The sequence below is a fragment of the Lactuca serriola genome, chromosome 5 (genome assembly GCF_051521515.1).
Source record: "Lactuca serriola cultivar US96UC23 chromosome 5, Lser_US96UC23_V15, whole genome shotgun sequence".
In the NCBI taxonomy this organism is placed as follows: domain Eukaryota; kingdom Viridiplantae; phylum Streptophyta; class Magnoliopsida; order Asterales; family Asteraceae; genus Lactuca; species Lactuca serriola.
In genome coordinates, this window is record NC_136412.1 from 239,533,634 (window position 1) to 239,605,722 (window position 72,089).

Sequence of the window (72,089 nt, forward strand, 5' to 3'; positions counted from 1 at the left end):
AACCATTTCTTCAATTCTTGATTCCTCTTCTTAGACATATAATTGTACTAAGACTCTCTTAGAGGATCAATTGAGATATGGTCCTTAATCACTAAGACCTATCATCAAGCATAAAAGGTACTCTCCCTTCTTCTTAGAATGGAGAAACTTTTATCTTTCTGCCTACTTGATTCTTCTTATTCGTTCTGCTATTGATTTAAACTTTTTTAATCAATTCAGAATTATACTTAGTCGTATAAGTATAATCATATTTACTAAACCTTTAGCAAATCATGACGAATATTTTTGTTACTCTTATGGTGGACTTTGATCAACACACAACTTTGTGTACTCGATCTCCTAGTCCTTCACTTGACACTTTGTCAACGAATTAGTCTAATTTCCAAATATGAAATTTCTCATTCATCATGCAACCAAGTTGCATGATTCCAAGTTTCTGTCCAATTGAAACTTGGGCGATGAGAAACTCTCCCTATTTGGTAAATTCTCGACATTTCCACAAATAATATAACTAAGAATCAAATCCATTATTGCTAATAATAGAAACATTCAAACATCAATTTTTCATATACGCCATTGTAAGGATAAATAAATAAAATCAAAATTTATTTTATTGCGGAAAAAATTTGTCCTTACAATGCAATTCATTGAAAAACTATGCTAATACATATTTCTTAGCAATCTAGTTCTAAATCTAAGTAGTGGCTCGGGAATCTAATCTTCAAGTAATGCGATCGAAATACATTTCTTCATGGTTAGATTCTGCTCACTTCTTCCCTTAAGCTTCCTCTCTTTTCTTCGATCCTACAAAACATCAATTGTAATCTTATGACATTATGTATTAAGAATCTAGAATAGGAGCTAAAAAAGAGTTAGTCGATGGATTTTACCTAAAGCAGTGCCATACGTTTTGACTCTCCCATATCTTAGATCTCTTAGGTAAATAGGGCAGCTTCGTCTCCAATGCTCCTTCTCTTGGCAATAAAAGCAAATCGACTCTTTTGGAACAGGACATGGAACTACTTCAGACATTGCCATTCTCTTATGATCAAACTTTTCGATCATAGCATGTCTTTTGTTGCCATTGTCTATATCCATAGAGGTCTTGAAGGCAGATTCACCAATCAACTTTGCTTTTCTATTGCGCCAAACCATTGCTGATTCAGCAGCAATAAGCATATAGGTGATATCTATAAGGGTCACGTCGCAGTTCATCATATAGTACTCTCTTACGAACTCACTATATGAGTTAGGAAGTGACTGAAGAACCCAATCAACAGCCATCTCCTCACAGACAACGGATCCTAACATTCTTAACCTATCAATGTGTGACGTCATCCCTAGGACGTGTGCACACACTGACTTTCCTTCTTTATGTTTACTTGCCAAAAGGGCTTGAGTGAGCTTAAACTTTTCAAGCCTTCGAACTTGTGGGTTAGGGAGAATAATTGGAGGAGGAGGAGGAAGCGAAGCATGATCTCTTGTTCCTCGAGCGAATCGTGGAATATCATCTTCATGCGGAAAGCTTGTTCCACGGGATTTAGGAAGACCATAGTTGTCGAACTTTGACATCCACAAAACGGGAGAAAACAAATTCAAGTTAGTTGATTGATTGAGTCCTTAGTAAATCACCCAAATGAGATACTAAGGCTAGGACCCAACACAATACGCTACAACCTAGAAAAGGGATGTCGTAATCTAGTTGCAGAATATTTGAAGGTAAGTGAATGACGATTCACTAATTTCCACCACGAAAAATGAAAAAGAAATTTAAGTTTTAAAATTATGAAAACTCCTAGGTCCTATGAGATTCATTGAACATTTCAATGACATGTTTAAATCTCGATATGCCCCTCTTGTTTGTGACTGGGATGCCGAGGATCACAAAGCGGGTGTGAATAACCATGCAAACTGACATGGTGCCCTCACATGTTACGGTCACCTATTCGATGTGCCGGTAAACCACACACGCTCCACCGAACTATGAAAAACATTGAGTCACCCTTTGCTACCTTTGCTTAGAACCATTTAGTGTGCCGGTAAACCACACACGCTCCACTAACGTCTTCGCAAGGGCACAAAGTGTAATTTCATGGAATTGCATCAATTCACTTTTGCCTAAGTAACTATGATTGGGAATTTGAAAAATATTTAGTTACTTTTGTATTTCATTATACTTATAATGGAAGATTTCGTCTTATCCTACCCTTTCGGCTAACGACCCTCCGCTAGTCAAGAGTGCGGTGGGTAAGAGTGGATACCCATTCAATCGCCGTATTATAGGCAATTTCCTTAAACAACCCTTATAGACCAGCTTCGTGAATGAGGCCTACTAACGGTAAGACTGACTTTTACTCATACATACATATATATATATATATATATATATATATATATATATATATATATATATATATATATATATATATATAATGTTAGACATTTAATGTTATATATAGTATATGGAGTATTTTATACTTTTAAAATACTATGTGGTTAAATTTAACAATTATACCTTTAATTCAATTAAATTGTAAACCTAAACTTTTATGGATTTATTAAACTTCTTTTAATTATACACCTTAATTAATTAATAAAACCATAAGGGTGTGATTTGAACTTTTCAAAACAATACTAGGGTTTTAGAATTTAACATTCCCAAATTAAACTTTTAATCAACTTGTAAATTCCAAAACTTGAGGGCAAGTTTTGAAACATTTCAAAAACTTTGGGTTTAGAATTTAAATATACATCAAAATTAAACTTTTAATCAAAATTTAAATTCCAAAACTTGAGGACAATTTTTGAAACCTTTTCAAAACATTAGGGTTTCAACTATTTAAATTTCAAAACTAAACTTTTGAGTTCTAATTTAAACTATAAAACCTAAAGGGATTAATTTGAAAATTTTCCAAACTTTGTCAAGAATATTCTAGATCACATAATTCAAATAAGGCAATTAACTATAATTGGTGGTTATCTAATTAGATCTAGTTCAAATTTTTGCAAGATAATGATCAAATAATTTCCATAACTAAACATATATCAAATAAGGTAACAATTATCTAATTAGATGATCAAAATCTTTTATTTTGATAAGGATAATCATAAGGGATTAACAAAATTCGAATTTTATTAAGTTTAAACAATTATGGCAATTATCCTAAGCCAAAATAGGTAAAAATCCCGAAAATTCGCCTGTCTGACAACAAAACTCGCCGAGTCCCCTTATGGACTCGCCGAGTAGGGGCCTACTCGCCGAGTCCACAATGGGACTCGCCGAGTACATCAGGCAGGAGGCAAAAAATGATTTTTTCAAGCATGAACAAATTAACAAGGCATCAATACAATAGAAACCAATCAAGGCTCTGATACCACTGATGAGTTTTGGCTATAAGAACATCCTATGTGCTCATACAAACCCTAATGCTTGGATCTAGGTTTCTCTATTGTACATGCAAGTTATCCAAGACTATAAACCCTAATTCTAGCATACAAGTAATCATATTAACATGAGAATGGGTTTAATATATTACCTTGATTGTTATGTAGCAATAACAATCTAATTCCTCCTTGTATTGACTTTAGAAAGCTTAGAGTCACAAATGTCACTCCTCTAATGGTTCACAAACACCATAATCAAGAGGATGAAATGGAGAGAGGATCGAGGCTGCCCAAAAACGTGTGAAACCCTAGAACAAAGCTTAGCCACATTTTTGGGTCATAAGGGATATATATATATATATATATATATATATATATATATATATATAGTTAGGCTATTAGGGTTATCTAACAAGGAAACCCTAATTTGGATGCTTAAGCCCTAAGCAACCCATGGATCCCTTTTCTTAAGGCCTTGGACGATTTTCCCATGGGTTTCCCATAGAATTCGTCCACTCCTTAATTTAAGACAATCCATATCCCAAATTGCAATTATCTTATAATTACAATTCCAGTCCCTCAAGTTTAATTAATCTCTTTTAGTTACACAACTAATTACCAATTAATTCTTGACTAATATTAATTAAACAATATGATTTCTCCTTTAATATATTATTCTCATAATATATTAATAAATCATATTTAATCCTTTCTCTCCATAATTCATCCTATCAAGTTGCTTTGGTGAAGGCAACCCAAAAGGACCATGCACCATCGGGTCAAATACATACCAAAATAGTTATGGACTTAGACACTAATCCAACAACCACAACCCTAGAAGGATTCTAAGAGCCGAAAACAACCTTCCCCCCTCTCTCTTTAATATTCTCCAATTGCTTTGGTGTTTGTGATCTATTAGAGGCATCACATTTGAGGTGCTAGGTTCCTAAAAGTTCAAGGTTATCAAGCTTCAACTAAAAGGTAACATTCTAACTTGTTTATTAGATGTAGTTTTTGATTTTTGTATGCTAGAGTTAGGGTTTACAAGCTTTGGATGATTATTGCATGTACAATTAGAAAAACCTATATCCAAAGCTTTAGGGTTTGCATGTGCACCATAGGATTGATGTTTTGCTCATAACCCAACATATTGTGCATCCTTTGTTTTGGTCGTGTTGGATTGTCCTTTCAGACCCTAGGATGGGGCCTAAGGCATAAAAATGAGGTCCCTTGAGCTAGTTTGGTCCCTTGTTCTTTGTAGGAGGTCTTAATGGATTAAGACCATGCATTAAGCCCTTTTTGGACGACCAAAGTCTTAAAGTTTGAGACTTTATGGTTCTAGAGTGCTTTTGAGTCATAGATCTGAAGTTTGAGCTTAAATGATTAATCCATTAAGCACTTCTGGAGGTATTAAGTCATGCGAGGGTACGCCCCGCATAAGGCATCGTACGCCCCGCATAAGGCAGCATACGCCCCGCATACTGAGTCAACCACCCCCGTGGTGGTCAATGCAAGGCGATGTATGCCCATCCTACCGAAGGGGTACGCCCCGCGTATGCTTTCTATATGGGTTTCAGAGTTTGGGCTTCGGGTGTTGGGCCATCTATTAGGCTTTGATACTTGGGCCCTAATGGACCATTTAAATAAGTGTGTTTTGGGCTAAGTAGAGGATCGTACCTTTGGATGAGGCCCAATAAGGGGTTTGTGCCCAATTTGGAAAATTAGTAAGTTGGGCCTTTTGGATCAAAGATTTGGACTTGGGCCTTGGCCCAATTAGGGAAAGGGTAAAATGGACAATTACCCTATGTTTGGGCCCTTAGTCAATAATGGTATCCTAATTGTTAATTGGGTGTTTGTTTATTGTAATAGTTCAAGATTCTCCGTGAGTCAGCAGTTAGGGATTTCAGTGCAGCTTGACATTTAAGAGGTGAGTTTTCCTCACTGTATTTACAGGTACAAGGCACCAAGGCCGACCCTTTGGATTGTTATCCTAATTATCGTATGATTTAGCATTGTAGTGATTTGTTAGATCTAAATCCTGGTAGATAGGATGATGTTATGCTTATTAATCTGTATGATATGTGCTTGACTATTGATTGATTATATGTTTATGAGTTATGCATATGTCGACATGTGTGTGTGGTTGGATTGGGGCGATCATGTTTTGTACTGAAGGGAAACATACCCAGGGAGGCCCAGATAGACTGAAGGCCTGTGAGGCGGACCAGTTAGGCCAAAGGCCCAAAGAAAGGTCTAGACAAGCTGAAGAAAGGGTGCGGAGGTCCAAACATGTTGAAGGTTCTGTATGCGTGTTGTTGCTATGTTATTTATGATTTATGTATTGTGGTGGTATTTTGGGGGAACTCACTAAGCTTGAGGCTTACAATTTGAATTATATTTCAGGTACCTCAGAGGATCGAGGGAAGGCGAAGGCGTGATCTTGCATCTCCTTATGTTTTTGTTTTACGATTTTGGGATTTCTCTGATATGAAGCTTATTTTGAAAACAATTTGTAAACAATGATGGTTTTGGGTTTGTTTAAAAAGTTTAAAATTTTCAAGAATTATGAATGTTACAGTATATGTGATGGAGGTAGCGGTTGTGCGCTCGGTTGGTGGTAGTGGTGGTGGCGATGACGGCTGTGGTGGTGGGGAAGGTGGCAGAGGAAAAAGGAACAAGCGACGCTGAATAATCATTTATGATTATAACTCTCCTACCGCACCGGTACGTTGGAGCGCTAGAGCGGCAAATGAGAAATATGTAACTGAAGTTAAATCTCAAGATCTCTATTTTTTTCGAAATCTCAACGGAACCTACTTATATATATATATATATATATATATATATATATATATATATATATATATATATATATATATATATATATATATATAGTAATAAATAAATAAGTTTATTCTCCTATTGATAAATGTCACAATAGTATAAATCTTCATTAATATTATATGTCATTTATCATGCCACATGTCAACCTATTAATTCTCCATTTTAAATTTTAAATTTTAAATTTTTCACTCTAATTACAATAAATTAATAATTGATTCTTCATTTCAAATTCAACATTTAAACTTCACACTCAAATTACATTAAATTAATAACATTAGAATATATATATATATATATATATATATATATATATATATATATATATATATTATAGAGTGATATAATTTCATATATTTATTTAAATTAACGATTATAATTTTATATAACTAAAAAAATATCTCTTAATTAATAAATGAAAAATAAAATCATTAATGAAAGACTACGATTGCATTTACTATAAGAAAGAAAATTCTAATTCGAATTTCAAATCTTGATTGAGGGGTAATATGGAGATTTGGTATGTTCTTATTTTAGGCAACAAAGTATTCAAATCCGGATTTTAGGAATTCATTTTTTTTTTGCAAAAAAATAAAAAAAAAAAAAAAGCAAAATTCTAGGAGAACCTATTAAAAAAAATACACATTATTGACAGAGTAAGTTTTCATTATTGAAAGAATATGAATTTTTGGGGGCAATACATTCTTAAAAGAACATCAAATGGAAATAAATAAAAAAAACATACACATTCCTAATAAGAATTACAACAAAAACAAAAAGTGTCTACTAAAATCTAAATTCATTCTTTAAAATTGATATATTTTTAAAAGAATTACATAAAAAACATGTTCTTTCAATAATATGGTGTTATTTTAGAAAGAATATAATTTTTCTTCATCTTGGTGGTAGCTGGTTGTGTTGGTAATAAAAATCAATCCATTAATTGAACTGATGCATCAATGCAAGTGCTTCTTCCCTGATATATTTCTAATTTTACTAGTCATTCTTCAAGAATTTGTCATATTTTTGGGTAAGTTTATACAAAAACGATTCTAATGTCCATGAACACATGATCTTTCTTCAACAAAATTTATATGAACGTATGAGAACGCAAAGAAGAAGATCCATTTTTCATCCAATGATCCTGTAGACCGAAAGTTAAATAAAAATCAAATTCTAGTGAAAATGTTATCCATGAGAATTACAAGCAAAAAGAATGACTAACATGTTCATGACCTGAAAAAGAATAATAATACAATTAGTTGGATTTAAATCAAAATCATCAATGTGTTAATATAAGAAACTCAATTATTTCATCTTAAAGATGATTGGTTTATGAATATAGTTTTAAAATTAAAGTATCAAAACTAGGGTGTCAAAAAGGTAATTCAAAATTCAAACCATGACCATATCATAAAATAAATAAATTGATGATTCTTGATTGTAGTACAATTATACATTAAAATATTATCATTAATTAGTGGTTGAATGTCCATTGTATTGCAATTAAAATATATGTATGTGATTTGAATGTAGAGGATCCATAATTCATGGTGCATTCTACGCAAAAGACGATTATATATGGTTTTTAGTTTCATTTTTTTTTAAACTGAAGTATATAATTACATTTATATTGCTTACTAGAACTGTTTTCTTATGGTTTGTGTGCATAAAGGAACAAAAAGAAATCATCAAAATTGGTATATCTTATTCTTTCTCTTCCATCAAATAACACCAGATAAATAGATATTTACCCCTTCTCCTTTAATCAATCAAAATTCCAGGAAAAAATATTTAATTCTTCTTGCTGTGCGATGAATATAGGAGCGTAGGAGGAGCATGTTATGAGCGACGACTTGGAGGGTTGCCTCGATTAACTAGTTGTTGATGGCGGTGCACAGATGAATACAGTTGCTTGACGAACTGAAACATTGTCGATGGAGTTTTGTCAGTGGCCGAAGGATGATGTATTTTTGATGACACCATTGCTTCTTGACAGACGAAGATAAAATAGGTGGTTCTCGGCAGTGGTATTGGTGAGCACCAAGGGTTTGTCCACTATGGAGAGCTGAGCATTAGAGTGAGTTACCAGAATGGCAACTTGGAGGCTGGTTAGGGTTCAAGCGGACATATGTAAGAGACGTGAGAGAGAGAGAGAGTCTATTTAAAGTTAATTAGCCTGACATTTAGAAAGATAAATTCTTTATACCAAAACTACCCCTAGCTAATTAATTAAAAAGTCAAAAAAAATTAATTAATGATTGGTCTATATATATATATATATATATATATATATATATATATATATATATATATATATATATAGATCCGGTAAGAAATTTTTTTTGGTAGGAAGGTAAGAAGTTTTTTTTCTACATATTTTTTTGACGAACAAAAGAAATGAATCACTAGATGATTCATTTGTAAGATGATTCACAAGAAAAAATTCTCCAAAAAACATCTTTATGATTCATTTTTAAGTAAATTAAGAAAAAATTCACTTTTGTGACAATTTTAGTGAATAACAACAAAATCATTGTATAAATGAATCATCGAGATATTTTTTTGAGAATTTTTTCTTGTGAATCATCTTACAATTGAATTATCTAATGATTCATTTCGCGAAAAAAATATGTAGAAAAAAAACTTCTTACCTTTCTACCAAAAATTTCCTTCTTATTTGATCTTGACTCTATATATATATTTGTATGCACAACTTTATGTCATTATTTAGCAATGAAAAAATGAATATTCACATGTTAAAACTAAAATTATAATTTACTATAAAAATGCACATACATAAATTTATAATAGAATAATAACATTCTAATGAATATATATATATATATATATATATATATATATATATATATATATATATATATATGTATGTATATATATTTAAAATCAAATGTTAATATTCATATTAGAATTACTTCAATAATATACATATACAACATTCATTACAGAATAATAACATAAACCTAGTGTTTTTAAGTTCTCACACTACTTACTGTTTTTATTTGAGCTTTTATATATATATATATATATATATATATATATATATATATATATATATATATGTGTGTGTGTGTGTGTGTGTGTGTGTGTGTGTGTGCGCGCGCCCCGCACAAAACAATGGTGATAAATAGTTTCTTATGGGGAAATAATTATTAGTTATTATAAAATAAAAAATTATAACTTTATATAAAATATTTATGTTTATTAATTATGTTTATATTGTGTGATTATACTATTAACTAAAATTAATTAATATTGATGTTTAGTTTAAGCATGAATTTAATATTTTATACTCTTCATTTAATCCAAATTAAATTTCTTAATTACTTTCCTTAATTCAAATCTTCAAATTTTGACAAGTATTAATGAGTTATCTATTACATAATTGATTTGTACAAAAATAATTTATAACTTATACTTCTTAAAATTCAAAATATGACTAATATGCTTTATAATATAGTATAAGATATAATATATATCTGCAATTTCAATTTATGTCTAATGTTTGACCATCAAAGAAAGCAAATGTTGTGTTCGACTAAAATGATAATCTTTCTATTACTTGAAGCTTTGTTGTTTTAAACTCATAACCAAACATGTTTCATAACTCCGAACCAATTTCTAACATGTAACCAGCAATCCTTAAGTCCCTAATTAGAAACTTCTGAGGAATTAAAATTTTACCTCCCAAATCTGATTTCATGGCTAAAATTGAAGTGTGTGGTGTCGACCGTCACTAAAACTGACTACTTTTGCTGTCGTCCAGCTGCCAAAACGGCTGACTCATACATAGCCCCTGGCTGCTCTTTCCTGCCTTACCAAAAAGGCACTCTTTTGGGCAAAGAGACAAGAAAAATCATACTTAAAAAGGAATAAATGTTCATAAAAACACACTGTTTAAAAACTTGTATAACCTTTATTATTCTATTATGAGTTTGTAGCCACCCATGCACTTCAGATGTGACACGGAAAATAGTTAGAATTTACAAAGGCCATTTATTATTGAAGAAATCAAACCTCTTCCCTCTAAAAACAAAATTCGGTACATCTCTATTCATTTTGTCTGTCCACAACATATGATCAGATGCATTGACAAGATGAACCTGTTTTGTTTCCCCATCAAGCCTCTTCCCCCTAAAAACAAAATTTGATATATCTCTATTCATTCTGTCTGTCCACAACATTTGATCAGATGCATTGACAAGATGAACCTTTTTTGTTTCCTCATCAAGTAATTGCTGTTCGTCATTGCCTTCATATATTAAGTTTATACAACATTCCTCCACTACACCTGGACCCATAATGACGCGTATAAAAATCTCATCTCCAGCCTCCAATAGATTGCCACACCTCCAAAAGCTTAACCATGCGAGCTTTTCCACGGTCCTAGGGATTTCTTGATTCTTTTTTTGGTATGTCCACCACACATGCTCAGTCTTATTATAAACTTCAATCTCCAAAAAAGGATGGCATTTGTTTAAATAATAGAACACGACACACATATTAAAGCCAATTATTGTCCAATTATTTTGATGCCAAGGAACTTTGAATGAAATTTGTTTGCCCTTTTTTTTATACATGAAGAACGAAGGGATCTGTTTCTCTGGAACATAGGTGCTGAATATACCAAACTCATGTAACACCTGTGAATATACCAAACTCTTGTTATTTAGCCTAGAAGAAACATACAAACCAACAAGAGAGAGAAAGAGAAAGAACCTGAAGACACAAGTCTGTTCTTTCACCTGCATTTGATTCTTCTAAACCCAAACAACGTACGATTTTTCTATCAACTTTATCTAGTGATTGAAGCTTATAACGACCCTCCACTTCGCACAATTTTGGGCAGTTATGTTGGTAGACTGCGGTCATGGAAGTTTTTGCAGGCTGTACTTTTTCCAACGACTTATTGTAGTTGGCATACAATGTATGGACAAATTCTGGGAGACCTAGAATTGATTGGATTTTTGAACACCTTTCAACACTGAGCTTCTGTATTGTAGGTAGGGTTTGAATACAGTTTGGTAAGGAAGTGACATAGTTGCCACTTATATTCAAATCTTTAAGTGAGACGAGACCACTCCAGTCATTTGGGAAGGAATTATCAAAGAGATTGCAAAATGAGAAATTTGCTTTCGTCAAAAAAGAAAATGATGCAGATGGACGTGAACCAAAGCTTTGGATGCATCCAAGAACTCCAAGGAATGGGCAACCAGACATTTGAAGCGATACAATGGATGTAGGTAAGCATGGAAACTCTCTTAAGCTTCTACAATTGGTTAGATCCAACAAGACTAGTTCTTTAAGGTATGAAATCGATTCTCCAACCCGGATTAAACCCGAACAGCCTTTCAGGATCAAGCTCTCAAGACCAGGGAGTCCAGAAAAATCAGGGGTTTCGATTAGCTCAACAGAATAGCTAAGCTTCAGGATTTTTAGTGATCCGATAAACTGCAACATGAAAACACCACTCTCATATAAAGACCCTTTCATATAAATGAAAATGTGATGTAAGAAGGTATTATACCTTGTAGCCATCCCAGACTCGCTTTAGTTTGCTGTAACTCATGTCGAGAACCACCAGCTTCTCCAAAGAAATGTCACATGGTATAGCTTTTAAAGAAAATCCATGCCAACTCAACCATCGTAACTTTTTTGGCAGTTTCTTGTATCTCCCAGAAAACGTTACATAGTTTAGTTGAAGCAGCATTAGGTTCTTCATCTTTTCCAGTGCACCAATTTTGAAATTTGCATCATTTCCATGCATTCTTTTCCCAAGATAGGCTTCAAACCCATGTGTTGATTTAGTTTCCTTGATCTTTTGCATATCAAGCATGAATCCCTCTACTTTGTTTGTACCCTAATTCAGAAAATGAATAAATTTCTTTGACTGATCGACTCTTTATCAAATATATATATATATATATATATATATATATATATATATATATATATATATATGGCTTAACACACACGATAAATTTAAGTAATGATACATGAAAGGGGTGTGTAAACATACAGAATGGCTTTGCAACACATTGAAACAGTCGTCATGATGCCACAGTCTACTTCTTTTTCCAGGATTCTTTGGTGATTCCTGGCGAACAACACCTCGTCCCATCTCCTTGATCAATTGATGCATCATCACTCTCTCATCTTCAATATATAGTAGACATCTATCCATAAGATTCTTGATCCCACCCACAGGGTATAGATCACATTGGTCCAATAACTTCACAATGTAGTCTTTTTCCTCACCCTCAAAGAAACAAGCAATATGCAAGAATAAATCTTTAACCGTGTCATCTTCCAAAGTCTCATAACTTATTTTTAGAACATTCTGAACCCCGGGATGAGGAATTGCTGCCAGCTTGTGCATTGTATCTTCCCATTCATCATTCGTCTTTCCACGTAGGGAAGAACCCAATACTTTGAGAGCCAAAGGAAGACCTGTGCAATAACGAACAAATGGATCTGACTTGAAAATGTAGGGCTGATTGGATTGATCTTGATGAAAGGCATAAAAACTAAAGAGCTCAACAGCATCATCCGTGGATAATGTTTTAACAGAGTGAACCTTAGGATGAACTGTGAAGGCGGTTGACAACCACTTGTGCCTAGTTGTTATCATCACTTTACTTCCAGGGGCGAACCTTTTAGGTCCTAGTAACACATCCAACTGTTTTAATGTTGCAACATCATCAAGGATAACAAGTACCTTTTTCATGTGTATGGCATTTTCAATCTTATTGGTTCCTTCATGAATGTTCCATATCATTTCTTCCTTTTCACTTTTCAAAATATTGGAAAGAAGCTGACTTTGCAAGCGAAGCAATCCACCGGGTTGATCTGAGGTCTCATTAATATCTGCCAGAAAGCAACTGGCATCATAGTTACGTGAGTTTAAGTTAAATATGCATTTGGCTAAGGTTGATTTCCCAATGCCTCCCATCCCATCAATCACAAGGACTACTGCATCAGGTGATGGATCTTGTAACCATGATTCAATCTCAGCAACCCCATTCTCTATTCCCACTAGTTTCTCCTCAATGTAAAGGGATTTGTAGTCCAGTTTCTTTCTTACAACATTCACAATGTTGATTATGAATTTGGACTCGTACCTAGAAAGATCAAGTTAAAACGATTACATTTGTAACATAGTTGTTACTACATCTAGTTTAACTTACACATAAAAATACATCTCTCTTCGTATCATGTAAGCCTACAAAGCATAAAAACTAAATTGTTTCATATAAAATACTTTTTCACGATACAAAAAGCATCATATGAATAAAAATGTATCTTTATTTCAACAATACAAATCTTCGATAAACAAAATTCAATCTAATCTTTACCTCGAAGAAAATATATTTTTTCTTTTTTCCTAAAAATATTATTTATTATTTATTTATAAACTTTTCATGGGTCCAAAGTCCAAACCACACAGAAAACAGATTAATCCAACATGACCGATTTATTGGATGAATGGAGTAGCTCGTTTCCATATAAATGGATCTCATGTGAGATCTGGATCAAGATCCAATCCTAAGTAACACACTAGTGATTTTTTCTATACAGGATAAAAGGAAGCATGCATACCCATCTTTAAATACCATTCCTGTGAAGTTTGCAGCTTCTTTAAGAGAATATCTCCATGCCCCCACCTTCTCCAGCAATTCTTTCTTCTTTTCAAGGTCTGTTTCTGCCTTGATTTCATCATCATACGCATCAAATGCTTCTTTAAAGCTTCCTGTTTGATTTCGGACATCAGATGGGTCTGTTTTATAGAATACAGGTATAACTTCATGTTTACAGGTTGAAGTCTTGTGTTCTTCAATAATCATCAAAACCTCATCGAGACACCACTTGGAGGATGCATAGTTTTTTGAGAAGACAATGAGTGATATTGCAGCATTGTGGATGGCTTTCTTCAGCTCTGGCTTCAGCAGTTTTCCTCTCTCCGTTGCATCATCCCGGAAAGTACGGATTCCTGATTGAGTCAAGGCTGTATAGAGATGATCTGTAAAACCATCACGAGTGTCTTCACCTCGGAAACTTAAAAAAACACCATAACTAGAACAAGGTTGAGCAGTAGCCATGGAATGAGAAGCCATTGATCAAAGTAGAGACATGAATGTTGGAATGGAGAAGTCGATATTAAGTCCACTTGAACCCAACTGGTACCTACACGACATATATTTTTCTTATTACTCACATGAAAACAAAATCTTTAGGTAGGGCCCATTGTATTGTTATCGTAACATCTTTCATTCTCAAGTAAATTATAAATTTGGTCACTATGGTATGTCTTTTGTTTTGAATTGGGTTCAATAAAGAGCTTTGTTGCTTCACAAAAACACACTACAAAATGATTGACTTAGCAAGTGCCTGCATTTTTCCTCTGACTTCCACAACTAGGGGTGTTGATTGGGTATTTCCAAATAAAAAACATAGCTGATAACCGAACTGTATTGAAATTCAGTTATTAGGTTTCGGGTATATCGGGTATTTGTTCAGGTTGGGTATCTGGTTTGATTACCCAAAAAACTTGCAGTAGCAGTAGGTTAAATTACAACGATAAGCTAATCACAAAGGAATCAATTGTCTTTTATCAGTCGGTTAAACAGAAAACATAACATAGCAGTGATTGGAACACTAATGACAAACTTCATCTCTTAAAAATACACTCATTAACGTTAAACATAACAATTAGGGCGCCACCGATCGCCAAGTACCACCACAACCCATTAATTGGGCAACAATTAACCTATATGTGATTACACGACTCTATTTATTTATCGAGCAAGCAAAATACTTTAAAAAGTACCACCATAACAGATAATCGATTCAAACATAACAATTAGGGCTGACTAAAGGATCATATGAATGACATAAGTGGGTTAACATAACATCTGACGCAAGAAGCAAATCCCCTAAAATTAGACACTAAAAAAAACTCTTAAATTCGAAATTAAGAACCAAGAAACTAAGAAACAAATCCACTTACTTTGAAAATGGAAGACAAGCTATAAAAAAAAAACCCTAAGAAATCGTAAAGCAGTAAAATCGCAATTCCTGTTAGTGGTGGTGGTACGTGTTCCTGAGTCCTGACTTCGTTCCTTCGTTGTCGTGATGATAGAAATGTTTAGACTACTCTGACCAATTATTTTAGTTGGGTGGTTATTTTTTTTCCATCATATTTTAATACATTAATATAACACATATTATATTATTTAGTTTGTTAGCAAGATTTATAGAAATAAAAATAAAAAATAATTTAATTACTCAAAAAGAAAAAGGAAAATGACTCTTGAGGGTAATTAACTTTTGCGTTTGTACTTATTTGGTCATTTTTTTTTGTATTCAATATACCATTGAACTTGTTGTTGGTGTTTATCATAGCCCTTTTGACTGGCTTTTGACCTGTGATAGCCGGTCAAAGGGTTATGGTGAACACAAACAACAAGTTCGATGCTATATTGAGTAAAAAAAAAAAAGGAAAGGGACCAAATGAGAACAAACGCAACAGTTGGTTACCCTCCTGATTTATTTTCTCTTTAAAATTTACAACAAATCTCACATCATCTCCTACTGATATTAATGACTTTATGAGATTCATTCTTGCTTATCTTCAAAACATAACCTTCGAAAGGACATTATTCATACATGTACAACTTTGTAATGCTCTTGGATATTTATTAGGGAAATCTTGACTAAGCAGGCGCATTTCATGACTACATTTACATTTCTAATCAAATGATTTATTGTATCATGGATTCTAGACAAGTCTACAAACGAGTGGATTCACAAGTGCTGTGATTTTTGAGTTTACTTAGCTTTAAGATCGGACTCATGGGATAAGATACAACATCAATATGTACAATATTATAGTGATGTGTCTACAAAAGCAACATGATATTGTACATATTGATGTTGTATCTTATCCCATGAGTTCGATCTTAAAGCTAAGTAAGCTCAAAAATCACAGCACTTATGATTCCACTCGTTTGTAAACTTGTCTAGAATCCATGATACAATAAATCATTTGATTCCAAATGTAAATGTAGTCATGAAATGCGCCTGCTTAGTCAAGATTCCCCTAATAAATATTCAAATGCATTACAAAGTTGTACATGCATGAATAATATCCTTTCGTGAGTTATGTTTTGAAGAGAAACAATAATGAATCTCATAGTCATTAATTTCAGTAGGAGATGACGTGCGATTTGCTGTAAATGAGTAAAGAGAAAATGAATCAGGAGGGTAACCAACTGTTGCGTTTGTTCTCATTTGGTCCCTTTCCTTTTTTTGTACTCAATATACCATCGAACTTGTTGTTTGTGTTCACCATAACCCTTTGACCGGCTATCACAGGTCAAATGTCAGTCAAAAGGGCTATGGTAAACACCAACAACAAGTTCGATGGTATATTGAATACAATAAAAAAGAAAAATGACCAAATGAGTACAAACGCAAAAGTTAATTACCCTCAAGAGTCATTTTCCCAAAAGAAAATCAAAATGTCATAGAAAAGAGACATAAAACCCGCCAACCCCGTTGGGTGGAGTAAACTCAAGTTGGTTGGCACAATTCATGATGTCGTTTACTTTTATTATCTAACAAACTTAATAATTTTAGAAAATATGTTTTATTGGTTGAAAATAAAAAAAATATATATTAAAATTCATAATTTATTTTTGTCTATATATAAATAGAGACTACTATTGATATATTTTTTATTATTTTTTATGCTAAAAATTTGGGTTTTGTTAGATTGCTAATGAGAGTAAAAGTTTAAGTTTAATTGGGTTGTATATATGGAATAGAGATAAATTAATTTTTTAATATATAGTTAGGTTCATTTTGGTTATGAATGAGAATGATCTTAGGTCATTGGTCCATGGAAAGTATAATATTAAAAATGGGTGGATTTAATATACAACAAAAAAAGAAAGACAAAATTGCAAAAACGATCTCTATGGTTGGTAAATTTATGTACTTTTGGTTCAAAGCGAAATGTTGATGCATCATTAGTCCAATTTTGAATACTTTTTGCGATTTTGGTCCCTATGATTGACATTTTTGTGTGGTTTTGGTCCACACCCAACTTAAAAAGACGGATATACTCTTATATTTCTTTTATTAATTTCCTTTTTAATTTCTTATTATTAAAAGAAAAAAGAAATAACACCTACCCCATCCCTCATACTCACCTTTACCCCCACTCACTTATATTCTCTCTCTCTCTCTCTCTCTCTATATATATATATATATATATATATATATATATATATATATATATATATATATATATATATATATATCTCACCCTACCACCTACCGACCACCATCTGTTGGACCTCCACCTGCCGGACAACCATCTTTTCATTTACAGATCTGCATAATGAGACTGGTGTCATCATAACACCCTTCTCCCACTACTGGCGTTCATCATTGTCACCTCTTTTCACTGCCACCGAGTCTGACACTGTCACCCCTTACCATTCATACGCTCACCGGCAACCATTATACCACCAGCTCCGACGAAAAAACCATAGCTCCGCCGTTAGAAAACCCTAACTTTGTTTATGAACATATTCGTTCCTCTTTCTCCATCAGCGGTTTGTCGGTTTCCCTTTTGTTGGTGGCGGTGGACAGTGGTCGGAGAAAGGACATATCTCTTTGGAGAGGGTACAGTAGGAGTAGAGTGATCAAAAGGGAGAAGGCCACAAAACTGTTGGACCTCCATCTGCCAGACAACCATCTTTTCATTTCCAGATCTGCATAATGAGACCGGTGTCATCATAACACCCATCTCCCACTACCGACGTTCATCATTGTCACCTCCCTTCACTGCCACCGAGTCCGACACTGTCACCCCTTACCATTCATACCCTCACCGGCGACCATTATACCACCAGATCCGACGAAAAACCATAGCTCCGTCGTTAGAAAACCTTAACTTTGTTTATGCACATATTCGTTCCTCTTCCTCCATCAGCGGTTTGTTGGTTTCCCTTTTGTTGGTGGCGGTGAACAGTGGTTGGAGAAAGGACAGATCTCTTCGGAGAGGGTACAGGAGGAGTAGAGTGATCAAAAGGGAGAAGGCCATAAAACCACCATATCCAAGTTTTTGGGTTTAGTACACTGGTTCTCTCTCGTCGTCTATGTTTTCTGACGACTTCAACATCCAATTTCTTTTGTTTCACCTGAATGCCGACAGAGGATAACAGATTATCGGTTAGTGCTTGTCGGAGCTGCAACTTCTCGAAAAACAAGACTTGCCTCCGTCATCTATAGCCTTTTGTATAGAGATGGGGGAAGGAGAGATGGATCCATCACTAGTGGAGTCTGGTTAATCAACGTGTGTCAAATTCCGGTGAAGTCTTTCAACACCGGTGATGGTGGTGTTGACTGGTTTTGGTGGGTGTCGTGTTGGGGGAGAAGAAGCAAATGAATTAACTGATATAAAGAAAGAGAGATACATACAAAAAGAGAGATATGAGGAGGAGGGTGGTGGGTATACTCTTATTTTTAATAACTTAAAATCATTAAAAAAAATTTAAAATTAAAAAAACAAATATGTAACGCATGTGTTTCTGGGCTTGTCATTAATGTTGATATAATAGTCTAGGTTAACCTTTGTAACCCGTTTTGAAATAATAGAAGTGTATTATTTGAGTATTATGTGTTTTGTGCTTAATTGCTTAATTATGTGGTTTGATTAATTAAGAATAAAAATAAGCGTCAAAATTAAAGTGTAAAATGAACTTGATATCTTTGGTTAATGTTGTAGTAGTTGAAACGAGATTTCCGAATATATATAGAACGCCCAAATCTGACTTCGTATGAAGAAGTTATGATTTATCGAAGTTTCGGCTTAGCGGTATGCAGCCTGAAATACTCGATTTGAGATCGAGCGGTTTTTAGCCGAAGCAATCTAAACGAGGATCGAAGGTCTCGTTGTTGGTATCGAAGCGATGAAAAGTTAGGCGAGAACGGACGTCAAACAAAGAAGTTATGAATTTATAACGAAGTTTTTCTGTCCCGGCCATTAAAAATAAATAATAAAAATAAAGTCAAAATTAGCCGATGGAGTCTAAACGAAAGTTGTAGAGCGTAGTCTTACCTACGCGTGGATATAAAGAACGTCGAAAACGGAGTTCGTATGAAGAAGATATGAATTTTCGAAGTTTATTAAATAATTAATAATTAAATTTAATTATTAAATCCGGCATTATCCGAAGAGGAGTCATCGGACTCATCCGAAGTACGCCCAGCGTACTAGCGTACGCCCCGCGTACAGCGAAGCATGACACGCCTCGCACTCGAGTTCTTCGGATACGTAAACAATGACGATTCTGAGGCAGTACGCCCCGCGTAACGCAGTACGCCCCGCGTACTCCGAGGCTCCAGCCTCCTATAAATAGGATGCGAGGGCAGCCGACTCCTTTGCTATTTTTCTCTTTTCTCTCTCCCGTTTTGCATCGATTTGCGTGCCACAAATACCCCAAAGCCCCGGTATTATTCTCGAGCCCCGAAGCAAGTCCCGAGATCCCGAAGATCCCGAGAGGTGCGATTTCCGAGCCGAAGCTCTGCCCACGAGAAGTTCGATTTTTGTAGAGATCTTCCAGATCTGCTGAGGATTACTACTTCTACAAGCCGTAGTGCTGTCTGATCGTCTTCTGATCGAGTGAGTGTATACTACCTTTCATAAACACGATAATAATACAAGTATGGTTTGAGTGTATTAAGTATATTGTTGTTTATGTGTATAATTTTGTTGTTATATGTGTGAATGTAAATTCATTCTCTTCTATCTCATAGATCTGATTTATTTTCTATGAAATACGTGTTATGTGGGTGTGCCTCATCTGTTATGTGGAATATGTATTGAAGGAAAATGATATACAGGTTTTAAACTATGTATAAAAATATATATTTTTATCTACTAATATGTTGGGTAGAACATGGGTAGATAGTTGGTGTGTAATAAACAGATGAGAGGCCTCGATGTTGTTGTTGTTGTTGATCTAGTTATTCAGCGGAGTATGGATAACGACCACGGATTCTTTCTAGACAGTCCAATGGAACGCTAGCAGGTTCATAACATGTAGGTGTTGTGAACGATGTGTTCACCGGTGTACTCTATCCCCCTCATGGTTGCCTTTAGGATATCTATTGTTGAGGAAACCCCTTAGCAGTAATGTCCGTCCCGATGAAAATCGTAGATTAGGTCCCTTGAGATAGATGTTATTTTAGGGACGTAAAGTGAGGATAACGGGAATGGGTAATCGGGATAGTGATTGGTTGGTGAAATTAAATATAATTAATTTATTGTGGGTTGGAAACCCTATATGCTCACCAGGCTCCCAAGCCTGACCCACTCAGTTTTATTTGTATTACAGGAAGTGGCGCAAGGGCGTAAGATGGATGAATCATCGAGTTGTTTTGTTTACAAGTCTGTATATGTATATATTTGTTGAATGACTTGTAATGTTATCGTTTATGCTTTATGGTCTGTATCGGCAAATGACATCCCGAGTTTTGATTATATAATGAAAATGCATCTCTTGATGAAATGCTTTGATAAATATTATTTTATCATGTTTGTTTTGGGAACAAATTCCGCAACACTTTTAAATCAAAAGGATTTACTCTGAAATTATTTTAAAAAGCATAAATGAAATCGGTCTTTTCTGGCCGAGATTTTGGGGATGTCATAGTTGGTATCAGAGCATTAGTTTAAGCGAACTAGGAATTTGTAGGATTTCTAGACTTAAACTTAGAATGCTAAGTGGAGATTGTGAGAAGTGTGTCTGATATATTATAGACACGAGCACTAGATTATTTTAGGAAAGTTGCCTAAAATGCTTTTATGTGCTAAATGTTATATGTTGCCATATATGATATTAATTGTTCGGATCTACGGTCTGTTGCCGACCGGATCTGGAAACCTTATGTGTGTAGAATTCTAAGCGTATGCCTACGTTATTAGAACTAGCATGTAAACGTTTCGGAGTAATAAGGATGATTTGAATATCTATCGTGAATGAGGATCTAATTTCACCTTATTCGGTGTGTAGATCAAAAATGGTGAGAACAAGGAGTGGCGTTGGAAACGCAGATGAAAACAGGAATCAACCGCCAGTGATTGAGCAAATACCTGTTGTAGCAGCAGCACCAGAACCAATAACGATGGCTGGGGTGCAAGCCATGATTCGGGCGATGTTAGCCGAACAAAGGGATGAAATGAGACAGATATTGCATGATAATAGGGATGAACCTATCATACCTATTGAGACAAAGAAAGAGAAAGCACCATTTATGATTGTGTTTGATTTTAAGCATTAGCCTATTAAACAAATAATCTAGCCAGGACAGAGACAAAGAAAGAGAAAGCACCTGAAGACTCAACTCCATTCCTTCACCCGATTTTGCATTTACTTCTAAGCCCAGAAAGCATATGATTTTCCTATCAACTTTGTCTATTGATCGAACCTTCCAACGACCCTCTATCTCACACAACTTTGGGCAGTTCCTGTAGTTCATTGGGTCTGACTATCTGGAAGTTGTACTTTTTCCAAGGAGTTATTGCTCTCGTCAGACCTAGAACTGATTGGATATTTGAACAATTTTCAACGCCAAGGAATTAAAGTATAGGTAGGGTTTGAATACAATTTGGTAAGAAAGTTATATTGTTACCACTTATATTCAACCTCTCCAGTAAAACCAGACTACTCCAGTCATTTGGGAAAAAAGTGTCAGAGAGATTGCAATATGAGATATTCATTTCCACCAAAGCAGACAATGATAGTACCAAATCCAAGCTTTGAACCTGTCCAAGAACTACACAACCAGACGTTCGAAGTGATACAATGGATGCGGGTAAGCATGGAAACTCTCTTAAGCTTCTACAGTCACTTAAATCCAACAAGGCTAGTTCTTTGAGGTATGTAATCGATTCATCGACCTTGATCAAACTTGAACAACCTTCAAGGATCAAACTCTCCAGACCGGGGAGTCGACGAAAATCAGGGGTTTTGGTCAGCTTAACAGAATAGCTAAGATTAAGGATTTTTAGTCAGAAAATAAAAAGGTGATGCAAGAAGACAGACATACCTCTAAGTCATCCCAAACACGTTTTAGTTTGTTGTGACTCATGTCAAGAACCACCAACTTCTTCAAACAGCTTTCACTTAGTATAGCTTCTAGAGGACATCCATGCCACCTCAACAATCGTAGCTTTCTGGGCAACGTCCTCCTACATGTCCCAAAAAACATTACATAGTTTAGTTGAAGTAACATTAAGTTCTTCATCTTTTCCAGCGCACCAATTTCGAAATTTGCATCATTTCCATGCATTCTTTTGCCTTCTAAGCTATGTTTCCTTTGATTATTTATAGTTATAGCTGAAGTTGAATCAGATTCCTCAGTCTTTTGCAGATCAATCCTGGGTCCTTCAACTTTTCCTGTACCCTGATTGAGAAATTCAAAAAAAAAGGTAAACTATGATGGGTCTACAAGCACGATAAATTAACTAATAATATTGTACAAATTAAAAAGGGGTGTTGTGAAAACATACGATTGGTCTTGCAACACATCAATACAATCCTGATGGTTCCACAATCTACTTCTTTTCCCAGGCTCCTTTGGTGATTCCTTGCGAACAACTTCTCATCCCATCTCCTTGATTAACTGATGCATCATCACTCTCCCATCTTCAACATACACTAGACATCTGTACATCAGATTCCTGATCCCAACAACAGTGTATAGATCACATTGGGCCAGTAATTTTATAATGTAGTCTTTTTCCTCACCCTCAAGGAAACAAGCAATATGCAAGAATATCGACTTATCCATGTCACATTTCAAATTTGTATAACTTATTTCTAGAACTTCCTGAATCTCTACAGGATCAGGATTGGCTGCCACCTGGCGCATTGTATCTTCCCATTCATCAATTGTCTTACCACATAAGGACGACCCCAATACTTTAAGAGCCAAAGGAAGGCGCTTGCAATGGTGAACAAATACTTGTGATTGGCTAATGTAGGGTTTAACGGGTTGATGTTGATGAAAGGAATACAAACAAAAGAGCTCAATAGCGTCATCCGCTGATAATGTTCCAACAGAGTGGACCTGAGGATGAACTGAGAATGCAGTTAACAAGTCCTTGTGCCTGGTTGTTATGATCACTTTACTTCCAGGATAAAACCTTTTCGGTCCTAGTAATGCATCCAACTGTTTCCTTGTTGCAACATAATCAAGGATGACAAGTACCTTTTTGTTGGATATGACTTTCATAACCTTGTCGGTTCCTTCATGAACATTCCATATAGTTTCTTCCTTATCATTCTTTAAAATTGTGGAAAGAAGCTGACTCTGCAAGCGACACATTTCCTTATCTTGATTCGACACCATCTTATTAATATCCGCAAGAAAACAATTGCCCTCATAGAAACTAGAGTTTGTGTTAAATATGCATTTGGCTATGGTTGTTTTCCCAATGCCCCCCATCCCTGCAATGAGAAGGACTACTGCATCAGGTGAAGGATCTTGTAACCATGATTCGATCGCATCAACGTCATCCTTTATTCCCACTACTTTCTCCTCAATGTATAGGGCCTTGTATTCCAGCTTCTTTCTTATAATACTCATAATGTCGATTATGAATTTGGACTCTCATACCTACATCAATTAAAGGTAAAGATAAAGCAATTAGATTTGTAATATATTTTTTTTACTACATTCATTTTACAATACACAGAGAAATATATCTCTCTTTGTACGTACCGACTAAGCCTAGAAAGCATAATATATATCTAAATTTACTCCGTATATAGTATTCTTTTACTTTACAAATGGTACCATATTAATAGAGATGCGCCTTTATTTGAACAATACAATATTCAAAATCAAGTACCCTATCTTTCTCTTTTGTTGTATTAAGTTTTCTCAAAATATTTACATTTATTGAATTCAAGAAAAAGGTTAAAGAAAAACTTATTTCTATTTTTTCTCAAAAAACTTATATAACTTTATTTTCGATATATATATTTTCATGTATCCGATCCATGTAGATCATAAATCAATTCAAAAGGATGGGCTTATTGGATCAATGGATTAACTTGTTTCCATATAGAGGACGTCATATGCATGTCAGATCTACATCAAGATCCAATCCTAAGTAACAAACTAGTGATTTTTTCCAATACAGGATAACTGGAAGCATACATATATACCCATCCCCAAGTACCATTCCTGTTAAAATTGCAGCTTTTTCTAAGAGAATCCTTCCATGCCCCCACCTTCTCCAACAATTTTTTCTTCTTTTCAAGATCTGTCTCTGCGTTGATTTTATCATCATACGCATCAAATGTGTCTTCAAAGCTTCCTCTTTGATTTCGAACATCAGATGGTTCCACTTTATAGAACACAGGTACAACTTCATGTTTAATGGACAAAGTCTCGTGTTCCTTAATAATCATCATAACCTCATTGAGACGCCGCTCAGAGGATGCATAGTCGTTGGAGAAGACAATGGGTGAAAGTGCTGACTCATGGATGGCTTTATTTAGCTCTGGCTCCAGCAGTTTTCCTCTCTCCATTGCATCATCATCCCGGAAAGTGCGGAGTCCTGCTTGCTTCAAGGCTGTATAGAGATGATCTGTAAATTAAACTCTTACGGGTGTCTTCACCTCGGAAACTTAAAAAACCATCATAACTAAAACAAGGTTGAGCAGTAGCCATGGGAGAAGATGAAGAAGAAGCCATTGATTAAAGTAGAGACAAGAGTGTTGGAATGGAAAAGTTGATATTAAGTCCACTTGAATCTTCAGCAATAACTGGTACCAGCCCCACATATTAATTCCTATCATTCACATGGAAAGAAATAACTTTAGGTAGGGCCCATTGCATTAATATTGGAAAATATGGATGATCTCACATTTTTTTATTCCTCTGACTTCCATAGTTGGTAGTTCACCTTGAACTCAATGTTCCATAACCAGCCCAACTTTGCAGGGTTTTTGTGCAGTAGAAAATGATGCATAAGTGATGATTGAACTCAGTGTAATGTGTAATTAATTATAGTAATGTTAATGGGGATCAACTGAAGCTCTTGCTAACTACAAATACTACTCCGTTCGGAGAACAAATAAATAAATACGTGTTTTCCCTGTGGCTACATGTACTACTAAATTTAAGAGTTGAAAATCTAGAAAGGGATGACTGGAAAACAAAGGAAAAACTGCTGCCTGCCAATGGATCGAGCAAGTGGAAGAGGGCCGAATGACCATTTAAAACATACCTTTTAGATCAAAACTAAGATTATCGACTATAAAATCTAAATAAACAAAAAAGGCACACATCACAACTCCACTTAGGGAATTGGATACAATTGATGTGAGATTTGTTGTACAGAGGAAATGCTTCTGAAGCCACCATTCAATACACATCACCGCTTCAATTAGGAAACTTCAAGACGTTATAGCATCCTACTTTAAAAGTTTTGTTAGCATTACCTAGATGGTATATATCATACTATCGTAATTGCTGAAATCTTTTGTGTATTTGTTGTTACCTAACAATTTTAACAACTTTTAGAACAAAAGATTCAACATGCATCAAGAATCACCAATTATCCCCAAATTTATAAACCCTAATCATGTCGAAGTTCAAGATTAAGGTAAGAAAGTGGTATACCTTAAAACTTCTCTGATCCAAAATCACCCAAAAATGGAAGAAATGGAAGGAACTGATGAAGTATTAAGGAAATCTCAAAGAACTGATTTGAACCCAAAACGACAGGTTTTTACGATATTTGGCGTCTTAGAAAGTTGGCTAATAAAAGTCAAAGCATCAAGAGTCATGGTGCTTTACATGAACATGGTGTCCTATGTCACAACCTCCATGATACTTACAAGTTTCAACAGTAATGCAAGTGTAAAGGGATAAAACTAGAGATGAGATTTAGAACCGGAAAACCGGAATCGGACCAGAACCAGAACCGTTAGAACCGGAATATATAGAACCGTTTTCGGTTCCGGGTTTAAAAATTTGCTTTATCAGGGTCCGGGTAATCTGGGTTTGGGTCCATCGGGTCCGGGTAAACCGGGTCTTAAAACCGGAACCAGTGTTTGGAACTGGAACCACTTTTAGGGCCGGAACCGGTTTTTGTGAAACATTTAAAATATGCATATTTCATTCATTTCAACTCCGATTGACATGTAGTTTTTTTCCAACGTGTAGCTTAGAGTTTATACATAATTTTAGACTATAAATTTTTCATTTTTTGTTTTATATTCATTGAATTACAGTCCCCCAAAGTCGAGATATCAAAGCTAAAAGTTTTTTAATTTTTCAGCTTTTTTGTATTCTGTGAAAGTTTTAAAACATGCATATCTAATTCGTTTGAAGTCAGATTGACATGTGGTTTGTTCCAACTTGTAGTTTAGAGTTTGTAGATGAGTTTAGACTATAATTTTGTCATTTTTAGTTTAATATTCAATGATTTATAGTCCTTCGAAGTCGGGATATCAAAACTGAAAATTTTCAACTTTTTAGCTATATGTTTTTGTACTTTGTATTCTATAAAATTGTTAACACATGCATATCTCATTCGTTTAAAGTCGGATTGACATGCAGTTTTTTCCAGAATGTAGTTTAGAGTTTATACATAATTTTAGACTATAATTTTGTCAATTTTGGTTTTATATTCAATGAGTTACAGTCCCTCAGAATCGGGATATCAATATGAAAATTTTCAAAGTTCAAGTAAATAATTACCAAAAAATTCCGGCTTTTTCGGGTTTTTTCGGTTCTAAATCACTTATCCGGTTCCAACCTACCCACTTTGATGTTTCCGGGTTTTTCGATTCTAGACCTACTTTACCCGGTACCGTACCCAGAACCGGTTCCTATATACCGGTCCGGTTTCTGGTTCTACAAAATTCCGTTAACCGTTTCTGGGTTTTCCGGGTCCGGATCCATCCGGTCCGGGTTTGGACCCACTTTCATCCCTAGATAAAACTGTGTTATCGTTACCCCCAATTTGACCATGACTATTTAGTATTTATATTCAGCCTTGACCTCAAACTAAAAATCAAGGCTTGTTATAATCAAATTGATTTATTTAGGACGATTTGAAATATTTTATTTAAGAAAAAAACCCAATAAACCCTTAAAAGGATAACAAGGAAGAGTGAAAGACCCAATCACCCAACTAACAAATTATGTTTTTACTCAATTTGGTCACTGAACTTAGGTTGTTACAATTCTTTGGTATTTGAAGTCGCTCACAACATGGAGAAAGTTGAATAAATGAATAAAACCTGAAATATGCAATAGCACTAGAAACAGTAGCTCTAATCTGTCACAACTATAGCATCAACCCCTAGCATCATGTTCATGTGCAGCTGGGACCAAAATTCATGGGAATACGCTAATATTACACTTGTTGTAAGCCCTTCGGAAGAAATTTTTAGCCTTTATGCCGTTCATCTTTATTTTAGCATTCGAAATGGTCTTTGCAGAATATAAATAGTTTAAAACTAGTTACATGCAGAAAAGTAGATGAGTCAACTCTTGGAAGCAGGAGTTAAGGTATGCCTCTTTCCATTTAAAGGATTGAATCGACTATAAATAATGAAAAAAATCAACTACATATGTTCAATGGAGACACCTTAACAAGGAAAGTCAGGGTCGTCCACTCTTCCCCTGTTCCTATCCTCTGTTTTCTTTCTAAGAGCTAATTAAGTTTTTTCTTACATGAAAGATTTCAAGTATGTTTGAAACAAATCAATCTAATAATTATGGAAACAACATGATTCTTTACTTGTATAGAAACCCGTCATTTGTGATTGTGGGCATCGGTAAATAGTCATGATCATACTTGGTGAGTAACAACAACATTCCTTTATCCCATTCTGCTTGAATCCCCAGAATTTGTAAGAAACAACAAACATAAGTGAATCAACACCAAAAACTAGGGTTTATTAGTTTCACCAGGTTCTTTATCTTTCAATCTCCACAGCAAGCCTCTATCAACATTTGTGCACCAACTAAAAGTGATTAGAGGGCAATTCCCCTTACAACTATCCATGAAATCGTAACAAAAGTCTAGCAATAAAAAGTTTTTGTTGAAACAGCAATGCAAAACTCAATTTAATCAAAATACATGTTGATGTATTGAACTAAAAAAGAACAAAACTAAAAAGAGAAACAAAAATGATCAAATAAAAAGAAACCAGTTATTAAGATTCTTTTAAAAAACATAAGGAACTTTCATATAAAACAAGCTATAGATCTCGTATAACCAATATAAAAATATATTCAAGCTACTACCACAATTTGTGATTTTATAATGAGTCTCTCTAATGTTTTCATGGACATGACGTATCAATAAAATTTAGAAAAGATACATTCTCTAATAAGTTAATCCAAAATACAGATCCACCTCAAGATGGTAAATGATGTCACTCCACACATGAAAGTTACAAATGGACCAACAATGTGATCTCCATTCTCCACACACCAATTGATTGACTCACCTGCAAATAGATGTTCCGAAACACATGTGCTGAATATTCCAAACTCATGTAACACCTGTGACAAACATTCCATTTGTTATTTAGTTTGATTGTCAGCATCAGCAATAGCCTAAAACATATATGCAAACCAGAGAGAGAGAGAGAAAACACCTGAATTATTCTCTCAACTTTGTCTATTGATTAAAGCTTATATTGACCCACCATTTCACACATTATCTGGCTGACCATTGTCATGCTTGATCAAACGAAATGTGTATCCAATAACACACTAGGAGTTTCCCAGCAGCACTGATATGGCATCCAAGAAGAAGATTAATTTTCCACATCCAAGAGGAAACAGGAGACATAATCTTTGACTTTTAATTGGCTTAATTTTGTCGATGCCTTCATTTGATAGAGCAATAAGAAAACTAGAAACGTGCAATGTTTGAACCTTGAATCCCCTTTATGAAACCACTAGGCTCCTGTCTTGGGGGCTATTAATGGGGTAGGAGATTGTTGGTCTCTCCCATTTTTCTTTTATTGCATTATATTCCAGATGATCATCTCGGAACACATGTTTCTTCCCTGGGAAAACATAATGAGATATATCTTTATCCATTCTATCAGTCCATGACATTTGATCAAAGACATTGACATCATGAGCCTCCTTTCTTTCTTCATCAAGTAATTCTTCATAATCTTCGTATATAAGGTTTATGCAACATTCCTCTACACGTATTATACGAGAAAAGTTCATCTCCACCCTCCAACAGATTGCCACACCTCCAAAGGCATAACAATGCGAACTTTCCTGCATTCTTACGGATATTTTGATCTCTTTTAAAGTAACTCCACAGCAAATCTTTGGTCTTGTTTTGTACTCCAATCTCCAGATCAAAACCCATTTGCAAGAATGATAGAGAAAGAACGACACATATATTAAAGCCAATTATTCTCAAACTATTACTATACGATGGAACTTCAAATGAAATTCGAGATCCCATTAATTATACGTGAAGCAGGAATAAGAAGGGGTTTGTTTTTCTGAAAAGATGTGCTGAATATGCCAAACTCATGAAACACCTGTGACACACTCACACATACACCTTATTAGTTATTGAGTTTGATTCTCGGCAATAGCTTATAAAACAAATATACGCAAAGATTAAAGAAGAGATAGAGAAAGAGAAAGCACCTCAAGATCCAACTCCATTCCTTCACATGCATTTGATTCTAATCCTAGATATCGTATGATTTTCCTCTCAACTTTATCTATTGACTGAATTTTATAACGACCCTCGATCTCACACAATTTTGGGCAGTTCATGTGGTGCACTATGGTCCTTGAATTTTCTTCAGGCTGTACTTTTTCCAATGATTCATTGTCATTGACAAACAGATGATTGACGGAATTTGGGAGACCTAGAACTGATTGGAGTTTTGAACAATGTGAGACTCTGAGCTCTTCAATTCTCGGTAGGGTTTGAACACATTTTGGTAAGAAGGTTATATTGTTGCCATCTATATTCAACTTCATGAGTGAGACCAGGCTACTCCATTCATCTGGGAAAGAATTGTCAAAGAGATAGGAGTGTGACAAATTGAATTCCGTTAAAAAGGAAAGTGATGAAAATGAACCCAAGCATTGATCGACCCTTCCAAGAACACCACAACCAGACATTTGAAGCGAGTCAAGGGATCTAGGTAAACACGGAAGATCCCTCAAGCTTATACAATAGCTTAGATCTAATGAGTATAGTTCTGTAAGGTTTGCAAACGATCCAAGAACTTCAAGCTTTTTGCAACCATATAATTTAAGATAATTAAGGGATCTAGGTAAGCATGGAAGATCTCTCAAGCTTTCACAATTGGTTAGATCTAATGAGTATAGTCGTGTAAGGTTTGCAAACGATCCAAGAACTTCAAGCTTTTTGCATCCATTCATTTAAAGCCATTCAATGGAACTAGGCAAGCACCAAAGATTCCTCAAGCTTTCACAATCGCTTAGATCTAATGAGCCTAGTTTTGTAAGGTCTGCAATCGATCCAAGAACTTGAAGCTTTTTGCAACCAGATATTTGAAGGGATTTAACGGATCTAGGTAAGCATGGAAGATCCCTCAAGCTTCTACAACTGGTTAGATCTAACGAATTTAGTTTTTTTAAGGTATGGAATCAATTCACCAACCTTGATTAAACTCCAACAATGTCTAGTCTCAGGATCAAGCTCTCCAGACTAGGGAGTCCGCCAAAATTCGGGGTTTCAATTAGGTCAAATGAATAGCTAAGATTAAGGATTTTTAAAGATCCAATGTACTGTGACAAGAAAAACCACAATTATACAAAGAACTTTCTACATAAACATCTTATAATTAAAAGAATAATTTGATAACTAACAAACAGTCCAAAACTGAAATGGTGATGCAAGAAGACATACCATGAAGTCATCCCAAACACGTGTTAATTTGCTGTAGCTCATGTCAAGTATCACCAACTTCTCCAATGAAATGTCACCTGGTAGAGCTTTTAAAGAAAATCCATGCCAACTCAACAATCGTAACTTTCTGGGAAACTTCTTGTATTTCCCAGAAAATCCTACATTTTTAAGTTGAAGTAGAATTAGACTCTTCATCTTCTCCAGGGCACTAATTTGGAAATATGCATCATCATTATCTCTTGATTGGGCTTCCAAGATCTTTTGTATATCAAGCGTGAGTCCTTCCACAGTTTCTGTACCCTAGTTAAGAAATTCAAAAAGGTAAACTATGGCTCAACATGCATGATTACTATTACTGAAGTAATAGTAATATACAAAAGGGGTGTGTAAGCATACGGTATGGTCTTGCAACACATTAATACAGTCCTGATGGTCCCACAATCTACTTCTTTTCCCAGGTTCCTTTTCTGATTCCTGGCGAACAACTTCTCGTCCCATCTCCTTGATTAATTGATGCATCATCACTCTCCCATCTTCAACATAAACCAGACATCTATCCATTAGATTCTTGATCCCAACAACAGGGTGTAGATTACATTCAGTCAATAATTTCACAATGTAGTCTCTTTCCTCACCCTCGAGGAAGAAAGCAATATGCAAGAATAAACCTTTATCCTTGTCATCTGCCAAAGATTCATAGCTTATTTGCAGAACTTCCTGAATCTCACGATGAGGAGTACTTGCTGCCAGTTTGTGAATTGCATCTTCCCATTCATCATTTGTCTTTTCACTAGGGAAGATCCCAATACTTTAAGAGCCAAAGGAAGGCCCTTGCAGCGCTGAACAACTAATTCTAAGTGGACAATAGAGGGTTCAACGGGTTGATAGTGTTGACCAAAGGCATGCAAACTAAGGAGCTCAGTAGCGTCACCCATGGATAATGTTCCAAGGGAGTGGATCTTACCATGATCTTTGAAAGCAGTCAACAACCATGTGTGCCTAGTTGTTATGATCACATTACTTCCAGGATAAAACCTTTTCGGTCCTAGTAACGCATCTAACTGTTCCATTGTTGCAACATCATCAAGGATAAGAAGTACCTTTTTGTTGGATATGGCATGTGTCACCTTATTGGTTCCTTCATCAACATTCCATATAGTTTCTTCTTTTTCACTCCTTAAAATAGTGGAAAGAAGCTGACTCTGGAAGCGATTGAGTGAACTATTTTTATTCGACGTCTCCTTATTAATATCTGCCAGAAAGCAACTGGCATCATAGTTACGTGAGTTTAAGTTAAATATGCATTTGGCTATGGTTGATTTCCTAATGCCTCCCATCCCATCAATGAGAAGGACTACTGCATCGGGTGACCGATCTTCTAACCATGATTGGATCTCAGCAAGATGGTCCTTTATTCCCACTAGTTTCTCCTCAATGTGTAGGGCCTTGTTGTCCACTTCCTTTGTTACAACATTTAGAATATTGATTATGAATTTGGACTCGTACCTAGAAAGTTCAAATTAAAGAAATTAGATTTGTAATGTATTTGTTTATTATACAAATGATATATATATATATATATATATATATATATATATATATATATATATATATATATATATATATATATATATATATATATATATATATACTAGCCGTTTGCCCGTGCAAAGCAGCAGCGGCGAATAGTTTCTTTCAAGCAATTAGTTCCATTCGGAGACATGTTATATTTCTAAGAACACTTGCACCATTATCGATCGGTTTCACAAAAATAAAAAGTGCAATGCCAAAACAAAAAAATATTGTGGTGGTGGATTCCATGGAGGAAAAGGAGATGAAGATTTGAATTAGTCTCCAGTCAACTATATTTTATGCAAAAAATTAGAGAACTCCAATTTGAATGAGCTTTTAAATTTCAAACGATTTGTCGAAAAGTAGTGTTTCAGATTTCGAATGCACTAGATACCAGAGAATAGATATTTTAGGTGTACAAGTTGGGTTAAAATTGATGAAAATACTAATTCAATCCCTAAAAATAAGGAAATACTAATTTAAATGTGTTTTTAATACTTGTATCCCTAGCATTATCATTTGTAAGATATATATTATAATATTATTATATTAATAGTTGGTTGTACTTTAAGCTTAAAGACTTGAACGTCTTAAAAAAATATTATTATTATATTGATTCTATTTATAGAAATAGTAAGATTTTTTTTATAAGGTAGTATATATATATATATATATATATATATATATATATATATATATATATATATATATATATATATATATATATATATATATATATATTAATGAAAGATGCATCTTTATTTGAACAATACAATCTTCAAAATCCTATATCCTATCTTTATCTTTTAAATTTCAAAGTTTTGGAAAAAATTGTTGAGAATATGAGAAATAAATAATTTTTGACAACTTATTTTATTGAAAAACCAATATATCAAAATTCATGAATTTTCATTCTCTCTAAATAAACATTTATCTTGATGTGGTTTTTTTAGTATATCAATTCTAGTCATAACTCATAAGTATTATTCATATCTGAATAAACTTTATATATGATTATTATTCAGATGTAATAATATTCTTATTCACATGTGAATAAAAGACCAATTGTACTAGAAATTGAATGCAATGTGTATTCACATGTAAATAATATACATGAGCAAATCTCATGTAAAAAGTATATAAAAAGTATATCGATATTAATGTCGATTTATAGAGAATATAAAATTATAAATTTTGATATATTTCGGAAATTTTTTTTGATAAAAATAGCACTAAAAATGGAAGTTTTCGAAAATACTTTTATTATTTTTTATTTATTGTATTCAAGAAAGAGGTTGAAGAAAAAATTATTTCTATTTTTCCAAAATACTCATAATTTTATTTTGAATATTTTTATAGATCCAATCCATATAGACACGAGTCAACTGACAACTGGATCAACGGATTAGTTTGTTTACATATAAATGGATCTCATGTGAGATGAGGATCAAGATCCAATTCTAAATAACACACTAGCTAGTGAATTTTTTCTTTACAGGATTTAAGGAAGCATGCGTACCCATCTTTATATACCAATCCTGTAAAGGTTGCAGCTTTGTTAAGAGAATCTCTCCATGCCCTCACTTTCTCTAACAATTTTTTCTTCTTTCGAAGGTTTGATTCTACGTTGACTTCATTATCATACACATCAAATGCGTCTTTAAAGCATCTTGTTTGATTTCGAACATCAGATGGTTCCACTTTGTAGAACACAGGTACAAATTGATGTTTACAGGATGAAGTCTCGTGTTCTTCAATAATCATCATAACCTCATCGAGACACCATTTGGAGGATGCATAGCTTTCTGAGAAAACAATGAGTGAAATTGCAGACTCGTGGATGGCTTTCCTCGGTTCTGGCTTCAACATTTTTCCTCTCTCCATTGAATCATTGTCCCAGAAAGTGCGGATCCCTGCTTGCTTCAAGGCTGTATAGAGATGATCTGTGAAACCGTGGCGAGTGTCTTCGCCTCAAAAACTTAAAAAAACATCATAACTAAAACAAGGTTGAGCAATAGCCATGGAATTAGATGAATGAAATCTAGATAGCATAGCTGTTGGTCAACGTGGTAAAATCTGAGAAGAAGGTTGGAATGAGAAAAGTCAGATATCAAGTCTACTTGAACCGTATAAGAGCATCCACGCTGGTTCTGTGATATGTCAAAGGAATTGCATGCTCACTTTGAAAGCCGCGCATAGGAAAATATTATTTCAAAAATGGAAAGCCTTGCAAGATGGTTGATGGTCCAGCTCACACATCTACTATAATAAATGAAGTTTTTTTTGTCGTTCATTCATTTGGACACATCACATTTTGTAGAACTTTTAAATTTTCTATTTTCCACTTATCATTTTATTGTATTTTTCATTTTATTAAATTAAAATTTCACATTTAATATGCAAGGTAATATATATGTAAGCTATTTATTAAAAATGGTGTATATATGTAATGTATTTAATACATTAAAGCCTCATTAATTTTAATAATTCAAAAAAAAAAATCATTTTTCTTACAAATTCAAAATTTTCAAATTGTTAAAATTTCATATATTTTTTTTAAATAAACTTATGTAATACATGAGTTTCACACCTAGTATAATAATAAACTAGGTATATAATAATACATAGGTGTGATGGATTTATTTAAAAGAAAAATTAAATACGTAGTTCTAAATATTTGAAGTTTGAATTTATAAAAGTGACAACAAATATTGAATTATTAAAGTTAAAGTGTGTTTGTCTCTTTTAAAATTTTAAAAAATAATTTAGATAAATAAACAAAAAAAAAACTAATGAGACTTTAATTTAGTAATTTTGAAATTAAAAAGAAAGTTCATTAATGAATTAATTGATATGGATTTATTATTACATTAAAATATTATATGCAATTTAATAAAATGGAAAAACCATAAAATAACATGTGGAAAAAAAATAAAATGAAAATAATAATAATAAGTCATGAGCCATAGTGCGTCAAAAGTTGATAAATGACACAATTATTTTTATTTATTAAGGAGGATTGCAAGCAATGGATGGTTCCCTGTGGCATCTTAAATTATATATAGTTGTTTAGAATAATTATGTTATTATATTAATAGTAGGTTTAAACGCATGGAATATAAATTTACATAACATATATAGATAATAATAACAACATAGTACTCCCTCCGTCCCAAAATTATTGTCCATGTTTGACTTTTTAAGTCTCTTTTGTTCAACTTTAACCTTAAATAATTTACTTTTTGTTGTATAAATTTTTATGCAAGATATATGAATAGATTGTTTTTTAAATATATTTTCATTGTTATAAGTTTCATCAAAAATTATATAACACAAATAAAGTTATTTATGGTCAATGTTGATATGGAAAGACTTCAAAAGTCAAACGTGGACAATAATTTTGGGACGGATGGAGTATAACACTTATTTGCAGTTCAAAAATTACCATAAAATTAGTAGGTAAAACTGAACAATGGTAATTTTATAATCGATGCAAAACCATATCTTGATTAAATGACAACAATTTGTGTGTGGTAATTAGATGTGTATGTTGTGAAGGATCGATAATTAATATATAAAATTCAAAATCAAAAAGATTTCCTTCTTGAAATTTTGAGATTAGGATAAGCAAATCATAAATGCATTATTGATTTGAAATTGAATGTGCAAAGAAAGGAAAGAATGGAGAGAAGAAATAGAAAAAGTGATTGTGTTAGAGGAGGAAAAAATGATTGAAGAAGCAATAGGAGGAGCAAACAATGTTTTAAAAACCGGTTGGACCGGGCATCGGGGGAGAGACGACTCAACTATCACCGGTTTTATGTCAATTTTTGAACCGGATTGAACTGACCGAACTAACCGGTTTTTAGAAAAAATCTGGTTGAACCAGTCAAAATTAACTGGTTAACCGGTCAAAATAAACCGAATTGAATAAAAACACATGAGAAATAAACATTTGCATAATAAACTTTGGTGATTTTTTTCAAATTTATTTAGTTTTCTTTAAATAAAAACATATGGTAAATGTTATAATATTTTTTGATGTGTTTGTATTCATCTAAAACTATATTTTGTTTCGGTATTATATTTTCTTTTCTTTTCGACGTATATAGATTGATGTAAAAAACACTAAAACTTATGGTTATGTGTTATTTTAATATATTTTGAGATCTACAATTTATTTTTATGTATATTTTTAATGTTTGAATTAGTAACGTCAAATTCATGATTTATATATATGTAGGAAAATAGAAAAAAAGATAAAAATTATGGAAACCGGTTGACCCGCTGGTCGGCAGTCGAACCAGAAACCGATTACCATACCGGTTTAACTAAAAAATCGGTTTTTAAAACTTTGCTTGAAACACTTCTCCCATAAGTGATTGCTCTACAGGAACCGTTCGCCTTCTAGGATCTGCCTCTACCAACCAAGTACTAACCCAACAATTTAAAAACCTTAAAGTATCCCAATTCCGTTAAAACATTCTTATAAAGCTTATTTATGAATCTACAAATTAAAGAACCATGTCACTAAATTGAGTATTATTATAATTATAAAAAAAAAAAAAAAAATACAAGCGAAGTGAATAACCATGTTGTAGAAAAGTCATCTAGCTTGTTTGACTTTCAAAACTTATTTGACCCAAAAAGCTCTGCAATAAGCTAATATTGTTAATCCTCAATGCAATTCCATGACTTTCTTTAGCACATCAAGATATAACCTCGTTAAATCAATCGAGCACCAAAGGAAAAAAAAAAACAACAAAATGAAACGAATACACCAACATCAAAATAAAGGCAACCAACAAAAATAGAACATAATCCAAACCGAATATTACAAAGATTCAGTATGTATATAGAAGGCAGTTGATGAGTATTATTATTGTATACTCGAAGCAGATACTTCGGTGAAAGCTGTTAAGTCAACAAACGATCCTTGGATACACACAAGCAAAGTCATTTAAACAGGATCCAACCATCAAAAGCTCCTAATTAAAGGTATTTGTAGACAACACTAATCCATACCCACCTATTCTAAGTTAAGACTCTTACACCAGGATTTCATAACACGTTATATCTTTAAAGAAAAACCCAAACATCTTTCCATATGATTTTCAATGAGGTGAGGTCTTCATCGACCCTGCAACAAAAGATTCAGTAAAATGGGCATCAGATAGATTCAACAAGACATAGCAATGTACTTTCTTTATTTGTTTATTATAGCATCCTAGTTTTGAAACATTTAACTACAGAATTGTAAGCCATTGTACTTGGAAAAATTCATTATAATTTCAATTTATTCTTTCTTAATAGGATATTCTACTTTGCAATTTTCACCCAAATATAGCAGTGAAAATCGCTTTGTATTTGGACGATGTTGCTATAATTAGATGGATTTTTCAAGGTATAATGATGTAATAAAGAAATGAAAGTATGATGCTATAGAAAACAAAATATAAACGAAACTATGTAGTTATTTCTTGCATTTGACGTTTTAACCAGGAAATAATATATTAACACCTAAGAAACCGAAATGTTCTTGTCAATCACCTAGCTTAAAACATGGAAGACTGTAAGCAACATAACTAATAGTACAAAAACAACAGAATTAAATTTGAAAGTAAGTTGATATTCCTCCATCTACAAGACCTTTTTCTTAAACCAAGACCTAACAAAACATTGGGTATGAAAGCAATTATCATTAACTCCTTCAGTTCCCACAAAACATATACATATATAGTTTTCTTTTCAGGTCAGGAATTGCTATTTTCATGCTCAAACATATATTAATCATTTTGAAAATCTAGCAGTATCATGAGCTAACTGCATTAAATAATGATATAAAGATATATAGATAACTACCACCTACAAAGATAACATGTGAAAGATAAATTCACTTAACTTACTTCTTTCTTTAAAGTACAAGCCGGAACCCCTTGGATAAAAAGTCATCTCTTTTGTTGTCATCTTTTTTCTCAATTTTCTCCTTCTTTGCACCACTTCCAGAAGGGTTACCAATGTTCACCTGAACAAGGCTTCCTGTAAAGGTTTCAGTAACAAATAGCCTTGGCATGCCAGCAACCTTAAATCTTTTCACTGTCTTATTCTCAAGATGATACCAGTAAAGGCTGTCAAAGTTCTTTTCAAAGAGCACTTCATCACCACTCCTAGAATACGAAACAGGCCTCAAGAAATCCAATTCCCTGATGAGCTTCACATCTGTGGTTGAAATCAACTTAGTCCATGAATCTTTGACTCCATAACTTCTCATCACCCATATGTCTACATTTTTCATGGGATAATGACAGACCATAGACAGACATCCTCCCAATATAGCCAAATTGACATGGAAATGCTCATTTGAAAGTTCAGGTCGGGGAACCAATCGCAACTCATCATTTGTGAGGTCAAAAGCAGCAATCAGAAAATCAACCCTCTTTCCAGGTTTTTGACTCACCAACCAATGCAAAGCACCCTTAGTAAATGTATTGAAGTTTCTTCTGTAACAAAGGTAGTAAGGGAAATCCCCAACTTCTCTCCATGCATCTGTTTTTGAGCTGAAAACCTCTATCTTCGAGTGAACAAGTTCATTATGCAAACTACAATACTGAACCAATCTCACCACCTTGTGGTCATCGTGCACATGGTCGTAACCAAAACCCTTGATGCATACTCCTCGACCAAGACCTTCTGAACATTTCGCTGGGGCTAACCGTATTTTCTTAAACTTCCGGACTATTGGATTCCAAAACGCAATTTCATTATCCGGTTCAGTCGTACACAGGCACACCACGCCGTTACAAGAACCCAAAATTACAGTTTCGAAAATTGCAAAGTATAAAGGGTTATCTATTTTGTTAACAACTTTAGCAGATGAATCTAAGTTAAGATAGCAAAGCGTTCTATCACCGCCGAAAATGATATTGAGATTAGTGTTGGTTTGGAGTGAGTGATTGAGTTGGAGCTTAATCACATAGTCGCTATCAATTAGGGCACGAAAGGTTTTGGAAACAGACCTGAATCGCAGAAGCGGAGCTACCGGCAACCATGAGAGGATTTGGGCGAGTAGATCCGGCGGCATCGGAACATCCGACATAGTTCATAGATCACTTGTGAGCATCAACTGCTTTTTGGCTTGCAAGCTTTTTACTTCTTTCAATTCACTTTACGTTCCGTCTATGGACCATTTCATTTTATCACTTTATCGGAACCAAATGCGCATTTGCCATTTGAATGGTGTAAATAGGAACCCCAACTACCATATTCAATTCCAAATCAACCCCTCAACTTTTGAAGAATCACATGCTTGTCCTTAAAGCTTAGGGAAAATGACTTATGTGAGTAATTAACTATTGTCTTTTTTGGTCATTTTTTTTTTGTATCTGATTTACCGTTAAACTTGTTGTAGGTGTTCACAGAAACCATTAAAACCGGCTATTAAAGGTTTCCGACAATTTCTTATCTCCGATCGTCTTCTTCGGCGAGCCTCCGACAAAAATGAGTTTTTCAACGGATCATTGGGTCTCGACTGGATGACATACATAGGGATGTCAAAAACTCCCGTGGGACCCTGTCCCCGTGGGACCCCGATACCGTACGAGACTAATTTTAAAAAAAAAATCGGGAGCGGGAGCGGGAAGGGGGCGATATTAACTCCCGTTTATTTTCGGGACCGAGGGCAGGAGTGAGTATTTCCGTCCCGTACTCCCGTAGGGGCCCCGTTTATTTTTTTATTATATATATATATATATATATATATATATATATATATATATATATATAATGGAAATTACAAATGAAAAATTAGGGCTTCATCTTTCTTCCGTCCGTTTTCAATCGTCACTCACGAATGGGGGGCAAATAGGAAGGGCGACTTTCTAGTTTCGAGGACTTCATCTTCCTTCTCCTTCTCCTTCCGGTTCCCATAGTCGGCGACCTGTACTCCCAGTCTTCGACCGACGAGTGGCGAGTGAGTAGTGACGACTGCCTACGCAACTTCTCCAATCTCCAACTCCCACGGGCTACCTGCGAGGCTGCGACTTCGGCTTTCTTCCGTCACCGGCTCACCGTTGTCGAAGCCTTCCACAATTAACGGTAAATACCACCTGTTGTTGCTATCAATTTCTGCTGCTTTCAATTTCTGCTTCTAAATTCTCACTCTCACCGATTTCTACTTCTCACTCTCACCGATTTCTATTTATCACTCCCACTGATTTTTGCTGCTTGCAATTAATCTTTTCCAGGTTTCGTAATTTCATATACTGTATGTTATCAATGAATTAAGTATAAGTTTGTAGAATACTGCTATAGAACTCGATGCTTGCAATTAATCTTTTCTAGGTTTCTTAATTTCATATATTGTATCTTTAATCATTTATATTGTTGCTATCAATTAATTAGCTACAAGTAAGAATGTTTGATCAAATTTTGTAGAAAGCTTGATGTTTGCAACCTCTAGTGAGAATGTTTAATCATTTTATTGATGCTTGCTGTTTGCCTAAATAAATAGATAGCTTTGCCATAAACAAAGCAGTTTTTTAGCAAAAAAAAATCTAATTTTAAGTCGGGGAACCGGGGGAGCGGGGGCGGGACTGGGGGCTGTGTAAACGGGGGAACCGGGGGCGGGAGCGGGAGCGGGGGCAAAAGCTGATTTTGGGGGCGGGGGCAGGGGCACCTATTTCTGCTCCCGTTTGCCCCCGTTGACATCCCTAGACATACAGCAGCAGCAGGAAGTGGTGATGGTGGTTTACCAGCGGCAAAAGGGAGGTGGCAGGTGGGTTCCAGTGATGGCAGGAGGAGGTGGCAGGTGGCATGCTGCCTCGTCCTTTCTTCATTTTTCTGGCAGCAAATCGACATGAGGGAGAGAGGGGAGGGTAGAGAAAGCTAAGCAGCAGTACCAACGGTGGGTGTCGCTTGGATGACAGTTGAGAAAAGTCCGCTGGAAAAACTCATTTTTGTCGGAGGTTCGCCGGAGAAGACGACCGGAGAGTCGCCGAAGATAAAAATTATCGAAGACCTTCAATAGTCGGTTTCAATAGTTTTTATGAACACCTACAACAAGTTCAATGGTAAATGAGATAAAACAAAGAAAAAAAAGTAACCAAATGAGTACAAAGACAACAATTAATTTCCCTCATAAGTCATTTTCCCTAAAACTTACTTGGCATCGACTTTTTTCATTAGTATGTAATATTCTACGTTTAATATGTTTATTAACTTTTACATGATTGGACCTAAGTAGTTGTTTCTCAGAACATAAAACATAAATTTTTTACTTTGATTATAGGAGTTTGTTACTCCCATGCAATTTGACTCGTAAGTTGTAACAAAATGTACTTGGAATATTTCGAAGTTTTCTAAACATGCTATTTGATTTAGCTTTTAAATACTTAGTAAATTAATGAGAAATGTATAGAAAAATTAAAAATAAGTACAAAGACGTTTGTCATATATGCACTACACATATTATTATTTTCTATAAATACATTCCTATACACTCTATAAATATCTTGTTATTATTTTATATAAATAAATATCTCTATTCTAATAAATAAATAAATAAATTCTCCTATTGACAAGTGCCATAATATTAGAAATTTTCATTAATATTATATGACACATATCATACCACAAGTCAATCTATTAATTCTTCATACCACATCTCGATCCTACTCGTCGAGTCCTTTCATGAACACGTTGAGTTCATCCTCATAGCATAATCGGGACCTTTTATCCACAACTCATCGTGTCCCTCCTTGAACTCGTTGTGTACCTCAATCTTCATAACCCAAACCATGGCCAACTCACCGAGTCATCTTCTAGACTCAACGAGTTTGCTCAGTAACAGAAAAGGTTAGGGGGACCACGAACCAACTCGCCGAGTTGTATGAACAACTCGTTGAGTCCCCCATAGTCCAAATCCATTTAGTCGTTTCCAGTCGAGTTCTAAGCTTCCAAACCATAGATCTGGTTTCATAGGGTCGATATATCACATAAAGTTTCTAACCTTACGTCTATACGTGGGTTACTTAGCTCAAAAATCCCTAAAAAGTCGTTCACAAGTTGCATGGGACTCCTATGGCCAAAAAGTTGGTACCTTTATGCCTTGGAGTCCCCAAAGGCTCCAGATCTAAAGCCATGACTCAAAAACATGCTTGCATCCATGAATGGTTCCGAAATATGCTCCTTAAATCCCTAAACCACCCCATGAAGAGATCTAGTAAATGAATACCTCAATAAGGCTGCTTTGACAACGAAATCTCTAGATCCAAAGCTTCATCCTTCAACCAAGCACTTTAAGCTTCCACTCCTTCAAGGAAATACCAAAGAATCACTCTCTTTTCATTCACACACACTCAAGAGGCTCTAGATCACGGATTAGGGTTTTATGGACTGGGGGAGGCGATGAGGGAGGCCCCAATGAAGTGTTAAGGTCCTAAAATAGGGGCAAACCCTGAAAATTAGGGTTTCACTCTGGCAGCTCTACTCGTCGAGTTGAGGCTTCTCAACTCGTCGAGTAGACTTCAAGTCTGCATCCAAAAATCCAATTCCTGCTCGACGAGTTTAGGGCCTCCAACTCATCGAGTCCCTTTGCAAAAATGAATAATTCTTATTAAAATACATACCAGGAACCGGGTGTTACAAATCTCCCCCACTTATTTTAGACTTCGTCCTCGAAGTCTGTTGCATCTGGGAATAGCTCGGGGTAGTGCTCCCTCATCTTGTCCTCCGTATCCCAAGTCCGTTTCGATCCCTTGTTGTGCTGCCATTGCACCTTCACTAACTCGACCTTCTTGTTCCTCAGATCCTTCGTCTTCCTGTCGAGGATGGCTACCGGCTGCTCAATGTAGTTCAGGTTGTCATCCACCTGAATATCCTATAGAGGTACCACCGCAAAGTCATCTACCAGGCACTTCCGCACCTGGGAGACATGAAAGGTATTGTGGATTTGACTAAGCTCGGCTGGCAGGTCCAGCCTATACGCCACCATGCACACCTTGGCTGCAACCCTGAAAGGACCAAAGTACCTGGGTTCCAACTTGCACTGCTTCCTGAACCGGATGACACCTTTCCAAGGTGACACCTTCAGGAGAACCATATCCCCGACCTGGAAGTCCAGGTCCGATCAGTGTCTATCAACATAGCTCTTCTGCCGACTCTGAGCAGTCTGAAGCCGACTCTGGACCTACTGAATCCTCTCCGTCGTCTTAAGTACCACCTCGATACTCCCCATGACCCTCTGTCCAACCACACCCCAACATATCGGGGTTCTGCACTTCCTCTCATATAACATCTCAAAGGGAGGACGGTCGATACTCATGTGGCAACTATTATTGTAGGAAAACTCTGCCAAGGGAAGGTAGGTATCCCAGCTACCACCGAAGTCCACGACGCATGCCCGTAACATATCCTCCAAATTATGGATGGTCCGCTCGCTCTGACCATCCGTATGTGGGTGAAAAGTCGTGCTAAAGTGCAGGCGAGTACCCAACTCATCATGAAATTTCTTCTAGAATATGGAAGTAAATCGCACGTCTTGGTCAGAAATCACAGAAACTAGCACTCCATGTCGAGCTACTACCTCTCTAATGTAGATGTCAGCAAGCTTCTCGTCCGAAATGCTCTCCTAGATCTGAATGAAATGGGCACGCTTGGTCAACTGATCCACGATGACCCAAATCGAATCCACTCCACGTGCGGTCCTGGGAAGTTTCGTGATAAAATCCATAGTGATATCCTCCCACTTCCATATAGGGATATCCAACGGTTGTGTCTTGCCATAAGGCCTCTGGTGCTCAGCCTTGACCTTCCTGCAGGCCAGGCATCTCTCGACGTACCAAGCTACATCCTGCTTCATGCAAGGCCACCAGTAATCAGGACGAATATCTCTATACATCTTCGTCGCCCCAGGATGGATGGAAAATCTGGACTTGTGGGCCTCATCCATCAGAATCTGTCGTACTCTACCCCAGTACGGAACCCATAACCTCCCATGCAAGCTCAGAAACCCATGACTGTCATAGTCAAACGAGGCCACTTGGCCTATGATCCGCTCACACTTTCGGCACTCCTCCTGCATACCCTCAACCTACGCCTCTCAGGTCTGCTCCAAAAGTGGAGTCACCACCATCATCCTTAAGAAAATGTCTCTGATCGGGGCTGCCTTTCGGCTAAGTGCATCAGCCACCACATTGGCCTTCCCCTGGTGGTAGAAGATCTCACAGTCGTAATCCTTTACCACATCTAGCCACCGACGCTGCCTCATGTTCAGATACAGCTGATCCATGAGGTACCTCAAGCTCTTGTGGTCCGTGCAAATGGTACATCGGACCCCACAGAGGTAGTTCTGCCAAATCTTGAGGGCGAAGACAACCGTCCCCAACTCCAGATCGTGTATCAGGTAGCTCGCCTCGTGAGGCTTCTGTTGCCTCGAGGCGTAGGCAATGACGTGCCCCCTCTGCATCAAAATTGCACCTAATCCCGCAATGGACATATCGCAATACACTACAAAATCCTCCACGCCCTCTGGCAGGGCTAGGTTCGGCGCCTAGCACAACCTCCGTCTCAACATCTCGAACGCTGCCTGCTACTCAGACCCCCAGCGAAATACAACGGTCTTCTTCGTCAGTCGGTTCAAGGGTACTGCTATCTTGGAGAAATCATGTATGAATCTTCGGTAATATCCTGCTAACCCGAGGAAACTTCGAATCTCATATGGAGATTTCGGAACCTCCCATCTCATCATGGCCTCTACTTTGGCCGGGTCGACCAAAATCCCGTTCTGGTTGACAAGGTGCCCTAGAAACTGCACCTTAGGCAACCAGAACTCACACTTAGAGAACTTGGCGTACAAGCTCTCCCTCCTCAGGGTATCCAACATCTCCCGCAAGTGATCCTTGTGCTGCTCCTGCGTCTTGGAGTAAACCGGGATGTCATCGATAAAGACTATCACAGACCGATCCAACATCGGTCTGTATACGGGTTTCATGAGGTCCATGAACACGAAAGGAGCATTGGTGAGCCTGAAGGGCATCACCACGAACTCGTAGTGGCCATAACGAGTTCAGAAAGCAGTCTTCTGTACATCCTCATCTCTGACTCGCATCTTGTGGTAGCCTGAACGCAAATCTATCTTGGAAAACCAAGATGCCCATTGTAGTTGATCGATGAGATCATCAATCCTTGGGAGTGGGTAACGGTTCTTCACCGTTACCTTGTTTAGCTCCCAGTAGTCTATATACATCCAATGCGACCCGTCCTTCTTCTTCACAAACACGATCAGGGATCCCCAGGGCGAATTGCTCGGCCTAATGAATCCCTTGTCTAACAGCTCCTGCAACTTTGTAGACAACTTCCTGCATCTCGAGAGGAGCCAACCGATATGGTGTCTTGGCTATCGGAGCCGCACCTGGGACTAGGTTGATCATGAACTCCACCCATCTCTCCGGAGGTATCCCAGGCAGCTCCTCTGGAAATATGTCTAGATACTCTCACACCACTAACACATCACTCACAGTCGCCTCACCCGTCTCCCGGGTATCCATGACGTAGGCGACATACCCTGCGCAACCTTGCTGAAGGTAGCGCCCATCCCTCACTGCCGAACACATGGTTGGTCCGTGCTACGGCCTCTCACCCTGAATCACCAGCTCTCCCCCACTTGGGGTCCTAACATGTACCAACTGTTGCGCACAGTCGATCACCACCCCATTAGGGCTCAACAAGTATATGCCTATGATAACCATGTTCCCCATCAAAGGAATGGGAACCAAATCCATGAGGTATCGCTCATCAAACAACCTCAAAACGCAGTCTCTGAAAACCTTTAATGCCCGGATAGATTGGTCGTTAACAATATCGACCTCTAAAGGACAATCTAACATGCCTGAAGACTCTGAAAACCTCTTGCTAAGAACAAAAGAGACAAATGATCGGGTAGCCCCCGAGTCAAATAACACCTGTAATGGGATATCGTTTACATGGAACGATCCTAAACAAAACACATAAACATAGCACACAAATATCATAACTGACATGTAATAAGAGTAAGGGAGAGGAAAACATACCTTTCACCACATCCGGTGCGGCACGCACTTCCTCGGCGGTTAGCTGGAAGGCTTGGATCCTCACCACTAGAGCATTTGTCTTGCCCTGTCGGCCATCCGTAATCCGTAAGGTCGCTGGAGCTAGCGCCACCATTGGTTTTGTTGGTGCTAATCTCGGGCAGTTGGCCTTTTTATGTCCCTTTTGATTGCAATGAAAGCAAATCAGGTCTGATGTCTGAAGGGTGGGGGTAGGGGCAGTACAATCCCTACCAAAGTGCCCAAGCTTGCAGCACTTATATGTGACATCCCCAATTTCACGGCCAGAAAAGACCGATTTGTTTATGCTTTGTTTTAAAAATCAGAGTAATCTTTTACAGAAAACAGTTGCGGAATTTGTTCCCAAAATAAAATATGATAAAATAAAATTTATCAAAGCATTTCTTAAAGAGACTGTACTTTTCATTAATAATAAAACCTCGGGATGTCATGTTCCGATACAGACACATAAGCATAAACAGAACTTACATTCAATTATACTAATGATTTATATCTCCTTTAAATCTCTCGGTGAAATATGTCTTTGTATCGATACCTGTGATACAAAGAAAACTGAGTGGGTCAGGCTTGGGAGCCTGGTGAGCATCTAGGGTTTTCAACCCATAATAATACATTTATTATATTCAATCATCAAACAATCAACCCAATTACCTATCCCAGTTATCTCCATTTATTTCTTAAGTACCTCCCTAAGGAGTTATCCTAAGGGTCAACTCCTACATCGTATTTACCTCTCATCTCCTTACATCGCATTTCCTTTATATATATTCGTTCCTAAAGCATGAATACGCAGTCACAACATCGCTTGGACTCGTAACTCATAGTAAGGGTTAGGATATCATCGCATGAATACGTAGTCACAACATCGCCTGGACTCGTAATTCATAGTAAGGTTTAGGCTATCATCACATGAATACGTAGTCACAACATCGTCTGGACTCGTAATTCATAGTAAGGGTTAGAGTATCATCGCATGAATACGTAGTTACAATATCGCCTGAACTCGTAATTCATCACCTACAGGTTATGTGCCTGCTGGTGTTTCCACGGGGTCATCTAGAATAGTCCGTGGTCGCCATCTATACTCTGGTAGATGACTACATCGCCAAATTGCCACATCGCCGGTCAAGGTTATGGTATCTCCTCTCATCTCACATCACCTATTTATCATCACTTATCTATCATCACCTATCTCTCATCACCTAATTATCATCACCTATTTCTCATCACCTAATTATCATCACCTATTTCTCATCACCTAATTATCATCACACATCATCTAATTCATCTAGCCATGTTCTACCCAATATATTTGTAGATATAAAATACATATACATATTAACTCATTTAACACCAATATAAAACATCCATTCCACACTCATCTCAAATAAACAACAATATATAAACACATAACATGTATCTCATAGCAAATACTTCATATCTTTATGTTAGAAGAAAATAACCACACACTCACACATATAAACAACAATATATATACACATAGCATGTATTTTATAAAATACTTCATATCTATGTGTAAGATGAAAGTGACTATACACTCACTTGATCAGAAGATGACTGGACAACACTACGACTCTTCAAATAGTAATCTTCGGTGAAACCGGAATATCTTCACACACCGGGTTTCTCGCGGATAGAGCTTCGGCTCAGAAACTATTTTCTTCCCGGGATATTTGGGCTTCGGGACTTGCTTCGGGTCTCGGGATGTTATCGGGGCTTCGGGGGGTTAAAATAGGGCTTAGAGGGTGTATAGGGAGTGGGAGAGAAGAGATGGAGTAGCCCTAAACGACTGGCCCTTCAAATCTATTTATAAGGCAAAATTTTCATTTTCCACGTCGTGGACAGTGTTTCCACGTCGTGGGCTTGATCGTCACTGCATGCGTCATCGCAAGTTGCGTCTGGGGGACTCCAGGAGGTGTCAGAAGACTTGCCACGTCGTGGTATCTGACAGTTTTGGGGTTTCGCGCCCCGAACTTTAGAAATTCATAACTTTCGCATACAAACTCCGTTTCGACATTCTTTATATCGACGTGTAGGTAAAAACAATATCTACAACTTTCATTTAGACTCCGTCGGCTAATTTTGACTTTATTTTTATTATATTATTTTTATATTATTTTTAGTAGGCCGAGACAGGAAAACTCCGTTATAAACTCATAACTCCTTCGTCTGACATCCGTTTTCGTCTGTCTTTCTGTCGTTGCACTATTATCGATGAGATCTTCAATTCTCATTTAGATTGTTTTGGATAAATATCGCTCTAACGTAAATTCACTATTTACGTCGCGCTGTGTCGTGCCAGTTCTTTCGTGAAACTTTGACATGTCATAACTTCCTTCGTTATAACATATACTATAAATTAGTTAAAATTAATCCTTCTAAATAATCTTCCATCAAAAAGTCATTTTTGATGCTTATCGTCTCTAAAGTGACTAGCCCGGATCTACAGGCGTTACATTATAGTAGCCCGATGACCCTAGTATACAAACCCCCTCATGTGTCTTGCCACACTTCCCACAGCGGCTCCGGCCCTGCTGGTCCTTCAACCTAGTGCCGGATCCCTTGGGTTTCTTCCCCAAAACCCTAGTCACCTGCCCAGCCTCCGCCTTCCTCTTCCAGATGTACTTTATATCAATCTCCCTCTCTCTCGCCATGGCTATCATGTCCTTTAAATTCGGGCATGCTGAGTAGCTGACATGTTTTCGGATGTCAGATCTCAGCATATCATAGTATCGGGTCTTCTTCATCTCCTCGTCACCCACGTACTGAGGCACCAGTAAGGCACTCTCCTTAAACTTGCCGGTAATCTCCACCACTGGCTCAGTCGTCTGTCTCATATCAAGAAACTCCCTGCCCAACTGTTGGATCTCCACTATTGGCGCAAACTCAGCCCTAAACCTAGTCACAAAGTCCAACCAAGTCATAGCCTCAATGGTTGGGGCTCCCAACGAATCAATGACTGCCTCCCACCAATCTCTAGCTCTGTCCCTCAAACACCTTGTAGCATACCTGACCTGCGACCCCTCAGGGAAAAAGCTCGTCAACTGTGCAGACTCGATGTCTACAATCCACCTCCTGGCTACAATGGGGTCCTTCACCCCGTGGAAGTCTGGCGTACCACATCCCCTGAAATCCTTGAAGGAGAGTGTGTGTGTGTGTGTGTGTGTCCCTGACTGGCCAGATACCATGTCGCTCCTGAACGCCCTGAGATGCTCCTCCATCAGCTCGATGATCCCTTCCTTGATCGACCCGAAAATCACTGGGGTCACCTCAAGGATGCCTCTCATAATCTCAGGCGCGATGAAATCGCGTAATCCGTCATCAACCGGCTCGGAACCTGAACCTGATCCTGACCTAGACCTTGAACCTCCTGCTCCGTGACATGTCACCACCATTATGAAACAAAACACATAACCATCAGGGTCATACATAACCTCGAGAGGTCTCACGCACTTTACAAGTTCCCTGGACCTATCTCAACCCTCCTTGACTCGAGTACGGGTCCTATGCTTTCAGTAGTGCGGGGCCATACTACCTTCCACACCTATCTGTATTTTCCTCAAGGATTGCCTTAACTTCACCAAGTCCCTTCTACTACTACTGCTCACTGCACTAATCTCATCCTAGGCTTTGTTGGATTAGGTGTCTAAGCCCATAACTATAATTGGTATGTACTTGAATTGATAGTAGTAGAGTCCTTTTGGGTTGCCCTCAAACCTAGCAACCAGACAAGGAAATTATGAAAGGAGAGATATTAATTTATTATAAGATTAATAAATTAATATAAATGAATTTATTAATATGTTAAAAGATTAAGATATTAATTAGAAATCATTATGTTTAATTAATTGTTAGCCAGAAATTAATTAGAATTAATTTTGGGGTTAAAAGAATTAATTATAAAGTGCAGGGACTAGTTTGCAATTATCTAATAGTTGAGTGGAAGGCTCTAGAACCCCCTTGGAAGAGGTTGGACGAAATCTTTAGGGGAAACCCTAATAATTTCGTCCATAGGGGCTTGGATAAGGCCCTTGGGTTTGCTTAGGCCCTAAGCAAAGGATAACTAGGGTTTCCCCTAAACCCTAGATCCCTCAGCTATATAAGGAGCCTCCTGGTTCATGTTTTGGTCACTCTTTCTTTTGAAGAAACCCTAAGGGCCGAAATTTTGCATACTCCCTCTCCCCTCTCTCCTCTACTTTCCTTCTTGCTAGTTTGGGTGTGATTCCATTAGAGGCATTACACTTGTGGTGCTAAGCTTCCAAGAAGATCAAGATCAAGATCAAGGGAATTATCAATTGTTTACTATAACAATTGAAAGGTATGTAATTACTAAACCCTAGTTTGTAAATTTCGATTATAGCCTCTCTCCTCTAGGGTTCTTGTTTTGCAATTCAAAGTTGTATGTTCAATAGATAAAACATTGATCCAAAGTAGGTTGCATGTGAACTTAGGAATTGTTTTCTAGTTTATTTGTTTTACCTAAAACCCATCAGTGGTATCAGAGACATTGTTTGTTTTAAATTGAATTGTTATAATTGTTGAATTGCAAATTAGGGTTTATAGCTATTAAACCCTAAAGGCCATTTTTTTCGATTTTTAGGGTTGTGGATCAAAGGTTTTTTGAAAACCCTAGCCTCGAAAGAACCCTAATCGAAATTAGGGTTAGGGTTTTGAAAACCCTAGCCTCCTCCCTTGAAAATTTCGAAATATGCTATAAAAATTAGGGTTTCTTTGTTTTGGATAATAGTTGCCTTATTGGATAATTGAGAAAAATAAGGAAATTATCCTATCCCCATATTTTCGAAATCAAGAAGGGATATGGATTAGGATTAAATTAATTGTTTAATTTAATTAGATAATCCTTACAAGATTTAATAAATTAATTAAAAGTTAATTAATAGATAAATATTAAATCTAATTAATTGGCTTATTTAAATTTAAAATTTAATAGTTTAAATTTCGAAAAAATTTATATAAACCCTTGGAGTTTTAAAATGTTTTTAAAACACACCTTATATATATATATTATAATTAAAAGTTAAATATTATATATGTATAAGAATATGGTCAGTCAAATCGCTAGTATGTCTCATTCACGAAGCTAGTCTATAAGGGGGTATAAGGAAACTGCCTATAAAATGGTAGTTGAATGGGTGTCCACTCTCACCCACCGCTTCCTTGATTAGTGGAGGGTCGTTAGCAGAACGGATTTGATAGGACAACTACTTCCCATTAAAAGTATAATGCTATTAAAGAAAGTACTAGAACGCTATTTTTCAAAATCTCAACTCTAGTTACTTTAGGAAAAATGTGAAAAGTATGCTAATCCATGAAATTGCACATTATGTTTTATTGGTCGTTAGTGGAGCGTGTGTGGTTAACCGGCACACTACAAGGCACTAATAAAGAGTAGTAATGGGTATCTTATGATTATCATTTTGATGGAGCGTGTGTGGTTTACCGACACATCAATAGTTAATGATAAAGACAATAAGGTTACCAAGCACATTTGCATGGTTATTCACATCTAGTTTGTGATCCTCGGTATCCCAGTCACAAATAGTAGAGCATAATCTGAGATTAAAACATGCCATTAAATAGTTTTAATGTATCTCAAAAGAATTAGGAATTTCACTTCGTTTATTTTGTCTAATGGTGGAATTGGTGAATCGTCATTCACCTACCTTTATGAGATTTGAACTTGGATCTCGGCATCCCATTTCCAAGTCGTAAATCGTCATAGTTGGGTCCTAACCTTGATATGATATCTTTGGGTTATTATATTGAGGTGTCTTGGAATCTAACTAAAACTATCTTTCTTTTCAGATGTCTACTCCTAGAAACACTTCTGCTTCATCATCCTCCAGCCACAACTTCTCTCTACTAAACATCTGCTCCAAAGTCGTTATGGATGGCTCCAACTATAACGATTGGATGCGTAACATCAAGATGGCACTTAGATTCGAGGACAAAGAGTATGTCCTTGAAAAGGAGCTCAAAGAACTTGATGAGTCAAAAGCCACTCCCGAAGAGTATGCTGCCTACAAGAAACACTATGATGATGCTACCAAAGTGGCATGCATCATGGTTGCAACCATGTCTCCAGAATTGCAGAGGTACTATGAGGACTACTGGCCTTTTGAGATGAACAAGGACCTTATGGAAAAGTACCATAAGCGAGCTCGTCAAGAAAAGTTTGAGGTAGTCAAGTCACTCATGGCTTGCAAGATGAAAGAGGGGGAATCGGTTGTATCTCATGTGTAAAGAATGCAACGCTACATAGAGCGTTTGGTCAAGCTCAACATTCACTTCGATGAGGAATTGGCCATTGACATGGTCTTGAACTCGTTGCCTGATTGTTATGGTCAATTTATCTTAACTTACCATTTGAACAACACTGAGCAGACATTGGCCTAATTGCACAACTTGTTGCAGACAGCTGAGGCAGGGATGGAGGGTAAAAGTATACCCTCCACACCTGCAAGTGCCCCTGTCTTGGCCATTGGACAAGGAAAGGGGAAGAAGAGGAAAGGTCCTCCCAAGCAAAACTGGAAGAGCAAGGCTCAAGTTGTGTCATCTAGTAATGGCCCGAAGGCTAAGCCCAATGGTTCCACTCCCCATGTTTCTGATCCAAAAGAGGCCATTTGCTTTTACTGCAATCAAAAGGGGCATTGGAAGAGATCTTGCCCACAATATCTGCAAGATATCAAGGATGGCAAAGTGAAGCCATCCTCGGCAGGTATTTACACTATTTCTGCTAATAACTCATTATCTTCTCGTTCATGGGTCCTTGATACAGGATGTGGATTTCATATATGTTCTGATTTGCAGGGGCTAAGGGAAAGTGAGGAGATAGAGCATGGGAGAATAAACTTGATCACGGGGAACAGAAAGTCTTCACCAGTTACCAAGATCGGAGTTTATCAACTTTTGCTCAGTAATGATGTTAGATTAGATTTAATAAATTGTTGCTATTCGTCTGAGATGACGAGAAACATTATTTGATTTCATGCATTGTTTAGACAAGGTTTTAAATATTCTTTTAATGATTTGAATGGTTCAATTTCTGTTTATAAGAATGGTGTTTTTGTGTTTGAAGCTTTACCTTGTGATGGTGTGTATGAAACAGTGACTTGTGTTGATAGCTTAGGAAATAGTGTACTTAATATTGACTTGTCTAATAGTGTAGACAATGCATGCTTGTGGCATTGTCGTCTTGGACACATTAACAAGAAACACATAGCCCAAATCCAAAAGGATGGAGTGTTGGAATCATTTGACCTAAAATCAGATGATATGTGTGAATCTTGTCTTTTAGGAAAGATGACAAAATCACCATTCACAGGGTCTTGTGAAAAAGGTGAAGGTCTGTTGGATCTCATACACACAGATATGTGTGGGCCCTTCAGATCAACCACAAGGGATGCTAATCGATTCTATGTGACTTTCACTGACGATTATAGCAGATATGGTTACATCTACTTGATCAAACATAAGTCAGAAACCTTTGAAAAGTTCAAAGAGTTTAAGCATGAAGTCGAAAATCAATTGGGCAGAAAGATCAAGATACTTAGATCCGATAGAGGCGGGGAGTATCTTAGTACCGAGTTCAACGACTATCTGAAAGAATGTGGGATAGTCTCACAATTGACTCCTCCTAGGACACCACAGTTAAATGGTGTAGCTGAGAGGCATAATCGAACCTTGTTAGACATGGTTCGTTCTATGAAGAGTCGTGCCTCGCTTCCTATTCACTTCTGGGGGTATGCCTTAGAGACAGCCGCCCACATCCTCAATCTTGTCCCTACAAAGAAGGTTGCCAAAACACCTCATGAAATGTGGACATGGAAAGTTCCCTCGTTAGCACATATTAAAGTTTGGGGTTGTGAAGCTTTCGTAAGACAAGAGACTCACGACAAGCTAGCAGCTAGAAGTGAGAAATGTGTTTTCATTGGTTACCCAAAGCAGTCTTTTGGATATTTGTTCTACAGACCCCGTGAAAACGTGGTGTTTGTAGCTCGAAGAGGAGTCTTTCTGGAAAGAGAGCTCATGTTCAAAGAGGACAGTGGGAGTACCATTGACCTTGAAGAGATTCAAGAGTCAACCAATGAAGGAACCTTATATGACACTAGCACTCAACCAGAGGAAATAGTTCTTGTTGAACCGGTTGATAAATCATTACCTCTTCGAAGATCCACTAGGGTGAGTGTGCCACCTGAGTGGTATGGTTTTCATATTACTTCAGATGGTGACACATTCATAAGTGACAGAACATTGGTAAACTTAGATGAACCACTTATAAGGAAGCAATGGCAGGCCCAGAGGCTTCCAAGTGGAAAGAGGCAATGGACAGTGAGATTAAGTCCATGTATGACAACCAAGTTTGGAATTTGGTTGATAGTGCACCAGGTCGGAAGACAGTTGGGTGCAAATGGATCTTCAAGAAGAAGACAGACATGGATGGGAATGTACATACGTTCAAGGCTTGACTGGTTGCAAAAGGTTTCACTCAAACCCCAGGGGTTGACTATGATGAGACTTTTTCGCCGGTGGCTAAGATTAAATCTATTAGGATATTGCTCGCCATAGCTGCCTTTCATGACTATGAAATCTGGCAGATGGATGTCAAGACTGCCTTCCTTAACGGGAAGTTGGCTGAGGATGTTTACATGAGTCAGCCAGAGGGTTTTGTTGATGCAAAGTTTCCCAATAGAGTATGCAAGCTTGAGAAATCCATTTATGGATTGAAATAAGCATCTCGCAGCTGGAATCTTTGCTTCCATGAGAAAGTCAAAGAGTTTGATTTCTCTAGAAGTGAAGATGAGTTTTGTGTGTATATCAAGGCTAGTGGGAGTGTAGTAACTTTTCTGGTGTTATATGTTGATGACATATTACTCATTGGTAACGACGTTCCAACCTTGAATGAAGTTAAGTCTTGGCTTGGAAAGTGTTTTTCCATGAAAGACCTAGGAGAAGCCGCCTATATTCTTGGGATTAGAATATTGAGAGATAGAAAGAAGAGACTAATTGGACTTAGTCAAAGCACATACTTGGATAAGGTACTAAAGAGGTTTAGTATGGAAAATTCCACGAAGGTAGAGCTACCTATCCAGAGCAATACCAAATTGAGTAAGACTCAATGCCCGAGTACAGATGAGGAAATAGATGACATGAGTCGTGTACCTTATGCTTCCGCTGTCGGATCGATCATGTACGCTATGACATGTACTCGCCCTGATGTGGCATTTGCTTTGAGCATGGCCAGTCGCTATCAGGGAAACCCAGGTAGAGCTCATTGGATAGCCGTGAAGAATATACTCAAGTATTTGCGAAGAACGAAGGACTGGGTCCTTGTACTTGGTGGCAATGATACTTTGAGAGTAGATGGTTACAGTGATGCCAGCTTTCAGACGGATAGAGATAACTTCCGTTCTCAGTCAGGCTGGGTATTCTTATTAAATGGAGGAGCAGTTACTTGGAAGAGTTCCAAGCAAGATACGGTGGCTAATTCTACTTGTGAATCAGAGTACATAGCAGCAAGTGAAGCGTCGAAAGAAGCAGCTTGGTTGAGGAACTTCATCGGGGATCTCGGAGTTGTTCCAACCATCCAGGAGCCTATGGAACTGTTCTGCGATAATGAAGGAGCGGTTTCCTTGACAAAGGAACCGAGAGATCATGGTAAAACCATACATATCGACCGAAAGTACCATTTCATCAGACATAGAGTAGAAGAAGGCCATCTTATAGTAAAGAGGGTGTCATCTGAAGATAACCCAGCAGATCCCCTCACAAAGGGTCTGAGTAGGGCTAAGCATATTCAGCATGCTCGGAGCATAGGATTGAAAGATGATATTAGTTTTAGTAATTAGATTATTTTTCTGAAACTTGTAACAAAGTTAATGTAATTGGCTTTTGGTGATTAAATAATAAAGTATTATTTATAAGATTAGGTTCTACCTTTTGACAATTGTTTATTATTGTGTTTCATTTTTGCATGTTTTACTTCCCGAATAATAAGATTATTCAAACTCCACAGTCGCTCGCACTTTTGGAAGTACGTAGTGAATCAAGACTGTCATGAACTGGATTGTAGATTGTCTAAGGATAGACATGGCAATGTATTTGCTGCAACGTTCATGAGTACTCAGAAATTGAGATTTGAGTATTGGATAAACCCTCGCTCAGAGTATTACTTCATGGAATTCATCACGAGTAATACTAAGACGATAATATCTTATAATCTTGAAACAGAGATATATGAGTTGTGATTTGCAAGTCGGCTATACATTGGTGATACGAAAACGTATCAGTAACTTGGTGTTATAAAACGTATTATCATGTATGGTTTGATGAGTAAAAGATACAAGCATATGAGTCAATGTTTATTCGTTCCTTTTGCCCTAACAGGAAAAGCGATATCTGTGGGCCCCTCGATGATTTGGTGTTGACTTATGTGCTGGGCCCAGCCATGACTAAATTGATGTGTTCAATTAGAAGTCCTACATCATCACAAATCAGGAATCGGGAAACATAGATTCTGGATAAAGAGGTTGATTGCATTCCATGTCTTTTGTCTAGAGATATCTAGAAGAACGAAGGATTATATGATCACTTATCTTAGGACACGTAACTGACTGGGTCAGAGTTCAGCAACAACTTTTTGGAAGCTACAATTTGCTGGTCAAATTTAGAAGGCATACTAGCAATTATAGTTACAGACTTATCCAAGTGGGAGACTGTTGGATTAGATGTCTAAGCCCATAACTATAATTGGTATGTACTTGAATTGATAGCAGCACAGTCCTTTTGGGTTGCCCTCAAACCTAGCAACCAGACAAGGAAATTATGAAAGGAGAGATATTAATTTATTATAAGATTAATAAATTAATATAAATGAATTTATTAATATGTTAAAAGATTAATATATTAATTAGAAATCATTATGTTTAATTAATTGTTAGCCAGAAATTAATTAGAATTAATTTTGGGGTTAAAAGAATTAATTATAAAGTGCAGGGACTAGTTTGCAATTATCTAATAGTTGAGTGGAAGGCTCTAGAACCCCCTTGGAAGAGGGTGGACGAAATCTTTAGGGGAAACCCTAATAATTTCGTCCATAGGGGCTTGGATAAGGCCCTTGGGTTTGCTTAGGCCCTAAGCAAAGGATAACTAGGGTTTCCCCTAAACCCTAGATCCCTCAGCTATATAAGGAGCCTCCTGGTTCATGTTTTGGTCACTCTTTCTTTTGAAGAAACCCTAAGGGCCGAAATTTTGCATACTCCCTCTCCCCTCTCTCCTCTACTTTCCTTCTTGCTAGTTTGGGTGTGATTCCATTAGAGGCATTACACTTGTGGTGCTAAGCTTCCAAGAAGATCAAGATCAAGATCAAGGGAATTATCAATTGTTTACTATAACAATTGAAAGGTATGTAATTACTAAACCCTAGTTTGTAAATTTCGATTATAGTCTCTCTCCTCTAGGGTTCTTGTTTTGCAATTCAAAGTTGTATGTTCAATAGATAAAACATAGATCCAAAGTAGGTTGCATGTGAACTTAGGAATTGTTTTCTAGTTTATTTGTTTTACCTAAAACCCATCAAGCTTACCCTAGGGTAACTCTCCGACCTACTCTCCGCCATCAGCTGGATAAGAAATCCATGGTACCTTTACCTAACTAGCTCGCGAATACCATTACATATCACTAAGACCAGATAATTCTTCGAATGAGAGGTCCTACCCTACAACGGTTGGACTCAAACAAGTGTTGCGAAATACGGCTAGACCTAACCTTCTGAAATTATTTAGTCCTCACAATATGTAACTTAACGTATTCGTTTACTACTTAGTTAAAGATAACTAGAACTCCTACAAGCACAAAACAAGCAGCATTCGGGCATCGAGTAACCCAAACCAAGCATATCCTATTCATGCCATCATATCACTTACTAATTAGTTCTAGCATGAAATTCAATAAGTACGTATAGCAGGCACATAAGGCATCTTCCTAGATCCTTAGCCTTAATCTAGCATGCAGTTCTTATACATATAGCAGGCATACATATTACTATGAAAACATATACATTACATTACTATGAGAGCATATACATGATATTACTATGAGAACATATACAACTATACTAGAAGGAAAACATATACAACTATACTAGAAAGAAAACATATACAACGATACTAGAACAGGAACAATACATATACATATACATACATACACTTACATAAATGTGATCCACTGTATCGGAGCATGCCTTAAATGTCATGGCCCGAGTTGTAACCAGAGTCTCTTGGAGGGAGAGCGTGAGTTTGCGTATGGATCTATACTGGATTGACTATCCTACACCTTGCTGCTAGCTACAGCCGGACCTGCAGGTCTGCGGGTGCCAAACGTCATACCTTTTTACGACCTACATTTGTCGTTGTTACTCAGTCGATAGTATGGTATAATAAATCACATGATACCTTAATATAAATCCGGTTTAAGGTAGTTAGTACAACAGTAGTTCTTATAATACAACACTACAGTACTACAATAATTTACCCATTACATATATTTAGTGATTATTTCACTTAAACATTAATGTACGAACTATATTTTGTTAAATGATAGTTACACTTGGGAAATTACACATTTTTACAACAAACGAACATACAAAACAATTAAGCCTTGGTAGAAGGCTACTTTAATGGAAAATATAGGTTTTTCTAAGAGATTCAAACTTTTACAAACACTTACAAACATTTACATACATTTTACAAACTTACACTTGAGACATGTTCAAACGTTTTGATAACAAACACCGACACTAAAATACTTATGAACTCACCAGCTTAATGCTGATAAACTCTTTCAAAATAACTTGTATTCTCAGGTCATCAGTAGACAGGTACCGAGACCAGCTTTTGAGAAGATGGAGCGCATACAGGACTCATCTCTTTATTTTGACTTACATTATTTTTGGTGTCTATACTGTACAGAACACACTTGTATTAAAATTATATATTTAATGCAATGGATGATGTTGTTTGCTTGTTTACTATTACTGTGTTGTGATACTTTACATGACGTCCTCCGCCCCAGAACGTTTCCGCCATTCTCGGTTTTGGGGTGTGACAGATTGGTATCAGAGCATTGTTTATAGTGAATTAAGTATATCAACCCATAAAAGATATACTAAACTATAAACCCATTTGGGATTAAAACACTCTGACTAAGAGTCTATACATTAAATACCAAAATATTTAATTAAGTATACTAGGCTGCATTCATACTAAAATCAGTGTCAAAATGACAAGAACAAAAGTATTACGATTGTTAAATATCACAGGTAAGCTCGGGGATGTATGGTCAGTCTTGGGTGTAACGACCCAATTTTCACATCCAAAAATTTCGTTATAAAACATTACATGAAAGCATTAATAGTTAAAACATTGTTTGATTAAACCATTTCACATCGAAAACCAAATTGAAAACCACAACATTCGATCAATCAAATATCAGAGTATCAATCCCAAAATAAACTCGTAACTGCGGAAACAAGAGAGTGTGTGTGTGTGTGTGACATGCTGCTACCGCGCCGGCTCCTTTCCCCTAGCTGAGGAGGTACCTGAACCCAAAACTGAAAACCGTAAGCACGAAGCTTAGTGAGTTCCCCCACTGTACCACATACCATATAATCTCATAACATACATATATTGTCAGGCATATCTGGGTGCCCGACCTACCCCTTCGGCCCTCTCGACCGGGTATTGCCTAGCATATCTGGGTGCTGGCCTCCCCTTCGGTCCTCTCGACCGGATATTGCCTAGCATATCTGGGTGTTGGCCTCCCCTTCGGTCCTCTCGACCGGGTGCTGGGGAACTATTCCTCCCCTCCACTACTACCACATAACATGTATCACAATATCAGAATCTATCTAACATGGCTGGGTATGACTACCCTTTCGGCCCTACCGACCGGATACCTCGGGGACTATCTCCCCCTACTATTACTAGCACATAACATCATATCATACTAGCACATAAACATAACACAGGTAGTAGTAATCCCTAGATGAATATCACAGAGACAATCATCTACATACAACTCCTACTGGTGGGCCGACATTATGGTCGTAGACCCATCGCTACTGGAAGGTAACTCACCTCGAAGTAGCTGCTGATCTGATCGGGAACTGACTGTCTGCTGCTGCTCCGGAAATCCTCCGGCTACAATTCCCACTATAACGACCGAAAAATACAACCAATTTTAAATTTTTCGAAAACATCTCGATTCCATTAAATCTTTACAAAAAGGTTTTCAATACAAAACATTTAACGTGTTCCCAGAATCACAATGCTACGAAATCATGAGGAGCGGTACGATCACGCCTTCGCCTTGCCACAGTCTCCTGAAGAACCTGAAAAACATGAAACCACAACTGTAAGCCCGAAAGCTTAGTGAGATATCCCCAAAATACCAACCACAAATACCATACACGCATAACATGCCATAACATATCCGATCACAGAACAGCCATGCACTTCGGGTCTACTGTGTGACTGGTCTGCCGCACCGGCCTACAGTCCACCTGGTCCACCCTCTGAGTCTATCCACATACATCGAGTCTGCAGTGTGATTGGTCCGCCCGCTCCCGGGCCTTCAATCCACCTGGTCCACTCTCTGAGTCTACAGTATGACTGGTCCGCCCGCACCGGGCCTTCAGTCTATCTGGTCCACTCTCCGAGCCTTCGGTACGTCTGGTCCGCCCTTTCGGGGCCTACAGCCTATCCGGACCGCTTGCTGGGCCTTCGGGACAACCGGTCCGCCCTGGGTATCTTGGCCTACAACACACAGCAGGACCCGCCTCAACCCAACTCCAGTCCAAACAACCATGTGCACATATACATACAATCATATAGCAATTCACAGGCAACAAGTCAATCAAGCGGATCACATAGCATATCATCATCCTAACTAGGATACCGACCTAACCGGTCACTAGCATAGCTTTACCCTACGTCTCAGTCAAAATACTACTTACACACATACGCCCTTCCAGGCCATGACCTTCCGGTCCACATAACATAGAATGTCTTCCGGCTCATAACATAATGCCTTCCGGCCCATAACATAATGCCTTCCGGCCCATATCAAGCAATATCATAACAGACAATTATCCGGATTTCCATCCGATAAAGGGCCGGCCTTGGTGCCGTAGACCCTGTCCATATAGTGAGGATAACTCACCTCGAAACTGTCGACTGAACAGATAACCCAAGCTGCTCCGATCACTGATACGATCTCCACCACTGGACAACCACCAATGCACTGAACTCCAAACAATAATCAACAATTACCAAAATGCCCCTGAAAACCACTGGTCAACCCTTGGCCAAAGACAAGGTCAAAGTCAACCCCTGACTAACTCTACTCGCCGAGTCAACCCGATGACTCGCCGAGTCCCTATACTCAGAACTTCCCTCACTCCGCGACCTAACTCGCCGAGTCACCCCGAGACTCGTCGAGTTCAACAACTCTGAGTCCACTCGCACACCACTCACCGAGTCATCCCTTGACTCACCGATTCTCAACTCGACCAGAAAAATATTGGGACTCTTCGACAAGACTCGCCGAGCCCAAGAACAGACTCGCCGAGTCCAAGGCTATCTTCAACCTACTCGCCGAGTTGTTCATACAACTCGCCGAGTTCCAGCTCATCTTCAAGCAACTCGTCGAGTACACCCCTGTGACTCTCCGAGTACCACCGGTCTGAATCCATTCAGAAGCATTCCAGGCCATGCAATTGCTCCAAAACATAAATCTAGCCTCCTACAACTCATACATCACGTAAAGTGGCAAACTTTATGTGAATCCAAAGAGATCTATGCATTTTGCACATTAGGGCTAAGGTTTGGGACATGATAGCATCATCCAACACTCAACACAGGGACTTTCATGCATTCCAACTCTTCTCCATTCCAGATCTAAGGTAGCAACCTCAGATCTAACCTCTAAACTCCAACACATCCAAATATCTAATCTCTAATACCCCCAAAATGATGCATCAAGGAAATGGCAGCTCAAAGACGAGATATTACCTCAAAAGAACGCCCCAACTGCAATGAAACTTGAATCCAAGCAAAGCCCCTTGCTCCAAGCCTCTCCTTCTCTAAGATCTCTTCAATAGCCACCTCTCCAAGCTCTAATTTGCTCAACAATGGTACTTCTCCACGATTTCAGGGTTTCTGGGACTCAAGGGGTGATAAAGAGGCTGGGAGGAAAACATAAGGTTCTTTATATAGGGCTCAACCCCGAGAATTAGGGTTTTCTCCACTCAGCGCCTACTCGCCGAGTCCACCTCATTGACTCGCCGAGTCGGCTACTTAACACGCGACCAAGTCGCGACTCTACTCGCCGAGTCCATCCATGGACTCGCCGAGTCACTCTCTCCCAATTTACTCTTTTAGCCCTTCCACTCTACTCTTGATATTTCGGGATGTTACACCCACAACATACTCAATCAAACACTGCTAACTGTCCTTTAGGTAAAATGACCATTTTACCCCTGATCATGCCCTAAGTCAAAGTCAGAGTCAACTTTCAGTTGACCCGACTCGCCGAGTTGGCTTTCCAACTCGCCGAGTCCCTACCCAAACGATTGTCCTGAATCCCGTTTCTACTCGTCGAGTTAGGCGACGACTCGACGAGTTCTCCTTTTAAACTGATATTCAAGTCCTTCATCCTACTCGCCGAGTTGTATGAACAACTCGTCGAGTTCATCTTCATCCGATGAAAACTTATGTTAAGACTCGTCGAGTTGTATGAACAGCTCGCTGAGTCTGTTCTTGATCTAAGGAGATTTCCTTGAACTCGCCGAGTCAGGGCATTGACTCGCCGAGTTCCTCCATAGATGAGTTCAGCTTCCGACTCACTGAGTCACACCCCGTGACTCACTGCTCACTCGACACTACGAAAAGGGGACAAACTCGGAGACTCGCGAACCGACTCGCCGAGTCGTTACCATGCAATTACTATATGGTCGATTCTGCTTGAATCCAGCTCATGCCATACATAGATCTGGGCTCCTAGGGCCTGGTTATCACGTAAAGTTTCCAACTTTACGTGTAAATAGACAACCATGAGGGTTTTAAGGTCCAAAATGCACCAAAATGGGTAGATCTAGGGCTTTCATGCAATATGGTTCCAAAAAGACAGTAGATATGAGCTCCTGGAGCTCAACCATGCCTAGATCTAAAGGTCAATCAGCTTATTACAAACCCTCAAACATACACAATCTTGGAAATGGCTCAACGAGGACTTTAATGGAGCTATAAGGGACAATAAGCTTAAAAACAGAGGGGAAACGAGCTATACCTCAGGGGAAACGTTGGAACGACACAGAGATGCTTGGCCTCCTTCTCCTCTTCTTGATTCACTCTTCTTTCTCCTCAAAAACTTCAAGAACACCACAAAAACACTTCAAACTCACAAGGAAGCAAGGCTAGAGAGAGATACAGGGCTCTGAGGGTGAATGGGGGCGAGATTGGGGCGGAAAGAGAGTTTAAATAGGGTGCAAACCCCTGAAACTTAGGGTTTCATCCAACAGCGGTGACTCGTCGAGTCCGGAATATGGACTCGCCGAGTCGCCAACTTAAACATGTCCCGGGTCCCGTCCTTACTCGGTGATTCGGACCTATGACTCGCCGAGTCCAAGGCTAAAAAGAAGGAAAAATACTCAATAAGATTTACATACCAGGAACCAGGTGCTACATTGGGAATGGCATAGCCTGATCAACTATGCTGGTCCGAGAAGTGATTAGCATATGCCCTAGAATGCTTGTGATGTGTTAACAAGTCTAAAAACTTACCAACAATACCACAAGAAGATCAGTAGAACCTAAACTTAAAATACTATAGGTGTATTTTGTACTACTAGCTACATATATACTATATTCTTATATCCCTTTTCTCGCGTAGATATCATGGCTGGATTCCATCACGGCGACCCGTACTTCCCAAATGAAGACAACGCAGGATGGCTCGAAGAAGAAGAGCCCGAAGATGAGCATCCAATCCCTTTGGATGATCACCTCGCAGAAGGCTTTTCTGATGGATCCGACTCAGAGCCTGAATTCAACAATCTACCTCCCATAGGTCAAGCCCCAAACAACGATCCCCGACCAGCATTTCCAGGCCCCACTCCCTTGTGGGTGAACAACTTGAATCGCTGGAGCGATGAACAGGGTCAACCTTTACCTTACTTTGGGGACCGAAGCTTTTACAACGTTAGCGAAGGTGGTTCTGTGGATAGAGCTCTGCCTGTCATGGTGCGTAGAATTGCTCGAAACGTCGAATAAGGTCGAGCAGCCATCGACCGAGTCATGGAAATTGATGCCAACTCAGGCGTTAACACCGTCCGCATTCGACATCTAGAAGAAGCACTCGAAGGGACGAGGAGAACCAATGACGCACTGCAACAACAATTAACCACCGAAATCGCAGAACTTCGAGTTCGCCAGAGAGCTCACGAACGACACCCCCGAGAAGTGGTTCGTTAACTGGCAGATATGAGGATTCGCCCTAGAAATTCTCATCGCCGTTAGAAGATGTCTAGTACATCTCTGTCTTTTGGATAAGGAATAGCCTTTAACATCTGTGCTCTAAGTAGCACTTGTCTGTAAAATATTCCTAACTCTCAGTACGCTAACTAGGAATCTAGTAACTGTCAAACTTTTCTGTATGGTATGATGTAAGACCTACTGTTGGGTCGATTTTTCCCCTGAACCCATTACATCAAAAATACCAGTAATATTGACAGCTAGCTAATCTGTGAGAAAATCTTTATACTTGCGTTTTCCTACTATTCTTCCCTATTGTGAATTCAATTCGTACATACATTAAACTATTGGGCTATGGTTAGTTAGTCCATGTGTCACTCTCAACTTGCTTACAATTGATTCTTACCATTATATCTGTCTTTATAAACTTATAGCTGAAAGATGCCTCCTCGCAAATCTCCCCGGAATAACCCTGCACCTCCTCCACCACCTCCTCCTCCGGTCATCGATACTGCAGCCCTGAATGCTGCGGTAGCTGCGGCAGTGGCAACTGCCATGACTCAGTATCACTCAACTAACAACAGCCAAGGTGGAACCCCTGTTGAATCTACTCATGCTGAGATCCATGTGCGCACGAGAGAATGCTCCTACAAGGATTTCACCAACTGTAAGCCAAAGTCCTTTTATGGAACCGGCGGAGTCATTTCCCTCTCGCAATGGTTCGAGAAGACTGAATCGGTCTTCGAAATTTGTTCATGCCCTGCTGCGAGCAAAGTCAAATATGCCGCCTACACCTTTGAAGGAAAAGCCCTAACGTGGTGGAACGGCCACGTTAAAGCTCTAACTCTCGTTGTAGCCAACGACATGGGCTGGGAAACAATGAAAGACCTCATGATTGAGGAGTATTGCCCGAGGGGCGAAATCCAGAAATTGGAACAGGAACTTTGGAACCTGACCATGAAGGGCACCGACGTGGTCGCTTACACCGCCAGATTTAGCGAACTGGTGGCTCTCTGCCCCAATATGGTTCCCACTGAAGGGAAGAAGATCGAGAGGTACATCTGGGGGCTGGTGCCTCCGTATCAAGGAAATGTTCTATCATCAAACCCCACTACTTTCGACAGTGCCAAGCGGCTGGCACAGCGACTCATCGACCATGGAATCGAATCCCCAACAGCGACAACAACCCTAGCCTTCCCGGAACCCTCCAAACCCGCTGACTCTAAGCGGAAGTTCTGGGATGACAAGAAGAAGAAACGAGGTGCCAAAAAGCAGCAAATTGTGGCTCTACATGCTGCGATAACCCCTACTACTGCTACTGCTCCGGTGAAGCAGTATGCAGGAAGTTTGCCTAAGTGCAACAAATGCAACTTCCACCACAACGGCCCCTGCCGTGAAATGCAGTGTTCTAACTGCGACAAGAAAGGACACACTGTTCGATTCTGTAGGTCTCCGGAAAGACCGATCACTCAATTCCCTGGCTCAGGCACGAGCCCAACCTGCTATGGATGTGGTGAAGCAGGCCACTACAAGAGGGACTGCCCCAAAGCAAAGAATGCAAGTGGATCGGGGAGAGTACTGGCAATAAGTCATGGGGAAGCAGTTGCTGACCCGACGGTGGTGACTGGTACGTTCCTTCTCGATAACTCCTATGCATGCATTCTGTTCGATAGTGGAGCGGAGCGAAGCTTCGTGAACCATAAATTTGCTCACATACTTAAACATCAACCACACGCACTTAAAGAACAATTCACGGTAGAAATGGCAAATGGGAAAACTGAAAGCACCAAGAGCATATACTTAGGTTGTACCTTAACTCTAGGTAACCATTCATTTCCAATCGACCTCATGCCGGTTTCAATTAAAAGCTTCGACGTAATCATCGGCATGGATTGGTTGAGTCTGCATCGCGCCGACATCATGTGCTTCGAAAAAGCAATCCGTCTAAACCTCCCGTATAACGAAACTCTCATAGTCTACGGTGACAAACCCAGTACAAGTCTTCGTATTATCTCCAGTATCCAAGCACAAAAATATCTACGTAAGGAATATCGCGCATTCCTTGCTCACGTTGTCGATACAAGCCTAGAAACGAAAGAACTAAAGAACATTCCAGTAGTGAGTGACATCCCCGACATTTTCCCAGAAGAGCTACCAGGTTTACCTCCGCAACGACAGGACGAGTTTAGAATCGACTTAATTCCAGGAGCTACCCCAGTAGCTAAGTCGCTATACCAATTAGCACCAGCAGAGATGCAGGAATTATCTGGTCAACTTAACGAACTGCTCAGCAAGGGCTTCATAAGACCAAGCTTCTCGCCTTGGGGAGCACCAGTCTTGTTTGTTAAGAAGAAAGACGGATCATTCCGTATGTGTATCGACTACAGGGAGCTCAACAAACTGACGGTCAAAAATCGTTACCCTCTGCAAGGGGCGAATTATTTTTCCAAAATTGATCTGAGATCCGGATATCACCAGTTTCGAGTGCTAGAGGAGGATGTTCTGAAGACAGCCTTCCAAACTCGTTACGGACACTACGAGTTCGTGGTGATGCCATTCGGATTGACCAATGCGCCTGCAGTCTTCATGGATTTGATGAATAGAGTATGCCGACCTTACTTGGATCAGTTCATTATTGTCTTTATTGACGACATCATGATCTACTCCCGGAGTAAGGAAGAGCATGGCAACCACCTACGACAAGTTTTAAGAACTTTACGAATGGAGAAGCTCTACGCGAAGTTCTCGAAGTGCGAATTTTGGATCCGAAGAGTCGAATTCTTAGGACATGTGGTAAGCGAAGAGGGAATCCACGTGGATCCATCCAAAATTAAGGCTATTGAGAACTGGTCAGCACCAAAGACGCCTACAGAAATTCGTCAATTTCTAGGTCTTGCTGGCTACTACCGCAGATTCATACAGAACTTCTCCAGTATTGCGAAACCTCTTACAACACTGACTCAAAAGGGCATGGCCTTTGACTGGGAAGAGAAACAAGAGAGAGCATTTCAAACGCTTAAACGAGCCTTGTGCACCGCACCAATACTATCCCTACCCGAAGGGATAGAAGACTTCGTGGTCTATTGCGATGCGTCAAACCAAGGGCTCGGTTGTGTCCTGATGCAACGGGGTAAGGTCATCGCCTACGCCTCGAGACAGCTGAAGACACACGAAGTCAACTACACCACCCATGATCTTGAGTTGGGGGCAGTGGTGTTTTCCCTGAAGATCTGGAGACATTACTTGTATGGCACAAAAAGCACTATTTTTACCGACCACAAGAGTTTACAACACATATTCGATCAGAAGGAGCTCAACATGAGACAACGACGGTGGGTCGAGCTACTCAATGACTACGAATGCGACATTCGTTATCATCCGGGTAAAGCCAACGTAGTAGCAGACGCCCTAAGTCGGAAGGAATATTCTGGTCGAAGAGTCAAGTCGTTGACAATGACTATCCATTCACACTTGTCTAAACAAATTCAGACGGCTCAACTTGAAGCTATGAAACCTGAACATGTGGTGAGTGAATCCCTCAGGGGAATGGATAAGAACTTAGAAGCCAAGGGTGGCGGAGCCCTATATTTCATGGACCGGATCTGGACCCCGAAGCACGGTGGTTTCCGAGACTTGGTCATGACCGAGGCGCACAACACTCGGTATTCCGTCCACCCAGGTTCGGATAAGATGTATCTGGATCTTAAAAAGCTATACTGGTGGCCTAATATGAAAGCAGAGATTGCTACCTTTGTAAGTAAATGCCTTACTTGCGCAAAGGTCAAGGTCGAGTACCAGAAACCCTCTGGTTTACTGCAACAACCAGAGATTCCAGAATGGAAGTGGGAGCGGATCACTATGGATTTCATAACCAAGTTGCCCAAGACAACGGGTGGACTTGATACCATATGGGTTATCGTCGATAGATTGACCAAGTCTGTACACTTCCTACCTATCAAGGAAACCGATAAGATGGAGAAACTTACGAGAACATACATTAGGGAAATCGTGCGACTACATGGTGTTCCTATATCCATTATCTCCGATAGAGATAGTAGGTTCACCTCAAGATTCTGGCAATCACTACAACATTCACTGGGAACAAGGCTGGACATGAGCACACCCTACCATCCACAGACCGACGGACAAAGTGAGAGGACCATCCAAACACTGGAAGATATGTTGAGAGCCTGTGTGATTGACTTTGGAAAGGCATGGGATACTCATTTACCCCTTGTCGAGTTTTCCTATAATAACAGTTATCACACGAGCATCAAGGCTGCTCCATTTGAAGCCTTCTACAGCCGGAAGTGCAGATCCCCTCTGTGCTGGGCTGAAGTGGGTGACACCCAGTTAGCTAAGGGGAAAACTTCTGACAGTACTCTCACAGGTCCGAAAATCATTCGGGAAACGACAGAGAAAATCGTACAGATCCGTGAACAATTGAAAGCCTCTAGAGACCGACAGAAGAGCTACGCTGATAAACGAAGGAAACCTTTGGAATTTCAGGTGGGAGATCGAGTCCTCCTCAAAGTCTCACCCTGGAAGGGCTTGATACGCTTCGGAAAGCGTGGAAAGCTAAATCCAAGGTACATTGGGCCTTTCGAGATTCTCGCAAGAATCGGCCCAGTGGCTTACAAACTTAATCTACCGAACAAACTTCGTAACGTACATTCTACCTTCCACGTTTCCAACTTAAAAAAGTGTCTTTTTGATGAGACCCTTGTAATCCCACTCGACGAGATCGAGATCAACGAGAGCCTCAACTTCGTGGAAGAACCCGTAGAAGTCATGGACCGTGAGGTCAAACAGACGAAGCAAAGTCGTATCCCGATTGTGAAGGTTCGCTGGAACGCCAAGCGCGGGCCAGAATTCACTTAGGAACGAGAGGATCAGATGAAACTGAAATATCCTCATCTTTTTACTTAGATATTTTTAATAATCTAGTAACTTAAACTCAAATTTCGGGACGAAATTTCCTTAACAGGGGGATGATGTGACAACCCGAAAAACTTCTCGCATGCGCTCTTCAATTCTTTCCAATATTAGACTTATTTTAATATAAGGTAATACCCTTTAGAGTCTAATGAAGCATTCTAAATGTGATATAATCAAGGTAGGAGTGTTAAGAAGGGTTAACTCGAAGTGTAGGAATCAAAACCGGGCCAAACACTCCAACACATGGAGTGTGCAGCCATACACTTGAGTGTGCGGCCACACACTCTTGTTTGCGGCCTCACACCTTCCCAACCGCACACTCCACCTATATATGCCACACTTAGATCATTCTTGAACCCTTCCTTCACTTCTTCAAGCATAGAACACGAAAATCCTCTCAAGTATCATCCATTCTCCTTGAAGATCTTCATAAAAGGTACCAAGAACACCAAGAACACCAAGATCATCATCTGGCCGCACACATGGCAGCACACACCACCTGGCAGCACACATGGCCGCACACAAGTGCTGGCAGCACACTAGGCCGCACACCTGGCCGCACACACACACATATAGTGTGTATTTTGGCCATACACCCTCTTGTATAGCCTTATAAACCCTCATACAGTCATATATGATTATAACACTTCATTATAAGTGTTTACTAGTCCCTAAGGTGGTCCCAAAATCATCAATTAGTTGTTCATAACACTAATTAAATCCATATATGTGCCAATATATGCTAAATAGGATTCGCGCGTGTACTCAAGTCACCACTTGACACCTAGCACCAAATCCAACATTGTCATCAGAACCACTCACTACAGGTGAGTTTATACCCCTTTAATTAACCTTTGAAATAATTTTAAATGTTTTAAATGCTTTTATGGGGGGGATACAAGTTGAATACTTATAGTTATTACATCAATCACATGTGATTAATAACTAGAAAACCAATGATTTTATCACTGTTCAAACTGTTTATCAAACTGTTTTACTTCAAAATGTTTTACAAACTCTTTTACTTATCAAATACCTTTATTTAAACTTTATTATGCTTCTTATAAATTGCATGTCCATATATGCATAGATATATAAGAAATGTTTAAAAGGCTTAGGAAGGCCATCCGCCCTATTTCCTTTTCCTCGATTTGGATGTGGTCTGGTGGGATATCGGGTAGCCGTTCGAGGGTCGTTTCAATATTAACTATATATCATATATGCATATATAGACATAAAAGTACTCCCATATTCATGCGTATTAGTTACATCATTAGTAAGTTACCATCGGGGTAACACAGGATCATACTACTACAAATTCTAGATCAATGAGTCAGTTCATTCATGAGTCAATACATATTACTATGAAAACATATACATTACATTACTATGAGAGCATATACATGATATTACTATGAGAACATATACAACTATACTAGAAGGAAAACATATACAACTATACTAGAAAGAAAACATATACAACGATACTAGAACAGGAACAATACATATACATATACATACATACACTTACATAAATGTGATCCACTGTATCGGAGCATGCCTTAAATGTCATGGCCCGAGTTGTAACCAGAGTCTCTTGGAGGGAGAGCGTGAGTTTGCGTATGGATCTATACTGGATTGACTATCCTACACCTTGCTGCTAGCTACAGCCGGAACTGCAGGTCT

General features: G+C 37.9%; 3 protein-coding genes and 2 pseudogenes across 7 annotated transcripts; all 5 read right to left on the minus strand.

The window, feature by feature from the left end:
• Positions 1-10,142: 10,142 nt before the first annotated feature.
• Positions 10,143-22,699, minus strand: LOC145053810 (disease resistance protein RUN1-like). Of its 3 annotated transcripts, XM_079001914.1 has the most exons (8): positions 21,952-22,699; positions 21,652-21,861; positions 21,413-21,541; positions 13,846-14,430; positions 12,266-13,367; positions 11,774-12,106; positions 10,966-11,697; positions 10,229-10,889 (listed from the first exon to the last, which is right to left on the minus strand). In XM_079001914.1, the coding sequence occupies exons 4-8, from the start codon at positions 14,358-14,360 to the stop codon at positions 10,230-10,232; spliced, it is 3,342 nt and encodes a 1,113-aa protein (XP_078858040.1). In that variant the 5' UTR covers positions 14,361-14,430; positions 21,413-21,541; positions 21,652-21,861; positions 21,952-22,699; the 3' UTR covers position 10,229. The 3 variants fall into 3 exon arrangements, with proteins under 3 accessions (XP_078858039.1, XP_078858040.1, XP_078858042.1); XM_079001916.1 differs by having other exon boundaries at positions 21,652-22,699; XM_079001913.1 differs by lacking the exons at positions 21,413-21,541; positions 21,652-21,861; positions 21,952-22,699 and adding an exon at positions 15,254-15,401 and having other exon boundaries at positions 10,143-10,889.
• Positions 21,899-23,910, minus strand: LOC145050299 (disease resistance protein RUN1-like). The gene is made up of 4 exons (XM_078998574.1): positions 22,960-23,910; positions 22,553-22,725; positions 22,369-22,510; positions 21,899-22,297 (listed from the first exon to the last, which is right to left on the minus strand). Exons 1-4 carry the CDS (start codon positions 23,908-23,910, stop codon positions 21,899-21,901), a joined length of 1,665 nt encoding a protein of 554 aa, XP_078854700.1.
• LOC145053811 (TMV resistance protein N-like) lies at positions 23,786-25,098 on the minus strand (annotated as a pseudogene). The gene is made up of 2 exons (XR_013684609.1): positions 24,487-25,098; positions 23,786-23,940 (listed from the first exon to the last, which is right to left on the minus strand). The product of XR_013684609.1 is annotated as a TMV resistance protein N-like (transcript).
• A 3,839-nt stretch (positions 25,099-28,937) lies between these two features.
• LOC145051513 (disease resistance protein RUN1-like) lies at positions 28,938-34,896 on the minus strand (annotated as a pseudogene). The gene is made up of 6 exons (XR_013683667.1): positions 34,311-34,896; positions 31,616-32,725; positions 31,220-31,519; positions 30,988-31,098; positions 29,980-30,579; positions 28,938-29,867 (listed from the first exon to the last, which is right to left on the minus strand). The product of XR_013683667.1 is annotated as a disease resistance protein RUN1-like (transcript).
• Positions 34,897-37,643: 2,747 nt separating this feature from the next.
• Positions 37,644-40,004, minus strand: LOC145053812 (F-box protein CPR1-like). The gene is made up of 2 exons (XM_079001917.1): positions 38,698-40,004; positions 37,644-37,931 (listed from the first exon to the last, which is right to left on the minus strand). The coding sequence occupies exon 1, from the start codon at positions 39,885-39,887 to the stop codon at positions 38,706-38,708; it is 1,182 nt and encodes a 393-aa protein (XP_078858043.1). The 5' UTR covers positions 39,888-40,004; the 3' UTR covers positions 37,644-37,931; positions 38,698-38,705.
• Positions 40,005-72,089: the final 32,085 nt, after the last annotated feature.

Bases quoted from the DNA above. Each gene is read 5' to 3' on its own strand.
- LOC145053810 (XM_079001913.1), bottom strand. From the start codon at position 14,360: ATGGCTTCTCATTCCATGGCTACTGCTCAACCTTGTTCTAGTTATGGT. The intron at 13,368-13,845 runs GTATGCATGCTT...TGATCTTTCTAG, and splicing joins GGAATGGTATTTAAAGATGG to GTACGAGTCCAAATTCATAA. The intron at 11,698-11,773 runs GTATAATACCTT...TTCATGTTGCAG, and splicing joins GAGTCTGGGATGGCTACAAG to TTTATCGGATCACTAAAAAT.
- LOC145050299 (XM_078998574.1), bottom strand. From the start codon at position 23,910: ATGAGTATTATAAGAAAGAAGCTGGAATACAAGGCCCTATACATTGAG. The intron at 22,726-22,959 runs GTGATGATGCAT...TTTCTCAATCAG, and splicing joins TGTATGTTGAAGATGGGAGA to GGTACAGGAAAAGTTGAAGG. The intron at 22,298-22,368 runs GTATGTCTGTCT...TATTCTGTTAAG, and splicing joins GTGTTTGGGATGACTTAGAG to CTGACCAAAACCCCTGATTT.
- LOC145053812 (XM_079001917.1), bottom strand. From the start codon at position 39,887: ATGTCGGATGTTCCGATGCCGCCGGATCTACTCGCCCAAATCCTCTCA.